This window comes from Bos javanicus, chromosome 14 (genome assembly GCF_032452875.1).
Source record: "Bos javanicus breed banteng chromosome 14, ARS-OSU_banteng_1.0, whole genome shotgun sequence".
Classification (NCBI taxonomy): domain Eukaryota; kingdom Metazoa; phylum Chordata; class Mammalia; order Artiodactyla; family Bovidae; genus Bos; species Bos javanicus.
The window spans coordinates 63490585-63551532 of record NC_083881.1 but is presented as its reverse complement, the minus strand read 5'-3'; the positions used below and the strand labels follow the sequence as shown (position 1 = coordinate 63551532).

At 40.3% G+C, this 60948-nt stretch overlaps 1 protein-coding gene across 3 annotated transcripts; it reads right to left on the bottom strand.

Moving 5' to 3' along the window:
• Positions 1-4586: 4586 nt before the first annotated feature.
• On the bottom strand, positions 4587-39650 carry YWHAZ (tyrosine 3-monooxygenase/tryptophan 5-monooxygenase activation protein zeta). 3 transcript variants are annotated; one of them, XM_061439265.1, is made up of 6 exons: positions 39121-39650; positions 35859-36163; positions 12074-12197; positions 11172-11335; positions 10995-11090; positions 4587-6748 (listed from the first exon to the last, which is right to left on the bottom strand). In XM_061439265.1, the coding sequence occupies exons 2-6, from the start codon at positions 36150-36152 to the stop codon at positions 6689-6691; spliced, it is 738 nt and encodes a 245-aa protein (XP_061295249.1). In that variant the 5' UTR covers positions 36153-36163; positions 39121-39650; the 3' UTR covers positions 4587-6688. The 3 variants fall into 3 exon arrangements, with proteins under 3 accessions (XP_061295249.1, XP_061295251.1, XP_061295252.1); XM_061439267.1 differs by lacking the exon at positions 39121-39650 and adding an exon at positions 38615-38703; XM_061439268.1 differs by lacking the exon at positions 39121-39650 and adding an exon at positions 38420-38497.
• Between the last annotated feature and the right edge of the window lie 21298 nt (positions 39651-60948).

Here is a 60948-nt window from a genome sequence, read left to right as displayed (position 1 = left end):
AGCTGTATTTCTATTTGACCTAAGTACTTCTGTGTACGGATCATAAAAAAGTAGATTTTGTACTTTTAACTCAAGTCAATAGACTTTCCCTACAGAAACCAATTAAGAACTCCTGAAGAATCCAAGAGATGAAAAAATATTGAAAAATTTAAGAATCGGTTGGTGATGGACGGGGAAGCCTGGCGTGCTGCGATTCATGGGGTCGCAGAGTCGGACTTGACTGAGCGACTGATCTGATCTGATCTGAAGGTGCGAAAGGAAATGCCTCAGTGATTTAGGACTGAATGCAACATGTTTCCTCTAAATGTTAAGGAGTGAGGAACTTAGGGTGAATTTGCTGAAGTGGTTTGGCTGGTATGACAATTCTTCAGACCCCAAAATTCTTCAGGATAGACCCAGAATGTGCTGTCAAAAGTTCCTAAAGACTTTCCTCTTTCATGTTGAGACCCTTCATTCCTCACTTGTTTCAGTGTTTCCTAACACACCTTACTGGCTCAGTCATTCTTCCAGCCAAAGCTCTGGTTCTTGCTTCCTACTCCTGCACAATTAAATGCAAAGGATGGTAGGAGTTTTAGGGTGTAATGCATGGGGTGGCGATTTTTAAGTATTGACGGCTTCACGAATCTTGCTATTTTCCGTTATTTTTAAAACTGCCAATCGTTTTACCATTCAAGCAAGCTTTTGACTGATTGGCCCTCTGTACTTTGTTTCCATTTAGTTCCTTTCCTTTCTTTGACTTTCAATACCCAGAACTGGGTTAATCAGAATCCTTGTTTCACCCCTCTTCTTGAATGGATCTCTGAGTATTTGTGAACCCACTGCCCTGCTCCCAAGCAGATAACCAGTAACGTATTTACCTTGTCTTCCCATCCTAGCCTATCCCTCTCCATAGTTCACCTCTGTTCTACATTTTGTACTTGTCATACGAGTCCTCGGTACAGAAAGTTTTATCACATTGTTTGCCTAGGCAAAAGATCTGCTCATTTTTGAACTTTATATTGTACTGTATTATGTAGTTTACTGAGGCTGTTTTCTTACTCAATGTTATTAAAATTCAACCATGTTATTGACAGGACCATAGTTGACTTACTTTCATGAATGAGGACTATCTCATCGGAAAAATATTTATCCATTTCCTTTCAATGAACGTTTGGATCACCTCTAGGTTTTTTTCCCAATAGTTTAGCTCTGAAAACTCTATTTCAGTTTCTTGGGGGACACATGCAAATATTTTTAAGAGATGTGTTCAAGAGAATTGCTTGGCTACTTTACAAGATAATGCCAAATTGTCCAAAGGGATGTCATTTAAACTCCAATCAACACCTATGTGACATTTCCATCCACATGATCTCCAATGCCTGGTACGGCCAGACTTTCAAACTGTATCAATCAAATGGAGTAAAACGGTAGTTAATTTAAGTTGTGGTCTTGGTTTGCCATTTCTCTGTTAAGCCTCTTTTCATGTATTTAATGATCAGATATTTTCTTCTATAAAAATGCCTGTTCTGAATCTTTGTCCATTTTCCTATTTTTATTATAATTCTTTACATATTTATACTCGCTTTTTGTCCAATGTCTTTCCTCAGTTGTTTCCTTCCACTTCCAGGTATAAAAAAATTCCTATACAGTTGAATTTATATTAAGGTTCATATATTGACTGCTTTAATGTTTCTAGTTTTCTGAGTCCACCTTTACTAGACTTTTCCTTACAGACTTCAAGGTCAGCAAGTTACTCAAACATCTTATGACCATTCCAAAGTTTGCTTTTAAATCTTTCATTCTTCTGGTTTGATTTTTGCTTCCTGGCTCGCGCGACCTTAACCAACGAGCAGTGGAACCTGCAACCTCTGCAGTCAAAATGTGAAGTCCTGAGCACTGGACCACCAGGGTACTCCCTGATTTGATTTTTGTGCATGACAGGAGTTAAGAAAACCAGTAGAACTTGCGTTCATTAAAACAAAACATAAAATTATGTGTTACCTCTCTCCTCTTGACAGTTTTAACCTACCTGCTCCAAACTAATTCAGAATCAGTAAGGTGAAAAACCTGTTGTGACAGGTAAAACATTAATCTCTGCTTAGGAAACATGATCTGCTAAGCAGATCCAGACTTTTGTTTCGCAGACTGAAAGCTTTTTTTGGGGGGGCCGGCAGTTGTTGAGATGTTTTACACACCCTTGTTTTCTCAAATACCCAAACATTACATATTCCCTCTCCACCTAGACTTCAGCAAAGTGGACACTAAGTTATAGCTCATGAAGTAAACACATATCCCTGGGCTTTAACTTAAATTAGAATCCCTGAGACTGGGTGCTGGTAGTAAGCATTTTAGACAAGCTCCCCTAATGTGATCAAAAGCATTACAAGTGAAGAGCCACAGGTGTTAAGAAAGCAGAGCCTGTTTCTTCCTACACTCTCACAGGGCTCCTCACCTGAGTGCAGGGAAGTCGAAAGTTCTATCTTGATGCCTTTGTGCCGACTATAACCTCCATCAGGTCCCATCCATTTTCCAAGTCTGACTCTGACATAAAATCTCTAAAGTCCACCTTAAACACTCAGAACAGTGGCTGGCCCTAACCAATCTCTAATATTAAAAAATGTAAGTATCTACTGAAATATTGATAGGGTTTTAAAGTTCTTGAATTAGAAATAATTTTACTAATGACTTAATTTTTAGTAAGTCTGGGTTTTCAGAAATTTATGGTACTTATGAGTATTTACATGAAATACTCAACTGAATCCCTGGCATCACCTAGGATTGATAATAGCTGTGCCTAAGTATATCCATTCAATATATCTTGGTTTCTGCATTCTTATATACTATGGGTACACAGGTCAGAAGCAGATGTCCTTGATATACTTGGGGGCTGACAGTCAAACACAGACTTCAAAGGACCAGGTGAGTAGTATAACCAGACTTGGATGTACACAAGCAACATTTTTAGTTTTCAGACTTTTAAAGTAGACCTACCACTGTGATGGGTTCTTAAATACCATTTCTTGATACCAAAAGTATCAGTTTGCTTAGAGACATGTTGTAGTTTCCAAAACAAAACAAAACAAAAAAAAAACAGAAGACCTATGAAGACCCAGTGAGCAGATCTTACGTTTAGGTGTCTTGTATTCTTAAAGGAGCTAAAATTGATAATCAAGATTGTGATTGGTCAGTCACATCAAGGTAACAGGAAAGTACTTTATAGGTGCAATTTCACATTCAGCAAAGGATCCAAGTCCAGCCATTTCCCAGATGCCTAGTCTAAGCCACCATTTTAAGACTGCAGATATTTTGATTCCACCACTATAATTTCCTATATGGTATGTGACAAAATAAAGTGGCTCTCTTACTTCTTGACCTTTTTTCTACAGGAATGTGTATCTCTCTGAGCACATAGGGCCATTTAAAGTTCTCGCACACTTCAGGCTCTCCTCTTAGGGAATAGACTACAATGTTCCTGCATCCAAATAAAATGCCACCCTCCCCTACTGGCAGTATAAACCACTTAGACCACCACCACCACCAGAGGAAGTCTCAAATTCTTAGACCTGCACTCAGTCAACTCAAGACTTTCAAACATCTCACCATCAATCAATAAAGTCAAGTCACTCAGTCGTGTCCAACTCTTTGTGACCCCATGGACTGTAGCCTACCAGTCTTCTCAGTCCATGCAATTCTCCAGGAACAGTACTGGAGCAGGCTGCCATTCTCCAGAGGATCTTCCCAACCCAGGGACGGAACCCGGGTCTCCCACATTGCAGGCAGACGCTTTACCATCTGAGCCACCAGGGAAGCCCAATAAAGTTAAGACCTGACACAAATAAATCTTTGGCTGCAGATTACAAACTGGCTTTAACTAGTTTTAAAAATATGCTCTGGGCCATGGCAAGATTGTTGACTATTTTTAGAGAAGACAAGAAAACTCCTATAGTTACTAAGTCCCTTGACATTACCTTTTAATCCTCTTTGACCCCCACCCCAACTGGAAAAGCTAGGACCACAGGCCAAAGTGGCAGCAAAATTCAGACTTCAACTGATCACACTGCTACCCACTCACGAGGCACAGCTCTCAAGTGGATATATACATTTAACAACTCCAATACTACACATACACCAAATACAAAACACGTTGAGGTCTCCAAATTCCTGGGAATGTTGACAGAAACAGACATGAAGCCTGAATTGGGGGCAATTTAAGAAATGTTATAAAAATTTATTATTCGGATCTCAAGGCAAAAAAAAAAATCTCAGATTGAAATCTTCATCTACTGGGCACTACTATGCAAAAACATTAACAGCTAATATTAATGACATTTTATCACAATTTCAGAATCAAACTAGCTTAGCAGATGACTGAGGCACATAAGTAGGCAAATGAGACAAGCTTTAGATTTTATTTATAATTTACGTGAATAAGATCCATCTCCTCAGTCTAGCTTCATTCCCTGTAGCTATAAAAAGATTTCATGTCCTTGGCCTGGCGGTCAGCAGAAATTAACAGAAAAAGAAAAGAGCTGTGAGTGAAGATGCATTATTGAGTTGTCCCAAATGCATAAGAGATCTCTTACTCCTTGAAAGAAAGACCCCAAGGCCTCCATTGCACTTTTATTTGAATGTAAGATTTGGGATAGTTGTCCCAGAGGGCTAATTCCCAATTTAATCTGAGGTCATAATAAAACAAACAACAAAACAGTATTTGGGATTTCAGTTTCTCACCCTTATCATCAAGACTCACTGCCTCCCATCATCAGTATTTATTGAGCATTTACAGTGTACTAGGCACAATAGAACATACAGAAAACATTGTCCCTGCTCTTGAGGAGCTTACATTCTAGAAGAAAAAAAAAAAAAATACACCTCTTTTAAAATGGTTATTTTTGTTTGGTGTTTTCTGCAAGGTACTGAGGAAATAGTTGGTAGGGTGAGCTTTGGGTATTACTTAGCCCCATCATTATTTAAAGAGAGGAAGGGGAAGGAATTTAAAGGCAAAGACAATGACAGACCATTCAGGATAGGGTAGGGTGTATAGGGAGATAACACAATCTCATCAACTCAGGAGATTAGCTGCAGTGAATAGGAAGAGGGAAATAGTCTGTGGGATGCAAGCAAAGGAAGCAGGGTGTCCTTAGACATTGAGTGGAGCCAGAAAGATCATGCGGCCTTTTCCCCAAGTACATGGCCACCAAGTAGGAATGGTTGGTGACAAGACAGAGGCTAAAAAAGGTAATCCTGTGCACCTGACAAATAGAAAGAAGAAAGGATCAAAACTGAAGACAGGCAAAAGCATACCAAGAAATTCTTAAAAACAAAAGTGATTTGGAAGCACAAAACTTACAGTTAATGCTACCCAATGTCATGATGGGCCAAGAACACTGTGGCTTCCTAAGTTAGAAAATGCCATATACCAAAATTTTAAATGGAATAACATTACTTTTTTCAATCAACTCCCCGTCTCTGAAAAAAATTTTCAGGGGGAGGAGGGAGTATAGGACATGGTTGGGAACAGTAGTAGTTATCTTAGTAGTATTTTACCGTTATGATAAACTTTGTATTCAAACTTGGTAAAAGCCCATTAGCTGCCAAGAGGGAATAAGGAATAAATTTCCAAAAATGTACAATTTTCTTTAGAGAAGTTTCAGAACCAAAAGACTAATTTACATGAAAAGCTGTAGAGAAAGTAGTTGAAAAGTCCATTCATAAAACTTTTATTCCACTTACATGAACTTAATACACGTGTTCTTAACAATTATGCTTGGATTGTTCATGAAAATCTCATAAGACATTAAACAAAGCTAGCCATCATCTCAAGTTATTTCCCTGTTAACTATTTTTTACAGCACATGCATGTTAGGCAAGTATCAAAAAAAAAAAAAAAATCACAAAAGCAAAAAAAAAAAAAACTAAAAAAAGTTAAATACATGGGTTTTTGTTTTACTGCTGTGCTTGATATACATGAAGTAATGAATATCAAGCAATTCATTTTTACTGCATCTTTACTTGTACATTTGTTCTTAGGTTGCCTAAAACATTTAAATACAAATAAAATGAGTGTAGCAAAAATAATGAAAGCAAACAGCAGGTAACTTTACAAATAATGGAATGTGAACCGTTTCTGCCCTTATCCAGAGTAAATTGGGTCACAACTAAAGGAACACTTCTATAGCTGCAGTCAACAGTGTGCACACTGAGTCTGAGTATTCCACAGATAACACATGGTTTAACATGCAATATCCATGGGATATCCATTTCTACTACAGCTTTGTAAATGCTCCAAACCTAAAAAGTACCCACAACTACACCTGTGATTGGAACCAATTATCCCTTTTATTCCCCACCAGGACATACCAATATGCAGGCAGTTTTCTTTGCTTAGACATGGAAGCAGTTTTAACACTGGCCCTTGTGAAGCCACAATGTACCAAAAGTACTATGCCAAACATTTATAACTTGTATAAAAATTCCACATCCCCATATTGGCCACCTCAAGATGAAAACAGATAACTCCCTAAATGTTAACTGGCTCTACTCCCCTAATATTAAACATAAAAACCACATGGGAAATATAGAAATTCAAATAGAAGTAACATAAACCTGTCATAAATCGTAAACAAAAAACTATTTGTGGGACAGCATGGATGACAAATGGTCTACTGTGTAAATTTTAGAATGAGGCAGACAAAAGTTGGAAGGCAGGTTAATTTTCCCCTCCTTCTCCTGCTTCAGCTTCGTCTCCTTGGGTATCCGATGTCCACAACTAGTTAAAAAAGAAAGAAAGAATTTTTAGTATATTTCAGCTTGAAAATTTTTTATCATATACTCCAAGGTACCAGAATGTAAGCACAATTATTGGAAGGCTTAAAAAATAGCAGCACTGAAAATAGCCTCAAGATATAAAACACCTCCAGGAAACTATCCAATACCCTGTGATTAAACCACAATAGAAAGTAATAAGAAAAAAATGTGTATATGTGTAATTGAATCACTTTGCTATACAGTAGAAATTAATACATTGTAAATGAACTATACTTTAATAAATTTTAAAAAACACCTGAATATAACACATTTATTTCCTACCTAATCATTCTTCCAGCACAGTAAATACATACCAGAGTTGTCTTTAAATAACAAAATCAGATTAAGGAAATGCTTGGCTATTCATAGAAGGTAAAGAAAAAGTAGATGAAATCATAGAAATGCCAATTCTAAACATCAATAGCTATCAGATTATAGACTGTCTTCAAAGGCTGCAGTGTGTAAGTTCAGTGCAACTAAACCATAACCCTCAACTCGGCCCATGCTCAAGGAGCTCAGGCTGACTTGACTACGTCCCCCTCGTAGCTTTAGACTTCCACTCTAAAGAGAGTCCCACACTCTATGACATTCAAGAGTCAGGAGCAAGTCTGGACTAAAATACAATTTAACTTTACTAACATTTTGTTTAGGAAAACATACCTTTTGTGAATCTGTCTGATTCAAAATATATAGTTAAACACAAAACAGTATGGTCAGAACCAAATCTTACAAGAGGTAAAAACTGAACTGTCTCAAACTGGTAGGACTATGAAGCCTATTGATTTTTAGATTATTACAGCTTTTCATCAGGTTAAAAAGATGATTTTTAAAATTATCTCAGCTGCTTCAAATATCAACAGTTTTTCTAAGTCTTACCACCCTACAATGATTTTTAGAGGTAATTATAGAACGACTACTTCAAGATGACCTTGAAATTCTATACTGCTTCATACTGGAAAACAAAGCAAGGGGAACTTTAATGTTTTTCTGTCCCCCAAATTACCCATTAGTTTTATTAATCAAATATATTTCTGGCCTGGAAAGGAGACTCTTTGAACAATCATACAGTTAGCTGAATGATCTCTAGAAGTCTGTACTGCTTTTATTAAACTGGGAGTCTTGTAAGACAAAATTATCCTTCAACATTATCTTTCCACTTCTAACTTTCAAGGATCCTTGTATTTTTCACAGAAACATGAAAAATTAGATAAAAGGTGTTTCTCTTCCCAGGGTTATGTGTTGACAGTATTTGTCAACTGGATTCAGACTCAAATACTAGTTTCAACAAATATGTCTTTGCTTGACATGTGAGTGAGTGGACAATCAACCCTATAATGGTAACAGGCGATACGACCAGGGCTCAGAGAAGGCACATAATAGTGACTAAGTCAGAATCTGAACCTTGGGTTTTCTTCTTACTCAGCTGTTGTATGCTCTTCAAGCTATACCGATATCAAAATTCAGCTCCAAGTATATATTTCAGATCAGGCCTTCTCAAAAAGTGCTGACAATACAATTCACTAGTGATTGGGTCTCAAATTCTACCAAATTCTACCTTTTAGAAGTACCTCATCATTTCAAACCAGAAAAATATGAAAAATTAGCTAACAAACTGCAGTACTTCTTTCATTTAATGTACATAAAATTATTCGCTCTTTAAAATGGACTATAGCATACCCTCTTGAAAATAATAACCTTCCAAGTGTATAGGAAGCCCTAAAGTACACTTTCTAAAATAACTTTCAGTGTTTAATAACAACTATACAATATTGTTCAAAAAACTGCTGAGAACATTCAACACTAGAATATATAAATTGGTTCAGAAAATTTGCAATGGACTAGATAAAATAAAGCTGATGATGTATATAATGATGTACAGTCCCCAAAAGAAAAGGACCTAAAGCTAATAAAAAACCAGTAGCACTAAACTATAATCTTCACTCCTAGCTCTTTATCTGGCACATGACAGATCCTTAACACTTTTCACTCAAGCCTCGTAACTTCAAATTTAGTATCTATGTGAAGAACATGAAAACCCATGGGCCCAAAGAGACATATCAACTAACTGCAATATGTAGACTATTTAGATCTCAATGCAAGTAAAAAAAACTATTGGGGGGAGGAGACAATATACAACAAAGACAATACAAAAAAAACAAGTGATAACTGAATGCAAGAAATTTACTATTAAGGAATTAACTGTGTACTTTCTCAGTGTGATATTGGCATTGTGGTTTTAATGTTTTTCAGTCTAGAGCAGCAGGCCTCAACCTTTGGCACCAAGGATCAATTTAGTAGAAGACAATTTTTCCATGGACCAGGGGCAAGAGATGTTTTGGGGAAGATTTAAATGTATTACATTTATTGTGCTCCTATGAGAATCTAGACAGCATATTAAAAACCAGAGACATTACTTTGTCAACAAAGGTTTGTCTAGTCAAGGCTATGGTTTATCCAGTAGTCATGTATGGATGTGAGAGTTGGACTATAAAGAAAGCTGAGTGCAGAAGAATGATGCTTTTGAACTGTGGTGTTGGGAGAAGACTCTTGAGAGTCCCTTGGACTGCAAGAGATCCAACCAGGCCATCCTAAAGGAAGTCAGTCCTGGGTGTTCATTGGAAGGACTGATGTTGAAGCTGAAGATCCAATACTTTGGTCACATGATGCAAAGAACTGACTCATTTGAAAAGACCCTAATGCTGGGAAAGATTGAAGGTGGGAGAAGGGGACGACAGAGGATAAGATGGTTGGATGGCATCACCAACCTCATGGACATGGGTTTGGGTAAACTCCAGGAGTTGGTGACGGACAGGTAGGCCTGGCGTGCTGCGGTTCATGGGGTGGCAAAGAGTCGGACATGACTGAGTGACTGAACTGAACTGAATGAGAATCTAAGTCACTGCTGATCTGACAGTAAGTGGAGCTCAGGCTGTAAAAACAGATGAAGCTTCACTCACTTGCCCACACCACTCACCTCCTGCTGTGCAGCCCAGTTCTTAACAGGCCACGGACCAGTACCAGTCTATGGACCAGGGGTTGGGGACCTTGGTCTACAGTATACCAAAAAGGGTTATCATGACCTGCCACAGTAAGTCATTTTTTTTCCCTAAGAGACTAGACAAAACAGATGTCAGTCTATGCAGAGTATCTGAAATTGTATCTGAAATTTTATAACTAAAGTTATTAATGCCCTACCCTTAGCTAAATACTGTTGCTGTTTAGTTGCTAAGTCATGTCCAACTCTTTTATACTCCCATTGACTGCAGCCCGCCAGGCTCCTCTGTCCATGTTATTTCCCATGCAAGAATAATGGAGTGGGTTGCTATTTCCTTCTCCAGGAATCGAACCTGTATGTCTCCTGCACTGGCAGGTGGATTCTTTACCTCTGATCCACACCAGAGAAGCCCTACATGAATACAGAGGCAACTTTAGGGTCATCATTTTTAATGGACTTCAAAGATAACTTAAGCACACTTTTGAAACTAAAAGCAAAATTCTCCTGTGACTAAAAATGGAAGGAACAGAATTATTTGCATTGAAATGAAAAATAAAATGGCCTTATAGCTGCAAGTCCAAAACCATGAATTACAATATTATTTTAAAAACCTGAATTTTAATAAATATGTAACTAGTAAAGGGCACATTTTTAGTCCTTGGTCTAATATTTCAGCTTCTGTTAGATGGTTTTCTTCAGTTTTTAAAGCAGATAGGATCTTACATTAAAAACAAAAAAAAAAGGACTAGAAATATTCCTGTCGTAGTCTATAAAACATATATAAGCACACTTCAGAGATACTAAGAGTTCAATTTTATATCACCACAGTAAAGCAGAAATCAAAATGAGTCACATAAATTTGTTTCCAGTACATGTAAAAGTTATATTGACACCATACTACAGTCTATTAAGCATGTATTATGTGTTTAAAAAATCCAATGTACATACCTTCTTAAAAAATACTTTATTGCTAAAAAAAAGTTCATCATCAATTGAGCCTTTAGCCACTGAAATCTTTTTGGAAGGTCTGAATCACTGAAAATTACCAAAATGTGACCCAGAGACATGAGATGAGCAGAGAACCCTGCTCAACAGAGTTTCAACAAGCCTTCAATTTGTAAAAACCACAATATCTGGAAGTACAATAAAACAGAAATGCACCTATAATCTCTTCATTATTAATTAACCATTCACAGTGCTGTTAGGTACTTACTGTCAAGTTATCTCTCAGTAACTGCATTATTAGCGTGCTGTCTTTGTATGACTCTTCACTTAATGTATCAAGTTCAGCAATGGCTTCATCAAATGCCTGTGACCAAAAAAAAACACATTTCAGTGCTCAAATAATGACAACTACTGAATTTCCACATAACAGGTAAAAAATACATACTGTCTTTGCAAGAGAGCAGGCTTTCTCAGGGGAGTTCAGAATCTCATAATAGAACACAGAGAAGTTAAGGGCCAGACCCAGTCTGATAGGATGTGTTGGTTGCATTTCCTTTTTGCTGATTTCAAAAGCTTCTTGGTATGCTTGCTGTGACTGATCCACAATCCCTGGAGAATAAAAGGCACCAAAATGTATCAATGAAAAGTACTTTGTTTTCATCCCTCGAACCAAATCTTTACTCATCCAGTAATAAATTCTGAAATACTAAGCTACTGCAACTTAAAACTGGCTCCTACATTTTAAAAAATAAGCTTCTCCTAGAAACCTACTCTAGTCACTGATCAACGTCAAGACAAAATAACTCTGTAACCATCTCAGTATAATTTTTAATTAGTCTGTACTGCTCTACAGTTATGCTGTAATTACTGTCTTAAAATTGTGAGGAAACATTCCTATACATAAAATTGACTTGTGAGCAATCATACATTTTACGAAAGCAATTACTAGGCAGTAGGTATACAGCTGACCCTTGAACAACACGGGGCTCAGGGATGGATACCAACTGTTCACGCAGCTGAAAATCTGAGTATAATTTTATAGCTGGCCCATCACGTCCAACCTTGTACAATGTAGTACTATAATATTTACAGAAAAAAAATCCCTGTGTAAATGGATCTGTGCAGCTCAATCTGTGTTCTTCAAGAGTCAACTGTACAGTCTCAGGAAAAAGGAAAAAAAGAAGGGAAGGGACAGGGACTGGGGGAAGAGAGAGAAACAGAGAGGAAAGGGGAGAAAGAGCAAGGAAGAGTGAGCAGAGTCCATTTGCTGCTCTTCAAACAACAGAAGAGACCACCTCTGGCCTCTGTTACTTTGTAACATCCAGCAGACAGGCTGAGGCAGCGTACCTTTCTTGTCATCACCAGCTGCAACCTCAGCCAAGTAACGGTAGTAGTCTCCTTTCATTTTCAAATAGAAGACTTTGCTCTCTGCTTGTGAAGCGTTGGGGATCAAGAACTTTTCCAAAAGAGACTTGGGGAGAAAAGAAACAGTCATAATAAGACTAAAATAAAATTGAAAGAATATGCATTTCCAAAACACACACCACAACTTAAGTGATAAAATTTTAATACCCAGTCATTGCCAATAATACTACTTTTGAAAGTAGAAGGGTCATAAATTTGTGACAGCAATACTTAAAATTTGAAATTAGTGTTCAGCTTACTATTTAAGGCTAATTTGAATACTGGCCTTTCCCTCATAGTGCTTATTACTTTACATGCTGATAAAGACTGAATGTTTCAGTGAATGTGAAAGCATGAAAGTTGATAAGACTTTATTATTATGTTATTATGTTTTATTAATACATATTTAACAAACTGGCAAACTTTTCGGTTTCAAGGTAGTCATGACACTAAAATGGAAAGAAGACAGAAATTAACCTTTTGAGACTATGAAGCTATATGACTTAAGCAGAAACTGTTAATATAATAGACACTACCAGACTCCATGACAGAGGAAGCAGAACAGAACTTCATTTATAAGATTACAATTAAAGTAATACCTTCTAAGGTAAAAAGCTGTTCGAAGTAAAAGTTCTATTTTTCCTATCTAAATTAAGAAACTGGTAGGAGTATGAGAATTTAAGATCTGAAGAGTAAACCTTTAGTTCATTAAAGTGATTCTCAGCTAATAAGAAATACATTTACCAATCACCTCAAACAAGTAAAACTTCACCCTACATAATTCTGTTCAAAACTATAACAATCTACATGTTTGGATTTACAAACATGCTAATAATTACATTCTGCAAATGATTTCAGAAAAACATGACTTCACTGTATTAGGGGGATTAAGGCACAATAAACTAGTGATTTTTTTTTTGAGGAGGAGAAAGATAATATTCCAGTAGTAGAATTAGGCAAAATGTTTACTGTTTTTAAAAATTCTCCACTTCCTATTAAATATACTCTACAAATCAATTTTCAACTGGGCTTAGCCCCAAACAAGTCTCAATCTTTACAAGGAATAAGGGTATTTAATTCTTGGTTTCTATTCTTATAGTTGCCCAGTGGTTTAGTCTATACAGCACTTCCTTATATGCCAAACAGTTTGAAAAATGCTTTAAAACAGTAACTCTTACTTTTTATGTTTATCCCATTATCATGTTCCAAACGGTGAGTGGGTGAGTAAGCTTTAATCTAGCTTCTCTCCCCTTCCTACAACTTAAAACTACATATACTCAAATGAATTGGGTAGGTTTCAAGTTGGCAGTAGGACCAGGTTGCAATGCATTACAGGAAAAGGTTGGAGGTGACAGAATTCAACCTGAAACAATGTTTCCTGTGATTATTAGTTAGCCTGAAATCAGAAGAGCACTTTGGTTAGGTAACACAATTCTTACTACAGGACACCCAAGCTGTCATCCCTCAGCTGCAGAAGTGTTCTGTCATTCATTCCTTCATTCAGTTAAGTCTTAAGGCTTCCTAGGTGGTGCTAACGGTAAAGAATGCACCTGCCGATAAATGCAGGAGACGTGGGTTTGATCCTCGGGTGGAGAAGATCCCCTGGAGTAAGGAAACAGCAACCCACTCCAGTATTCTTCCCTGGAAACTCTCAAGGATAGAGAAGCCTGGCGGACTACAGTCCATGAAGCCACAAAGAGTTCGACACAACTGAGGGTACACACACAGTGTGAAACCTCAACCAGACTAGAAATAAAGGAACCCTCTGGGTTTGGAGCACCACTGCCTTCTCTGAAGGAGGAATGCCTACGAAGACTCAGCAGAATTCAAACTTCTGCCGTTTTGTCTCTTAGACACCATCATTCTCTTTTGAGGCATGAACACTGTGAACATTAGGGCTGGTCTTTGAGGATCTGCCTCAACAGCATAAGAACATTCCATTTAATATAGTGGTTTTAAAATTACATGCCCAGGCCTTTTCAAGTTTTATATCTTAATACAAAATGCATTCATTCAACTATGGGAGACCATATAGCATAATGGCTTTGGAGTCAGTCTAGGTTTAGACCATGGCACTCCACAGCTGGAAGGATCAATTCCACTTCTGACTGGCTAAGCTAAAGGTTATCCTATGAAGTCTAACTAAAGAAAACATGTATTGCGATTAACCAGAATTCACAAATAACTTTAAACAGCAGAAAAAAAACACACACATATATATACACACATATAAATTTAAAGAAGGCTCTGTATATTATTCAATTGTGAACTGCTCTTTAGCTCATTTATGTAAATTTAAGATTATACAAAGAATATCTCCAAATTAAAGAAGTGACAAGTAAAGGCCTAACCATGAAATCAGTTCTCTATCTAGGTTATTTCTAATTCACATTTTACTGCTTCAAAAAAATTTTTTTAAACATTACTTATTCTCCAAAACTTAAATATCACTGTGTGAGGCACTGAAAACAGTGAGCAAGACAGAACAAGGATAAAATGTCAAGCAGGGAAGGCACTATAGAAACTAAGGATTAACACAGCCTGGACGTGTCCTACTTTTCAGTGACTTTTATCTAACCCACTGTGTATCTGTAAAGATGAAGGACACAAACATGTGCAGTTAGTTAAGGGTAAATCATTTAAAATAAGTATACAAACTTAGAGAAGTTACTTAGGCAAGGTGTCAATAAATGTCCTAAGAATTTGTAACCCATCTTTTATGGGTGGTAGCTTCTCTCTCTCTAAAAACTACTGTTTTACATTAGGGTAACTCACACTGAGAATTTTTCAATTAGCAATTAAGTACCTCTTCCTCCAAGGTGAACACTGAATTTATCCTTAACATCTGATTAAAACAATCACAACAAAAACTACTTTTTAAAGCTATTAACCGGATGCACTCATCTCACACGCTAATAAAGTAATGCTCAAAATTCTCCAAGCCAGAGGAACCAGAGATCAAATTGCCAACATCCGCTGGATCATCGAAAAAGCAAGAGTTCCAGAAAAACATCTATTTCTGCTTTACTGACTATGCCAAAGCCTTTGACTGTGTGGATCATAATAAACTGTGGAAAATTCTGAAAGAGATGGGAATACCAGACCATCTGACCTGCCTCTTGAGAAATCTTTATGCAGGTCAGGAAGCAACAGTTAGAACTGGACATGGAACAACAGACTGGTTCCAAATAGGAAAAGAAGACGTCAAGGCTGTATATTGTCACCCTGCTTATTTAACTTATATGCAGAGTACATCATGAGAAACGCTGGGCCGGATGAAGCACAAGCCGGAATCAAGATTGCTGGGAGAAATATCAATAACCTCAGATATGCAGATGACACCACCCTTATGGCAGAAAGCAAAGAAGAACTAAAGAGCCTCTTGATGCAAGTGAAAGTAGAGAGTGAAAAAGTTGGCTTAAAGCTCAACATACAGAAAACGAAGATCATGGCATCCGGTCCCCTCACTTCATAGGAAATAGATGAGGAAACAGTGGAAACAGTGTCAGACTATTTTGGGGAGCTCCAAAATCACTGTAGATGGTGACTGCAGCCATGAAATTAAAAGACGCTTACTCCTTGGAAGGAAAGTTATGACCAACCTAGATAGCATATTCAAAAGCAGAGACATTACTTTGCCAACAAATGTTCGTCTAGTCAAGGCTATGGTTTTTCCAGTGGTCATGTATGGATGTGAGAGTTGGACTGTGAAGAAGGCTGAGCGCTGAAGAATTGATGCTTTTGAACTGTGGTGTTGGAGAAGACTCTTGAGAGTCCCTTGGACTGCAAGGAGATCCAACCAGGACATCCTAAAGGAGATCAGTCCTGAGTATTTATTGGAAGGACTGATGTTGAAGCTGAAACTCCAATACTTTGGCCACCTCATGCAAAGAACTGACTCATTTGAAAAGACCCTGATGCTGGGAGGGATTGGGGGCAGGAGGAGAAGGGGATGACAGAGGATGAGATAGTTGGATGGCATCACCAACTCCATGGACACGAGTTTGGGTAAACTCCGGGATTTGGTGATGGACAGGGAGGCCTGGCCTGCTGCAGTCCATGGGGTCACAAAGAGTCGGACTTGACTGAGCGACTGAACTGAACGGAACTGGAACCTACAAGTAACAAAAGGCAAAAGTCAGGCTGCTTACTGGCCTAATGATAGACCAAAAGGATCAAGTGTCAACACAGTGGTGAATGTTTCTGATAAAATGCTGACTACAAAAAGCTGAAAAAGCAAACTCATCACTCTGTATCCATTAAATAAACAGAGTTTTTGTGTCACTTATACCTCAGTAAAGCTGTTAAAAATAAAAGCTGAGACAGGGATACATGACAAACTTAAAATCTTTTGATGACATAAAGGTAAAAACCATTAGGATTTAAACAAAAAAAGCAAGAAACACTGGATTAAAGATTAAATTTGGTTAAAAAGGCTAACTGTGAAAGAACAGAACAGTGGTAGACTGACTCCAGAGATGGCCTCCACCATGCTCCTAAGTCAGGGTTAACTTTGTTGATTAACTTTAACCAAACAGTGATAAAGATGACTCCTATTCCAGTTCCAGACCTAACCCATATGAGGACTAGCAGCTTCCCCTATTTCTCTCTCTGAGCCCTAAGCTAGTGTTAAAAAAAAACAACAACAAACTATCCTGCTAGAGAGCAAGGTCAAGTCAGCTCCAGTCATGAGACATGTTTAGTGAAGCCACACGGGTACTTCAGACCCAGCTCAAGACAGCAATGAACGACTACAGCCAACACCATGTGAAAAACTGTCCAAGAGAATCCGGACAAGCCAGAGTCATGAAAAAGAACTAAAACCACTGTTTCAGTTTTTATCGGTTTGTTATGCAGCAATAGACAATTGAGAAAATAAAAACATCACTTCAGTAATAAATGGCATTTTAACACTTAAATTAAGCACTTTATATGGATTAATTGATCCTTCTATAACCTTACCTCTGAGGCACAAACTACAATTAGCCCCATCTCATAGAAGACAACAAACAGGGCCCAGAAGCGTACGTGCTCAAAACTACAACTAAGTTGTAAAGGTACAACTCCAACGAGGCAATATGACCTGTTCTACATTATTCTGCATTTTCTCTGCCTACTAAGAAGCAGAACATGATTCAGAGATAGTAATTAGAAATCAAAGTTAAGGATGATGTTTTAGCTCTACACCATGTTGATGAGACCAAATCTTAAAAGTATATTGTTCCTTTAAAAACAGAGACTTCACTGCCAGTCCAGTGGTTAAGACTCCACTCTTCCACTGCAGAGGACAAGGATTTGATCCTTGGTGGGGGAACTAAGATGTCAAACGCCCCACCCCAAAATATCTAGACAGGCTTTGACAAACTGGAGGGTATCCAGGAAAGCAAGCAAGAATGTTGATGAAACTAGAAACAGTCACGAAAACTGAAAAAAATATGACATGAATGGCTCCAGAAGACAAAACTAAATTTAGGCAGAGACAGATTTCTGCTCAGTATGAGAAAACTTTTGAAACAAATTTGGAATAGGTCATCTCACTAGACAGCAAGTTCTACTCTTCTTACAGAAACTTTAAAGGAGCAAATGACTATTTTTCAGAGATTCATCAATCAGATGTGGTTTCATTCAACTCTGAGATATGGAAGATATAGAATTCACTGCTGCTGCTGCTGCTAAGTCACTTCAGTCGTGTCCAACTCTGTGCGACCCCACAGACAGCAGCCCACCAGGCTCCCCGTCCCTGGGATTCTCCAGGCAAGAACACTGGGGTGGGTTGCCATTTCCTTCTTCGATGCATCAAAGTGAAAAGTGAAAGTGAAGTCGCTCAGTCGTGTCTGACCCTTAGCCTTCCAGACTCCTCCATCCATGGGATTTTCCAAGCAAGAGTACTGGAGTGGGGTGCCATTGCCTTTTAAGTTAACTAGAGGTGATTTAAGTATGTTAATTTATCAGACTGAACAAAGAGAAATCAATGTTCAATTTTCCAGATTTAAAAGCCAGAGGAGAAAAGCATGATGGAAGGGACAAGACCATGATGGGAATAAAAACAAAAGGAAAAAAAAGGAAGTTGCACTTCTTAGAAAGCAGCAGTGACAAAAATTGGAGAACAGAAAACAAAGAGGAAAGAACTAATAGCTATTTTCAAAACATACATAAACCAGAATACCCTGCACTAGGTATACAATACAACCTCCTATGTTTCATTCACGGGTAGTAGTACAATGAAGGTGATGACACCTGGGACACTGTGACAATCTGAATTTAAAAGGAGACACAGCATTATACAAGGAAAGACGCAAACAAGGTGCCGCAGTTTCTACTTATAAAACGAAGGTCAGGCTGACTACTAATGTACCTTTCACTTGTAAAATTCTCCATGTAACACAGTACATTGACCTTCTAAACTAAATGTAATTTACAACAGGAAAGGAGTTTCGTGTCAAACACAAACTTTCACATCCTGCACTCACACACTGGACAGGGTACCATGTGAACACACAAGAGACCTCGCTGAAACAGAATCTGATTCAGATTCACAGTAGTTCCTCAAGCACTTAAAAAAAAATCTGTTTTTGATGATAGCTACTGTCTTTTAAAGATAATCATGGTCATTTAAAAAATACCTAAAATCAATTCGCTAAATTAGAGTTAATGCATGTTCTGACTTTATGCAGTAGTCATCTCAATAACGGGATTGGAAGAATAAAACCCACACCTGAAATGTCTCTGTAAATGGTTCATAATCCAAGCTAAATACATGATGTAATTCTGGAGAGGTTGCTGAACCTTAATCTCATCAACAGACAAATTATGTAGGGTTTGAGATTTTAGAGTTAAAAGATTTTTCTTCTTTACAGCATCAAGTACAATTAACTTCTTAGGTTGTAAAAACACAAGATATATGGGGTAAAGTAACGATTTCTGCCTCCAAGTTAAACTACCCAAGGCAGAATATATAAACAATAGTTTCTAATACATGTATTGATCCAAAGAAGGTCAATGCTTTGACTTTGGGAGTGTATTAATACTAAGGAACCTCATAAACTGACAGGTTATCTAGTTCTGACTGCCCTTCTTAAGGTTCAACCTGCCACCACTACAATAAACATTTAATCCTAACTATGGTCAAGTATTTCTAATAAAAGGTTTGTGAAGTAAAAATCCACCTCTATTCTAATGATATACCTCTCTCTCTCACTGTCCTTCAATCTGACTACAGACTGAAATTAAGAGTAAAACATCAACTCTTTAGGAACAATCAAGACTAGAGAATACCCTAAAACACCAAAACTGCAGCTGACCTGGTGGTGGCAAGGCCCTAATTTCTGGGCATCCAAGCATTTCTTGGAGCAACAGTTTGGGGTAATAGAAACAATATAAACTAAAATCAGGCAAACTTATATCCCTGTCTCATCATTAATTTTGAGATCTCAGGCAAGTTAATCTCTCAGAGCCTTAATTTTCTCATCTATAAAAGAATTAAACGAAATTCAATTTTATACAATGATTTATCTTTTAATAAAAAACATACAAATTGATTACAATGAAAATCTACTTCAAAGGGCAGCTGCTGCTGCTGCTGCTAAGTCACTTCAGTCATGTCCGACTCTGTACGACCCCACAGGCGGCAGCCCACCAGGCTCTGCCGTCCCTGGGATTCTCCAGTCAAGAACACTGGAGTGGGTTGCCATTTCTCTAAATGAGTATTAATATAAACAGGAAAGCACCCGTCACAGCTCCTGACAGAGTAGGCATACTCTACTCAGATGTAAATTTAAGGCCTGGGGATCTTGACATTCAAAAATCTGCTTTAGTGTGCTCCCTGGTGACTCAGACGGTAAAGCGTCTGCTTACAACACAGGAGACCCGGGTTCAATCCCTGGGGAGGGAAGATCTCCTGGAGAAGGAAATGGCAACCCACTCCAGTATTCTTGGATGGGTTCCCATGGATGGTGGAACCTGGTAGGCTACAATCCATGGGGTCGCAAAGAGTCGGACATGACTGAGCAACTTCACTCTCAATTTTAGTACTCTACTTTGGGTTCAGTCATCAAAAATTTGTTCATCTAGTAAGAGTGGTGAAATAATGCACAAAAAACCCTTTCATTTAAAACACAGGATTAAATTATATCAATGTACAAAAGATAAAGCAAACATTTTCCATTAGTACTTATTCTTTTTACAGCAAACATCTAAAGGGCACGGGCTATGGAAACACTGCTTACTAGCTATGTCAGCTTGACAAAGTTCTGGAATTTCTCTGGGCCTCAGGTTTCTCATCTGTAAGAGATACTGGAAAATAGGTGCGACTTCATGAATCTCCCCTAACAGGACTCCCAGGGTCCACAGATCACTTTTAAGAACTGCTGACTGACTTAAAGCAATCTGAACCATCCACCTTTCAATATACCACGCTCTGAGCGACTGAACTGAACTGAAAGGTATGTTCTCCCTCAAGCTAATTCTCAGCAATACACTAATTTCTGCCAATATCAACAATGGACTAACTACATAATGTTACACTCATAAAACACTACACTGACATTAAAAAGAAGTTGTGTGCCAATTGGAATGAAGCATAAAACATAATCAAAGTGTTGTGTGTGTGGATACAACTTACAGAACAGTTTCTATATGATCCTACTTGTATATATTCTTCAAGGACAGAACTGTTTGCACAGGCACTGTTAAGTTCCCAGGATAAAAAAAAAAGAGAGAGACTGTTAGAGATTACCTCTGAGGAACTGGGATGATGTAGGGAGAGTTTAATTTTTTAACTTATATCCTATGCTCTACAACATCCGTTATTCAGAACAATATAAAGTAAATTTTAATTATGATTTTGCACCTTCAACTTTTCATATATCTATTCTCAACCTGCTTACAGGCTCCTTAAAGACACACGTTTTGCACATATTAGGCACTCAAACATCAAATCCCAAGGCCAAATTAACATGCTATTTTAACAGCCTCATTTAAATATAACAGAGGAAACTTAGAACAATCTTGACTATCAAAAGCTCATCATCTTCCCAAACTTCTAAATAGTTTAGGTAAAATGTGATGGAAATTACTGAAGATGATATTGAAGGTTAGATAATTAATATTTTGCTCCAAGAAGAAAAACGTTCTGTTTCTTTAAAGACCTAAAGTCAATAAAGTCAAGTCACTCAGTCGTGTTCGACTCTTTACAACCCCACGGACTGTGGCCTATCAGTCTCCTCAGTCCATGGCATTTTCCAGGCAAGAGTACTGGAGTGGGCTGCCATTTCCTTTTCCATTAAAGACCTAGAATTGTTCAAAAATGACAGGTGTCTGGTTGCTGTTCTAAGCACATATATTCAGAAATAGCAGCCAAAGGGCAAGCTAGGCACATCCTATATGCTTTCAGGACCCTTGGATAAGCTCTAGGTTCTATGTAATGACTCTAGAGCGGGCAACTAAGGAAGACAAAACAACAAAAATTCACCAGAGACAGGGTGGGAGAATAGTCTGAGGCAGTAAGGTGAAGTAAATCTGTTTGGAAGTCAGAACACCTAGATTTTGGTAGTAAAACTCTGCCACCAAGAGCAAATAGGAGTTTCAGATAGAAAACCATGATACACCCCCTCATTCAATCTACTGTATTTTATTAACAGCATTCTTTTCAAAACCTTCTTTCCAAATTTCATCCCAGGAAAGTTTCTCTAATGCACTGAACACTTCCCAACCCAACATTCTTCCTTTCTTTATTAAATGAGAATCAGACATTATATTGACTATAATGGGTATTCACTAATTTTTTTAAGTGTTTACTACAGCTCTGAAGAATGACCATCTGCCATGAAGCACTCATAGCACTGGGCTATAGGCTATGATCTGGCTTATCAATTAGAATGAAGTGAAGTGAAGCGAAAGTTGTTCAGTCATGTCTGACTCTTTGTGACCCCATGGACTATACAGTCCATGGAATTCTCCAGGTCAGAATACTGGAGTGGGTAGTCTTTCCCTTCTCCAGGGGAGCTTCCCAACCCAGGGATTGAACCCAGGTCTCCTGCATTGCAGGATTTACCAGCTGAGCCACAAGGGAAGCCTGTAAATTAGAATACATGAAGCCAATTACTGAAAATAAATTTTGAAAGTACAAGTTATAGAGCTGGGATATCTTCCCCTTTCAAAAAAGTAATCCAATTATTATAAAATGACATTAGCACTTTGGCAAACTATATTTAGTTCTATGTGGCTCAGATGGTAAAGAATCTGCCTGCAATGCGGGAGACCCAGGTTCAATCCCTGGGTCAGGAAAATCCCCTGGAGAAGGGAATGGTAACCCACTCCAGTATTCTTGCCTGGAGAATTCCATGGACAGAGGAGCCTGGCGGGCCACAGTCCATGGGGTCACAAAGAATTCGACATGATTGAGGGACTATCAAAAGCATCTGCCTACAATTCGGGAGACCCAGGTTCAATCCCTGGGTTGGGAAGATCTCCTGGAGAAGGAAATGGCAACCCACTCCAGTATTCTTGCCTGGAGAATCCCACAGACAGGGGAGCCTGGCAGGCTATATAGTCCATGGGATCCCAAAGAGTCGGACACAACTGAGCAACTTCACTTTCACTTTTCATTGATTAAAAAAATCATATTTATGGGGCCCATCTATCTTAAAAAATTTTTAATTGGTACTTTTATACTATAGGATATTTTCAGAAGTCTCACTGCTGTTTAAATTTGAAAATATAATGTCCTAAAAATAATGGTTTGGTAACAAGAACAGCACATGTATCCTAATATGATACACCAAGGAAGGCATAGTGTCATTCCCAGGAATTTTTCCCCAAAATGCACAATCTGAATTTACTCATGAGAAAATCACCAGATGAATCCAAACCGAGGATTAGTTTACCAAAAAAAGAAACCGGCCAGAACTCTTGAAAAAAGTGGCAAATACATAAAAAGGCAAAGACTGGAAAACTGATCCAGATTAAAGAAGAGTAAGGAGACAAGACAAACTGTGATTCTGGACTGAATTCCAGACCAGAATTAGGCAATTACGGTGGTACACTCTGTAAGTGCTATGGGTTACATAAATTTATTTTATCCATTATTTTATTAATTTATTGATTTTGATCATTAAGAGAACCAGGTAAAGGATATATGGGAACATTTGAAATTATTTCAAAATAAAAAGTCAAAATTATAACAAGCTAGAAGAGACCGTTTAATTACTGTATGGGAGAAGAGGGTACTTTCCCTTTTGGTTATTTAATATTACAATTATTATACACAAGTTTTAAAGAGGAAATCTTCCTACTAGGATTCTTTTTCTGGAAGATTATCATTGAGTTCTGCTCTCCAACCTTATACCGTTTTCATGCTCATCTGGGTTTTTCAAATTTCCTTATTGGGCTGGTAAAACTTGTGTTTAGGAGATAATACGAAAACTAGTGATGTATTTGTAAATAAAAATATGAGGGGTGGAGACGAGGTTCCCACTTCGTTTCAGACTATATTCCACCTAATTGGTCACACTTTAATTTCCATTAATGTAAATATACATTAAAAAAAAAAAAAATCACCAAGCGAATAGTAAATAGTCCCAGAATTTCAAAGCAAAATAATCAACTTCTAAGAGACATTTATGAACCACAATTTGAAAACAGCTGGGGAAGCATCTCCTTTGACTTGACCTCACTACCTATGTGTACACTGAAAAGACCAAGCCTCCACTACCCATTCCTCTCTTTTAGATTGTACTATCACAGCCCTCTTCCATGAACACAACAAAGAAAAAGAGATCAGGATATAGATATTACACATTTATACCAATCAAGCATAAAAAATGTCGATGGTTAAAAGGTGCCAAGAACTTGAAGCACAAGGCGTTCAACTGTGATTCCTGTTATTTTCAAGTATAAAACTCTAAAAATGCAGTCTAAAACTAAAGCCATCACATTTAATGAAAATGTTATTCTTCCCAGTTTGCAAGATGGGATTAAACCTTCACTAAAAACACACTTCTAACTTCTCTAATTATCCAACTCATCAAACAATTCAAATACATGAAATTCCAATGAAACAAAAAGTGGTCACTCTCTGCAAATTAAATGCAACTGGATCTCTCCTAGATTAACACACACACATTCAAGTCAAGCAACTAGACATCTTGTTGTGCTTCAGCATCTTGATCTATGAAAATGAAAAAAACAGGTAGGGCAGATGCTCCTTTAAGCCTAAAATCCACTGATTCAATAAAATTCACCTCCCAATTTATTATTCAATTTAAAAACTCAGAAGCCCCACAAATGTCATTTTAAATATCCTCAATATGAAATTTATTTCAACAGCACAATGTAGAAGGTCAAAATTCTGGTATTGCACAATTCCCTTGTGCACAGAGAATTTCCCCAAACTTTCACTTTGGGGAAAGAGAGTGAAAAGAAAGCAGCTATTTTCGTTGAGATAAAAGGCCCATCAATTTGGAAATTATTCTCTTACTCCCTCTTGTGGCTGGATTGCTTTCTTTTCAATTACAACTTCATCAGTTGCTTCCAAAAGTGCTCCACCAAAACTGCTAGAGAATTAGGTGGTGTCAAGAACTGATTTGGGGCTCCCCTGGTAGTTCAGCTGGTAAAGAACGGGCCTGCAATGCAGAATACCGAGGTTTGATCTCTGGGTCAGGAAGATTCCCCTGAAGAAGGGAATGGCTACCCACTCCAGTAATCTTGCCTGAAGAATTCCATGGATAGACCATGCAGTTGCAAAGAGTCAGATATGTTGAAGCAACTAACACAGACACACACACACACACACACACACACACTCACGCACGCACACATGAACTGATTACGCTGGTATCTGTACACTTTTTGACTTTCTGTGCAATGTTGGCACAAAGTAAGATTTTAGGTGTTCTATGAATGATAAGGTCACACTGCTATGAATGGGCAGAGTTGCTTAACTTCAAGGATGGAATTATACAGGACTCTGACCAGTCACTTAACTGAATGCATTTTCCATTAGTAAGAACCGGTAAATCTGCACCATATAAGTTTTAGCATATCAACAAGAAATTTGATAATGCCAGATTCAAAATGTACCTCCTAAAAATTAAGATGGTAAAACATACCAAAAAGAACTTACTGAGTATTGATTGGTAACTGCTAAAACGGACACTAGGGGGTTTTCCTTCTCCCCTTCCCCAGAGCCCTTTTCAGAGCTGGCATTAATGTTGACGTGAGCTGAAGTTTCTCACCAGTCAAAGCTCCATTTCCCAGTATTTCCATCACAAAGGATGTTTTATTTAAAAAAAAAACTCATTTTTTATAGTGTTTTTAAAACTTGCACATGCACGTTGTATATTATGTACAGCTCCCTTAGTGGGACCAGATTTTATCAGCCACTTTTAAAATAGAAGGCTGAAGACCAGTTCTTCTGAATTTGACCAACACAGCACTTTCCCCTCTGGGTTGCTGAGATTTTTTATGAACAGAGGCTTTTTTCCCGGTTAGTATTATTTTTTAATTTTACTTTTTAACGTTTGTTGGTTTCTGCCGTAGGGCAACGTCAATCAGCCATAACCATACATATATCCCCTCCCTGGTGGGCCTCCCTCCCCTCCCCCATCCCACCCCCTAGGTCAGAGTGCAGGCTGGGCTCCCCGTGTTAATACAGCAACATCCCACTATCAGATAGTGTTGAGTAGAGACTTTTTATATTTATGTTTTTGTTTATAGCACACAGCTTATAAAATAGCAGGTAATCAATAAATATTAAACTTATTAACTTTCTCTTAAATTTAATATCCAATAAACAAAGCCTCAACGCAGTGATAACAAAGAAGCACAAAAGTGCTATCAGAGAAGGTAAGCAGTATTATTTGCTATTTAATAATCAACACAGAGATGTATTAACTCTACATAAAATACCCTACAGGTAGATGCTATTATCATTTCCATTTTGAATATGTGGAAACAAGAGTCACAGATATGAAACACTTGCCCGAAGTCATAAAAAATGAATTAAAGAAAATTCAAACCACCAAGGTCTATGTAGACTGTGCTAGGCTATGTCACCCTTTTAAAGTGAAGCAGCAGTTTACATTTTTAGAAATGTTACACAAGATTATTCTTCAAGTCTTATCCTTATGATCCAATTAAGTTTGATGATAATGCTGTCTCATCAGGTGGAAACTATCAAAGAGGAAACTGAAAGGAAAGGTCATTACAAGAGCATGATTCTTCTGATGTCATAAACATCTATTCTAAACACAACAGAAAAATACTCATCAAATTATTGACTTGAGAACTTCCCTGTTCTAAGTAAACTACAACTTACCTACATAAATCAATGTCCTCAACTGTCCATTTCCCAGAATAACATTTTGAAGGTAATGTGTTTTGAGTAGGATATTTACCAAGTGCCCCCGGGTTCAATGTAGTTCAAGTATTCCTTTGAAATTCTGGGCAACGATTTTTAATGTGTGTTTTAAGAAGCAAAAATAATTATGATCTGACAATTCACAAGTCTTGAATCAACAAGAGAAGCAGGTCTATCTCAGAAACACACTTATATTTAATCACCTGGATGAGAAACATTCAACTCACCACTGGGTTCCTTGGTAATACTGTTAATTTGAAAGAACTCCTAGATCCCCCAACTTGTTTGCAAGACAGAAGTTAACTTCCACTAAAACATTTCTAACTTCTCTAATGTTGTCCAACTCGTTAAGCCAATTCAAGTCAGTCAAATCCCTATACTACAAAAATTGGGCATTCCTGGGGCTCCTGGTTTTAAAAGAATGAACATGCATATAAGTCAACCATTCGGACAAAGTCTTAGCTTGACTTATTTAACTCTATAAATTGACATTTGGACTATATGTTCTTTCTTTGTCATCTGTTATAACCATATTTTTATTTGGAGGAGAACAGAAGAAAGCTCACAAATTCTGTTGCAAGAAACTAAGAAAAAGATTATATGGTAAACTCTTTTACTAATCTATTCCAATAAAAACAAACGTGAACGTGTCATCAACAGAACCACACTGCTAACATGTCAACTATATTCATCCATGCTCTGCTGTCCCCAAGACCCATACTATAGCAAATGAATGTCAACAGAATAAAATTAGTGAAATCTGCCAAGATATAAAACTATTTTATAGCACACTACTACTTATGTGATATGTTAACAGAAAATGCAAAACTGTCATCAATGACAAACTGCAATTGTATAGCAATTTTTACAGATACAAGTTTTTCGTTATTACAGGGAAATGCTCACTAGAGAATAAAATGGAGAACGACCTGTTGCAAAGAAACGTACTTAGTACAATGGTAACTGATAAGAATGTGGTGGCTAAGCATGCCATTTTTCCCAAGCCAAATTCAAACTTGTGCCATCTAAATATTAAGCATATCATATTCCTGCAGTGTGTTTTACAAATTAAATACAAATGTCAATGGTCCTGCTTTTAAGGGGAATAAAGGAATAGAGCCAATCCTAAACTCAAAAACAACTTAGACATCAAGATTAAAGAGTTATTTGGTGCAAAAGTAGTTGCAGCTTTGCATTGTTGGAACTTTGGTACTGAATACATTCTTAAAGTAAATGTGGTTATTTTATACATTATATTCATGCGCATTTCTTGCTTTATGTTTTTTTTTTTTTTGCTAATGACATTACTTTCTATTTTAGACTGCAGAAATGTTAGACAAAAAGCAAATTACAGCGATTTTTAAATTCAAGTTCAAAATGGGTGGTAAAGGAGCAGAGACAACTGACAACAATGCATTTGGCCCAGAAACTGCTAACAAAGGTACAGTGCACCGGCGGGTCAAGCAATTTTACACAGGAGGTGAGAGCCGTGAAGATGAGGAGGGTAATGGCCAGTCATTGAAGCTGATCCCCTTACAACTGCATAGGAAGTTGCTCAAGAACTCAACATCCACCATCCTACAGTCGTTAGAGATTTGAAGCAAACTGGAAAGGTGAAAAAGCTCAGTAAGTGGGTGCCTCATGAGCTGACCGAAAATCAAAAAGTCGTCGTTTTGAAGTGTTGTCTTCTCTTATTCTAAATGAATCATTTTTTCATCTGATAGTGACGTGCAACAAAAAGTAGATTTTATGACAACCAATGACAACTAGATCAGTGGCTAGACTGAGAAAAAGCTCCAAAGCACCTCCCAAAGACAAATTTGCACCAAAAAAGGTTATGGTCATTGTTTGGTGGTCTGCTGCTGGTGTGATACACTACAGCTCTCTGAACCCCAGCAAGACCATCATATCTGAGAAGTCTGCTCAGGAATCAATGAGATGCATCAAAAACTGCCACGCCTGCAGCCGGCACTGATCAATAGAATGGGCCCAATTCTTCTCCACAGTAACACCCGACCGACCCAATGTCGCACAACCAACACTTTAAAGGTTGAATAAATTGGGCTATGACTAGTACGTTTTGCCTCGTCCACCATATTCACCTGAACTCTCACCAACTATCATTTCTTCAAAGCACCTTGACAACTTTTTGCAGGAGAAACATTTCCACAACCAGCAGGAGGCAGAAAAAGCTTTCCAAGAGTTCATCGAATAATGAAGCAGATTTTTAAGCTATAGGAATAAACAAAAACTTTCCTCTGTTGGCAGAAATGTGTTGGTTGTAATGGTTCCTATTTTGATTAATAAAGATGTGTTTGAACCTAGTTATAGTTATCAGGCCACAAAGATGGAAGTTGGCAATGGCTTGTATCAGGGACAAGAAGACCAAACAAGAGCCAAAGGCACAGAAGGAATTCTTTTTGTTTTATAAAAAGATAAGAGAAAGAGCTATCTGTATGCAGCACAGAACTGGGAAAAGAACAGTAAAGATAAGTTCAAGTGAATGACCACCACTAGCAATATAAAGTTTATAACTTAGCTTCTGTCCATTAAAATTAGGTCAAGTTTATTCTTACAACATCACTTTCTTGCCAATATGCATATGAGTGGGAGAGTAAAGGATAGAATTACTAGTAAAATGGGAGTGGCAAATAATCCTGGGTACTACCCACAGGAAATGTATCATACAAATGAGTATCAACATGAATGTAAAGAGTTGAGAACCAACTCTTTACAATGATGCAGCCAACACAGCAATTAACTTGCAATTAGAAAAAGAACTCAAAGGTGAGTCCAAGATGTCATTGTTAAAAGTCTAGAAAATGTGCTAAAAATTAAGAGGTTAGAAAGAATAGGTAGTTTCAAAAGGAAGAGGAGCTCCTGACTGCAGCACACTGACATTGACAGCAGAGGTTCAGTGCTCAAGAATCTATCTTCCAATGCAGGGCAAGTTGGTTTGATACCTGGTCAGGGAACTAAATGCCCACGTGTCAACAGACAACTAAGCTCCACACTCTAAAGCCCACACACCACTGCTGGAAAGGAGCCCATGTGCCCCAACGACATATCCTGCACACTGCAACAAAGATCCTACATGACACAACTAAGACCTGAGGCAACCCAGTAAATACATACCAAAAAAGAGAAGGAAAAAAAACCTCCCTGAAGAGCAGTGTTTATACTCAATGCAAAACCGCAATAAAGAGAGATGGAAATCAGGATGAAATCACAATAGGGATTATCTCAGGAATTAAAATTCTAAGGCCTATTAGCATTTCAGTGGACTACATTAAGTTTTTCTGAGCTTAACTGACATTAGAACACCCATAATTTTGACTTCCTCTTGCAATGCAGAAGATACCTGTTCAATCCTTGGGTTGGGAAGATCCACTTGAGGAGGAAATGGCAAACCACTCCAGTATTCTTGCCTGAGAAATCCAACAGACAAAGGAGCCTGGCGGGCTGTACAGTCCATGGGTCGCAAAACAGTTGGACACAACTGAGAGACTAGTCAACAGCAAATTGTATTTATGGGGGGGGTGGGGGGAACCCTATGTCTTTCCAAAGTTAAAGTCCCACTTCCAAAAAACCCAAAGTTAATACTTAAATGATTATAGCTATGATGGAGGGCACTGAAAATCTGCTTCTGCTGTTAGTAGGGGAAACTTAGCTCTGATTTTCTTTATAAAAGCACAACTATTTTTGCATGTCTTGGAAGAGGTAAAATCTGGCATCACTTCCTTTGGGTAAAGTTTTTGCAAGGCCATTAAGTCCCACATTCATTGATTTATAACATAATTGACCCCTTCATGCTTTAACCAGCACCCTCTCTCTCTTCCTAATCTCATCTCTTGCAAAATTACTGCAAAGGCTTTTGAATAAAGCAACTGTTTCCACCTAATGCACTGACAGAATGAACCATCACTTAATTTGCTGGATTAACCAAACCTCACTTAACAGACTGGCTTTATGCCAGGCCTTTTTCATTCCTAGGCAAACACCAATAATGCCCATGTGGTTTTATCTTTGGGCTAAATATTCACATACATTTTTCAGCTACTCTCTGAAACCCCCTTTAGTTTCTATCAGCAGTTATACCATTACTGAGCCCTGTATTTGTTCCCCAAGCTACGCCATTATACTTGGATATAATTACTTAAAATGCTATGCTATTTATGTTATCAAATTTAAGTATGAAAAGAAGCATTTCTAATGCAATTACAATGAATGTTTTGAAATGACTATTTTTAAAGGAGACACACACATGTATCACTTGGGTTATCCAAACAATTGAAAGATTAGAAAAATTCTGATTATTTTCTTTTAGCTTTTAAGTTCTTACTCTACTATGTAAACTCAAATTACATTTTATAAAGGTTGCGTTTCTTTTAGGGGTGGCTAGTAAGTTATTTTCAAACCGTAGGTCTATGCACATTCAAAGAAAAGGTCTTAGCTCCGCACTAGAAATGCGCAAATGAACACACACATTTGTTTTAACTGAAAATGTTTAGAACAAGTAGGAACACATTTGAACTACTTTTCAATTAACCAACTAACTAGGATCTTCTACTGTACCACTACTGACAGATGTTATCGTAAGATTTTTTTACTCATAAAGCTGGGCATTTAATTTTTGGCCACACCCTGCAAAACATGTGGGATCTTAGTTCCCCAACAAGGATGTGAACCTTCACCCCCTGCATTTGAAGTGCGGAGTCTTAACCATTGGACCACCAGAGAAGTCCCCAAATTGGGTGTTTTTAGAAGAAAAACTGAAAAGCAAAATTACTCTTGGTAAACTATAAAGACACTCTAGGTATCTTACTTCCCGACCTCTCTAATTCAAACGCCTCTGCTGGGGCCGAATACCATTTCTTCCTCTTTCTTGGGCAATATCAGAAGAGTCGAAGAGTTCTTAAGTGTACATGTTCTCCTCTACTTTTAAGATTTTTCTTAATTTTCTTTTTGAATTTCAATTTTCAATTCTGTAATCTATTCCTTAGTTCACTTTTAACTATCTTCACAGCTCATCTAATCACTAAACTTCTCCAAGTCATCTGTATCTCTTTCTAGAACAGGCAGGAAAGACTTCATTATTATATTAAGTATTGCTAGGCTGAAAAAGGATAGGTAACCTGTTGCTCTTGACCAAGCTGTTATTCTTCCCCTTCCCACCAAATAGTAAACACCTGTCTTTCCAATGTTTCTTTCCTTTACATTTCATACACCTCAGACTTTCCAAATATACAAACTACCTCACCAGGTACAACAGTTAACTGTTACCAAGAAAACTCTTAAAAAGACTGCTGAATTTTATTACCAAAAGACTGTCCAATGTCCTTCTTCCTGGAAGGGATTGCTGCTATCTCCTATGTCATGTAAGGTCTGTGTACTTTGAAACATACCAAAAACAGTTATTTGACAAAAACATGTAAATATACAGTCAAGAAAATGAATATAACACTGCACAATTCTTTTGAGAAGCCCTTATTCCAATAAATGAATTGTCTAGTGATTTTCAACTTAAAACACTTATATAGCAGTTTTTAAAGCCCAAGGCACTTCCCAGCTTGCTCCTGCTTAATGGCAGTTCTATGGAGATAAAAACCAGTGCCCAGCAACACCACCTTAAAAATGTAGAGAAGCATAATAAAATGGAACTCAGACAAGTTAACTGAATCACACAACAAATATTGTTGCCAACTGTTATAAATGACAGACTCATGATTTTACTAATTCATGTCCTAATAAGGAAGCCATTCTTTAACTTATTCCAGTGGCTTTCAATTCTTAAAATGAAACCTTTGAAAACTTGCTGGCCAGTATGGGCCTCTGTCCTTGAAAGACAAAGAATTTTTAAGGTTTCTTGGATCTTTTAAATTTCATTCTTAGATTCCCAAGTTAAAGAGACCTCTATTAACTTATAGGCAGGTTTGTACTACTCTCACTGCTTTAATGCAGGAGACCCGGGTTCAATCCCTGGGTCCGGAAGATCCCCTGGAGAAGTAAATGGCAACCCACTCCAGTACTCTTGCCTGGAGAATCCTATGGAGGGAGGAGCCGGGTAGGCTACAGTCCATGGGGTCACAAAGAGTCAGACACGACTGAGCGACTTCACTTTCACTGCTTTAAAGAGAAGCCCCAAACTGAGATAAATGGGGCACTAAGAGCTCTATCTGATTTTCTCCACAGCAGTCCTATGGGGTAGGTATTATTCCCATTTAACTGAGCTCAGTTTTCTCTGATGACTAATATCTTCAGGTCACCCAGCCATTTAAAGGTAACACTAGTTACGACTCAAAACTTGCTCTTTTTAGGCCGTTATATTATTGAGTTTGAATTAGGTACAACCTAGTATGCATATGCTTATTTCATTTTACATTTCATCATCTTCAAAATAAAACTACCTAATTTTTGGCTTCTTGTGACTTTAGGCAGAAGAGGTATCAACCCCTTCCCCCACTGACACAAGAACATTTGGTCTAAGATCTGCTAGAAAAGGCTGACTGCATTAGTTCACATACTGTAATTTCAAATTTAACAACACAAAGAAGAGAACCATAATTTCGCATAAAGAGAAGTTCATGTTGTGAAGAATAAGGCCGGTGACCATGTTCTTCAGTAATGCTCTAAAACTTCTGTACAAAGTAACACAGTCCCTGCTCTTTCACTGCTTAATAAATAGTATAAATTAAACAAACACTTGATAAGTACATGTAACTAGAATGGCAATAACCTAATAAGAGTAAAGAGCTCTTCAGAGAAACTTTGAACCATGGAGGTTAGTTCCTACTAATAGGAAGACAAAGAATATTTTTTTAGGCAGTATAGAACAATGAAGTCTGGTTCATCAATGATGCTATCAGCCAATAATATCAATTCTGAAAAGCAATTATCTGCTTATTTTTCTCAAATTAAAAGTCAAAGAAAAAACTAGAGCAATAAAAATTACAACTGGTTACGTTTTTATTATATAAGATATTGAGATATAATTGGGCACACGTTCACTAATTATCAAGCAAATCAGGTCAAATCCTTTTTTTCTCTAGGAGAAGTAACAGTTCTGCTAGACTTTATTCTTCCATTTTACTTAAAAGGAGAAAAGGAATTTTATGCAAGATGTTTCCCGAGTCAACAGGACCTGTTTGAAGAAAGATGATCGGGAAAAGAAGCCTGCCTGTAAAGAATCACAGTATCTGTAAATATCCAAGTTTCCCCAAGTTGAAACAGAAAAGGCCTTGGAAAATTAGCCGTACTGCTGACCTAGTTCCACCTCTTTTTCAAAAGAACCCAAAAGCTCATTTACTTAACAAATAATTTGAGTATCTACTATATATTAGGAGGGATGAGCCATGCAAAGATCACTAATGGAGCTTCACTTCTGAAAAGACTAAGGCTGGAAGAAAAGCTTTAGAATTCTCTGAGCCTTTTATACAGTAAAACAATTAAACTTTCATTTATCTATACTTTCAAAGTGGAAATTTCATTTATACTTTCGAACTGGAAATTTCATTTAGACTTGATGCGAAGCCAGTGTGCTATTCTGCAGGAGAACAACATAGTGATCAGCAACCAGTATCAAACTCCCTTAATAATCATTTCAACAGGAAAAGCTATTCAGAGATTAATCCAGATATTCTCACCCACTGATCCAATGCAGTATTTTTTTTCCTTGATAAGGAAAGTAATGCTAAAACTGCTAGTCTTTTCCTAGGAAAAATCTCACAATGACGGGAGCTTTTATACTTTTTGTGTGGAAAACATGCAAATACCTACCTGGAATTGCAAATAAGCTGTTAGTATAGGATGAATGTTACCACATCCCCTTTTATTCCTAAAACTGACTTTCGTCTTAAGGGAAATAATAAAACTCTTAATTATTTAATCTATCAGGTATAATAACTGGGGGGAAAACATTCGAGTGAACAAAATTTAATAACACACTCAGGTTCTTACCAGTAAACAGAGCAAGGAAGGTGGGGAAAAGTCCAATAGTATTTTTTTTATTATAGGGAAACATGGTATTTTCAAATTTTAAATATTCTTATTACATTAGCAAAGCATAAGATAAGCATTTGTCATTGAGTCTCGATAAAAGCATAGAACTCCCTTCTCATTTTAGAAATGAATGATAGCTATCAATGTAAAGATTTCAAGTAAGCAATCAAAAACTACCCACAAAATAGATACCACACGAGAAGACTGTAGCCCACATAAGGATAGAAAACGTTATTCTTCTTTAAAAAGACAGTTTAAAGTAAACTATCATTTGAGAAAAACACTCTTAATTTAGGAACTGAAGCTATTCCATCAGCGTTAGACTATTGTAAAGGAATCATAATACCATTACAATTTTAACAAAAACTCCAAACCCCCATCAGAAATAATTCTATATTGCTTGTTATAGTACTTCTTCCATGAACAAGATTCAAATAGTAAGAAGTGCAGCTGCATTTTCAGAGGAAATGGGATTCAGCCTCTGTATACCAGAGCCCTGTCAAACAGAGACCCATGTGTACGTAAGAGTACCCATCTGCAATGTAAGAGTAATCATTTAGTTAAACCCATTTTAAATATTAACTCCCAGTTCATTAAAAAATCAAAGTGTTAGTGTACACAGGTTGTTATATGCTAAACGGTTGCACTATCCACCAACTTATTCTTATATTTCAACTTTTCTGGCACAGAAAGTCGCCATTTGTAAGAAAATTTTAAAATTAACCAAAATGTAATGTTCAAGTCTTTTAAGCTATTTAGAGAAGCAGTGCTTCAATGGAGTAGACACTGAATTCTTAAAATGCTTCTTGACTGAACCTGAAAAATCAAGCTTTGAGTTTTTCATAATCTTTTAATGTGGTTGTCATCATTCAAAGTTGACTTCCAACACTTAAATGCAGAAAGGCAAAAACAACTGTTAAGCCAGTTTTCTGCATGGCTGACATTATATTAACATTTCAGTGGCTAACCAGGGAAGGCTACTAGGTCTACAATGTCTACTACATCTTACATAAAGCAAGATAGGTAAAATTTCTGCATCTATATACTTTTAAGAAAATCAGTTCTAGAACTACTACAAATATTCTAACCACAACTGAAATGATAATTCGATTACTTTACCTTTTCAATTAGAACAAAATATACTACCAATCTCTCTGAGCTGACTGATAATCACCACAGAATTCATTTAATACAAATCTAACCACAATTGTTCTAACATTTTAGTAATGACACTCTGAAAGACTTGGAAATCTACAATACCCCACTTTTAAAAGGAAAAGAGAAACCAAAGAAAGAAAAAGTTGAGAGTAATGGAACTGATAATCATTACAGAAACCCTGTATTACAATGATACTAGACTGAATGGTTTCTCACCAGTACATCATTGCAGATATCTCTTAGCTCGGTCTCTATTTTCTCTCTGTATTCTCGAGCCATCTGCTGTTTTTTCTCAGCACCTTCCGTCTTTTGCTCAATACTGGAGACGACCCTCCAAGATGACCTACGGGCTCCTACAACATTTTTATAAGCAACTGAGAGAAGATTCCTCTCCTCATTGGATAATTCAGCTCCTTGCTCAGTTACAGACTTCATGCAGGCTGCCATGTCATCATATCGCTCAGCCTGCTCGGCCAGTTTGGCCTTCTGTACCAGCTCGTTTTTATCCATGACTGGATGTTCTGCAGGGGAAAAAAAGTAGCATTTAGATATTTTTTCCAGTAAAACAGACTAAAAATCACAGCCTTTGTAAACATGTTAACACTTCAAACTTAATTACCGATGGAAGATTCTCTACATGTGGAATTCAATGGAACTTCACAAAAGGATGCTCAGGGGGGGAAAAAACGTGGCATACTCAGCGTGCATAGTGTACATTTAAAGCCATTAAAATCGGTTTAGCAAAACTAAAATTACATTATCTCATCTTTGTCCACACGATCCTTAATTTCACATAAAGTTGAAGCACACTTGACTAAAAAGGCTGCCTTAAAAACCAATCCTTATGTTACTTGGTCAAAATCTCAACTCTAGTTTCAAATATCACTGGGTAATCAAAAATTAAGCAGCTTTTTTTTTAGTGAAAACACCACCTATGAATACTACTACCATACTTTCAGAATCACGATTCCTGTCAGTTTAATGTAATTCATGTCCTATTACTGTTAGTATCTGCTCTTGTCAAGTGTTTAAATTTTAGCTGATAACACTCCCACCCCAAGTCCACGGATCTTTGCAACAGCTGATCACCATGCCAATTTCCTGGGAGAAATGACCGTATTGCTTATTTTAATACTGTGACTGTAAAACCACCACCAAGGATCAATAACTAACCCTAAGGCCTCATTCATCTGTACCTTGTTATATGCACATGGGCTTAAAAAAAAAAAATCCGTGAGTCCCGGAACTTCGATTCTTACTATATGTAAGCACTAAAATGTAGATAGTAAATGCTTCCCAGTATGATCAGTGTTTCTGATGTCATTGTTCAGTTTAAATGCAGACTTAATGCGCCTTGTTTCTAGTAGTCAAAAATTAATTACATACATTATCACTCAAGCTGCCCTTATCAAGACTTCCTAATTCTTTCTCATTTTAAAGCTCTGGGCTTTTCAATCTTCCCCTTATGCTGTTCCTTAAGACATCCTTTTGAAAGATCCTAAAGCAGCACATAAAGATACTACCCCCTACAGTGGTCCCAAAGGGTACATGACTTACGATGAACAGAGGAGTCACTGTCACTCACTATGGGAACTGACTCCCTTTCTTTACCTTCCCAGGGAAATCCCACAAAACATTTCTTTGTAAAAAACCAAATCGGAACTAATCCTTTGTATTTAAACAAGTAACTAGCTAGCCTGAATAGGAAGTATACTGTTTTCAATGTCAAACCCCAAATCTATTATCGCATAACCTACCCCTTTCTTGCAATTACCAATTCTCCCCCCTAAAAATTAAAAAATGCTCTCAGGCTAATGCTACTTCTAAAGAAAATTATCTACAACCAGTACAAAGGTTCCTCTCCCAAACCCCTCGGTAACGAGGGGAAGTGGACTAGTTTTCTCAAAGAATAAGCAGTGCTCCCAGGACTCGCCGCACCCATTTAACCCTTCACCGGCGGAAGACTTCGAGGTGGGTGAAACGACAACGGGCCGTCTGTGACTTTAAAGGGCAAACCCTACCGTCGGCGCCAGCCGCAACCCCCCTCCTTGGCTCCGCCCAGGCTGGTGCCTCCGCGCGAGTCCCCGCGTCTCCCTCTTTGTCATGGCGGATCTGTGTCAAGGAGCCCAGCCTACTGCCTAGTGTTAATTCCCCCACGGGGGCCCGGGCTGGGGGTATGCGAGGAGGAGACGCGCGCTCCCGCCTGCGCTGGGAATGGGGAGCCGCCCGCCCGCCCGCCTCGGGGGCACGGACGCCGGGGCCGCCCGCCCGCAGAAGCGGAACCACGAGCGGCCGGCCGCGGACACACCCCACTGTCCCGTCGGCGTCCGTCCGCCACCGGCCGCCGCGGGTGCTCCTTTAGCCTCCGGGGGCCCGACAGCTGCAGCCGGTGGGGGAGGGGGCGAGCCACACCCAGGCGAGCCCGGCCGCCGCCGGCTGTTACGCGCGGGTTCACCCGCCCCGCGGGGTCCCGGTCGACACGCGCGCAGGGACCCTCAGGTCTACCAGGCCCCCCCACCCCCGGGAGGACGAGCGAGCCCCGTGGTCCCCCGTCTTCCCCACCCTCATCGTTATCCCCTACCTGGGCTCCGAACACCCTCCCCCCACCTCCTCCACGCGGAGAAAGAAAGCCAGCCCCATCCCCCCCCAGCCCGCCGGGAATATTCAAGTTCTCACCCCCCCACCCCCCCGCGGAACCCGGGAAATTCGGCTCGAGGTCTCGGGCGGGCCCCACCCCGGGGCCGGCTCGACCGAAGCACGGCCTCGCCCCGCTCTACCTGGCGGGTGCTTCCGGGCCGCCTTGGCTCGCAGCCCCGTGGCCAGGTCCGACCCTCCCGCCGCCGCGCCGCCGCCGCCCGGGTGCGGGAGGAGGGGTGGGTGCCGCCGCAGCGCGGGGCGCGGAGGCTGCGCCGCCGAGAGGGCGGGAGAGGCGGGGGGAGGGGACGGGGGGCGGCGGGGAGGGGGCGGCTCACCTGCGCCACTGCAATGCCCGCGGCCGCCGAGTCATTCTCTCTCGGACGGAAGCGGGCAGCGGGGCGGCGCGGAGGAGGGGGCTGCGGGGGGGTGGGGCGGGCGCGAAAAAGAACGGATCGCGGCCGGCGCTGCCTCGGTCACCCTCGGGAGGCCGGCGACCGGGCGGGTCCCTGGGGAAAACCTGGCGTGCGGGCGCTCTTCCCACCCCCACCCCCCAACCCCCAGGGACCGGATCAGACCGGGCGCCCCTCCGGGCCGAGGCGTCGATCCGGAAGCAAGTAGCCGGAGGCGGCCGCGAGCCGCCCGCCAGAACCCAGCGGAAGAGAAGCCGCCGCCCGTCTCCGCCTGAGGAGACTCCGCCTCAGCCCAGCGCCGCTCCCAACCGCGGCGCGAGCGGGACTTGAGGGGATGCGGAGCAGAGACTGCTCCGCGCTTTCGGATGCTTGGCCTAGGACAGGAAGAAGCGGCGCGAGGTGGCGGCGGCGGTGGCGGCCGAGTCCCTTACCTGTGTCCGGAGTAGGTGGCGGCGGACGGACGGGGCTCAGCAGTCTCTGGGCGGCAGCGGCGAGGCTGAGACTCTGTCCCTGGATCTCGCTGCTCACAGGCTACAGCCGCTCCGCAGACACGGGGTTTCCTCCAATCACCAGCCCCGGCAGCAGGGGCACCACACGCACGATGACGTCAAACGCTGCTATGGCAACCGTTGATTGGTGCCCACAGCTCTGGGGGCCCAGAGCAACCGCCGCTCCCCAGCGCGCGGCCGTCCTGCCCGCCCGCGCTAGAGGGCGAGCGGAGGAGCGCGCGCGTCCCCTCCGCTCCCAGCTCTCCTCCCCAGCCCTCTCGGCTTCCAACTTCTATACTCCTGTCCTGAGGGTGCCCGAACAGAAAGCTCTTTTTTTCTTCTTCTGGTCACCAGTATCCCCACCGTTTCCCTCGCCTTCCCCACGGATCCCCCGCAACCCTTCTCCGGCTCGCTCCCCCAAAACCAGCCGGGAGGCAATTTTCCCCCACCCCCACTTAGGGTTCGTACGACCCTTCTGCGCCTGCGCCAGTTACTCCCTCAAGAAGGGGCGCCCGTTCGGCAACATCCGGGACCTTTCACACTCCCCCCACCCCCTCCCATCCGCCTGGCCCGCCCCGCCCTCCGTGCTTTGCGGCGGCAACTGCCCCCCGGGGCCATCCGGAGGGCTAGATTACGAGAGCGGCTCCTCGGCGCTGGCATTATGATCTGGAGTTGGGGGTGGGGGGCACGGTCAAAGGGTCGGGGAGGGGCGATGTGGCGCGCTAGCCCCCCAGCGTCCCCCAACACACACGCCGGGCGGGGCGATCGGGGCGCGCGGCCCCTCCCTATCTCCTTTCCGCTGCCGCCCCTTTACCTGCAGCCTCAGGGACTGCGCCTGGAGGCCTTTTAAGGCTCGGGATAGAGGGAGGCGTCCGGTCCCAGTACGTGGGCTGAGCCACCAGTTGGTTTTGCCAATCGGGGCTGGGGCATCAGTGCGCAGTGACAGCTGCGAGGAGACAATGGGTGGGCACCAAGTGGGAGTGAGGTGTGGCGGGCGGAGCTGGAGGGAGGTGAGGCCTGGGAAGAGGCCTTCAGCCTCTGAGAGGGAAAGACGGCGTCCTTAGGTGGAGGCTTTGAGGGGGCCCTGGAGGCCATAACATGACAGGAGGCAAAGAGGTTTGAGTGTATTTCCTCGTTTTTTGTAGGTTGAATTTTTCCTGTCCAAAATAAAGCTTTCACTTAGAGACCTCATGCTTCCGTGGTTTAAAACGTGATTACCTGTTTTCTCCTGAGAGGGGAACGTGCTGTTCCCAGGGCCCGGGTTGACCCAGCGGGCGGTGGGCCGCGGGCGGGGCGAAGAACAGAGACCGGGAGCCAGGAAGAGAGGAAAGAGAAGGGCGGAAATTGCAGGTGCCGCGTTAACGTGCCAACCTAAAACGGTAGGGCCTCCACCCAGTCAACTTCAGGAAGTTCAAAGACATGCATTCACTGTGTGAAATGTCTTTGATCCGTCTTCCTTTAGGTAAGTGTTAGAAAAGATTAGTGCCTGGATGACCTACCAAACCAATTGCAAAAGTCATTGAGAGTTTCTAGAACTCAGAACTCTTCCTGCTACCCATGTGTGAGCTCCATCTTGGCCTCGTTGACTTTTCCAACATCACTTTATTGAGCACCTACTGTGGTGGTTTGGTCGCTGAGTCGTGTCCGACTCTTGTGACCCATGAATTGTAGCCTGCTAGGCTCCTCTGTCGAGGGGATTCTCCAGGCAAGAATACTGGAGTGGGTTGCCATTTCCTTCTCCAGGGGATCTTCCCGACTCGGGAATCGAACCGGGTCTCCTGCATTGTAGGCAGATTCTTTACCAACTGACCTACAAGGGAAGCCCCTGAGCACATACTAGGACCCTGCTTTAGGCACAGCTGACAAAAGAGCCTTCCAGGAGTTCAGCCTCAAGTTCCCCAGAGAATTGAATTTATCAGTAACCGTCACATAAAATGTTTGCTCACTCTTTCAGCGCCTGGTGCTTCCGAGCGCCTTGTCTGTTCTGTCTGATGGGTACAGTGCGCCACAAGACTGTTCTACAAATGACATTTGGCCTGAAGTTCCAACTGGCGGTTAGATAGTAAAATATAAACGAGAACGAGGGTTTTCCACTGATCAGTTCAATTTCAGTGGTTTTAATTTTCCCGTCGGAACAGATTAATAGTAGAATGAATGAACAAATTGATCAGAGTTTTGTTTCTGGGATATTAAAGTCTCCTTTCTTTGACTCCCAAGCAAATTCTTTTAGAGAGTGACTCACTTAAAATGACTAATATTTCAAAAGCTTTCTTTAAAAGAAATTCTTGCCTCTAGTTTTATACCAGATTTCAGCACCAGAAAGAAGATACTAAGTTTGAAAAATCTTTCCTAAAGGGAAGTTGATGGGAGTTCCCTGGTGGCCTAATGGCTAGGATTCCAGGCTTTCACTGCCATGACCTGGGTTCTATCCGTGGGATGAAATAGATTTCTCATAAACCGCACCCCATCAAAAACGTGAGGTTGTTTAATATCTCAAGTATATATACAGATAGAATATATGCCCTTTGTTTTAGAGGAAGTTTAGGGATTTTGCTGCATTAAATAAGTTGTGGATTTACCTTAGGAAACAGCTAAATTAGATTTTTGCCTCCTGCTTTAAATAGCAAGGCTTTTTTGGTGAAAGGACAGGAACTATTAGGTTTTACAAACTCAGATCAACGTGTTCATGGAATAAAGTGTAATGAGTTTGCAGGGAAGCAAGAATAGGGAATGTCATGGAAGCCCCAAGTGACAAATACTTTGAGGAATAGGAATAACATATGCCAAGGATAATTGAAAACAAAGAAATAGAACCTATGAACTTGAACTCTAGGACATTCACTAGAAACTTTCACTAGTAGTCTGACTTGTTTTATTTTCTTCACTGCTCAACCCTGTTGTCTCAGTCAAGTTACTTAACCTTCTGTGTCTTGATATTACTGTCAATAAAGTACTGGTGATAAAAACACAACTCATTAAATGATATTGAAGATTAAATGAAGATATATATATATATATATATATATATATATATATATATAGGGCTTCTCAGGTGGCACAAGTGGTAAAGAACCCGCCTGCCAGTGCAGAAGACCTGCCAGTGCAGGTTCAATCCCTGGGTTGGGAAGATCCCCTGAAGGAGGGCATGGTACCCCACTCCAGTATTCTTGCCTGGAGAATCCCTTGGACAGAGGAGCCTGGCGGGCTACAGTCTATAGGGTCACAAAGAGTTGGACACGACTAAGGTGACTTAGCACACATGCATGTGACTGAGCACTAATAGGACATATCCAAAGCCATGTTCTCCACTTGTGGCTTTGGTCTGCAAAAACCTCCTTGTTTTAACCTCTGTTCGATCTGTTCATGGACATCTATTTGCCAGTTGAAATAGGATTCCAAGGCTTTAGAGGAGGGGGACCATAGATAAAAGCAGTCTGAGTCCCTGAAGGCCTTTAAAAGTCAGCCTTGATCCTATAGGACTTTATCAAAGGATACCTTTTCTTTTTTAAGCCAGTGAAATTTAGGTTTTATCTGTTATAACAGCTCGCGTTGTAATGTCTGTAGATATCATTGGCAAATCCAAAGCATGGTAAGGGTTTTTTTTTGTTTGTTTGTTTTTTAAGAGGAAATGTGAAAGAAAAAAGGCACAGGGAGGGAAAACAAGTGAGAGTAAGGGCCTCTGCTCTTATGATATTTTATGTATTCTCAACTAATCTATTGACTCCTAGAATGACTTTAGGAAAGTTATATTTTCTCAATTCTTAGTCACTCTAATAGTCTCACTACTTTTTAATTTACTATTCACTTGATGCCATCCTTATTCTTTTGTATACTGTTTTAACCTTGTTTTTCTTAAAAAAAAAAAAAAAACACATAAAACTTGTTTTTCAGTCCATACCTTTTAACTCTATCCTGACATCCCAGTCTCTAAACGGTGTTCTGTGATACTTTGGTTGCAGACTGGATTTTTTGCATGCTGATTAAAAAAATTAAAATGTAAACCAATAAGAACCCCAAGTCAACTGTGAGCTCTCATTTCATACCTTCACCAGGCCCTTAACTAGAGCCCACTGGTCAGAGATTATGCTGCTTTGGAGGGATAGAAACGCATGAGTCACACTCCCTCCCTGAAGCAACACATGGTCAAGGGACAGACCCATACACCAAATGCAATTACAGAGAAGCACAGCGAAGTAAGGGCTCATGAAGGTAAGCAGATTGTGTTTTGAGAAATCTGAGCTGTGAACACTGTCCATGGAGAAGTGAGAAAGGTTCCCTGAAAATCAAAACCTCATATTCATCCTACAAATTACTTATTTGACCATCAGCAGAGTCAGTTTTGCTTTTCTACCTCAAACGGCATTTTTAATTCCACAGTGAAATTTTAGTTGCCTTATATTTTTAATTTACTGATGATCAATAAAGACACTATCTCCCCCGCCTTCCATTAAGTACAGAGAGACATTTTCTAAAGTCTTCTTTTCCCATAGTAAAGTCTTCTTTTCCCATCTTCAGTTGTATGCTGTCTTCAGATAGCTCTCTATTTCCTTGCACTATAGAGTTTTTTTTTTCAATCGTGTTGAGGTGGTGATTGTTTTCCTATTACATATCAACAAGAGAAATTCCTTCCAGTCTTAGAGTTGGCCAACCGGCTGGTGAAATTTCCTCTGCTTCTCTTTGCCATCCTCTTGAAAAGATAGATAGATCTAAAGTTGTAGGAGAGTGCAGGAACACACTTACCTACCCAAATGCTGGAATCCAGCAGACATTTACATTCATCATTTGTGGAGCAGCCGCCATGACAGGATCTTCCCCTGACCCATTGTCCAGTTGTCTGCAAGGAGGGGAATTTATGTTGTCAAGAATCAGGGGCTATCTGGGGTTCGTCTTTAATCAGCTGTGATAAATGGAAAAACTGCAGTCTTGAATACTGTGGGCTGTCAGAGTGCTTCCCCACAATGCTTTATCTGCAGCTCCTTATGCCAGGGGTCTATCCATCACATTCTGTAGCCAGCCACCCCTGCCTCGCCGGTTCTCTGCAATTCTCCTGTGCCTTCTCCTGGGATCTGGAGATTCTGATTGAATAACAATGTGAAGGCTTAACTTCTTCCTACCAATTTTGCTCTTCTTTCTTGAGGATAAAGTATTCATGATAAAGTTTCTTGATTTAGTTCCCTCTGTACTGTAGTTAGTGGAAATACCTCTTGCAAATGATTGATTCTTAACTTTCAAAAACTTTTTCATGAAACTTTAATGGGAAAATGGGAAAGATTATAGCAAAGATGGTAATTTGGCACTATTTTACTATCTTAACCTTTAAGTCTCTATTGCAGTCTCCAGTATTATAGGATTTATTTTAGATTCATAACAAAATTGAGAGGAAGGTACAGAGCTTCATATAGTTCTAGCACCCACTTATGCATAGCTTCCCCTATTTTTGACATCTCCCACAGAGTGGGATATTTGTTAAAATTAATAAAATTGAGTGGTATTTTCTTAAAATACATTTATAGTCATTATCACCCAAAATTCAACATTTACCTTTAGGTTCACTCTGAGTATTGTACATTCTACAGGTTTGAACAAATGTGTGATGACATATGGGCTTCTCCACTGGCTCAACAGTAAAGAATCTGCTTGCCAATGCAAGAGACCTGGGTGCGATCCCTGGGTTGGGAATATCCCCTGGAGAAGAAAATAGCAACCCACTCCAGTCTTCTCACCTGGGAAATCCCAAGGACAGAGGAGACTGGCAGGCTACAATTCATGGGTCACAAAAGAGTCAGACATGACTTAGTAACTGAACAACAAAAGCAAATTATAACATATATCCATCATTATAGTGTCATACAAGGTAATTTCACTGTCCTAAAAATTCTCTTGTCCACCTATTCATCTCTCCCCCTAACCCTTGGTAACCACTGATCATTTTACTGACTCCATAATTTTCTCTTTTCCAGAATGCCATATAGTTGGAATCATAAAATAGCAGCTGTTCACATTGGCTTGTTTCACTTAATAATTTGCATTTAAGATTCCTCCATGATTTGTTGTTTTGTGGTCTTTTTTTAAAGGATTAAGTAATATGCCATTGTCTGGCTGTACCACAAAACTGTGATACACCCATTCACCTACCATAGGACATCTTGGCTGCATCCAAGTTTGGGCAATTATGAGCAATGCCGCTATAAACATCCACATGCAGGTTTTTGTGTGCACGCTAGTTTTCAACTCCTTTGAGCAAACACCAAGGAGTGCCACTGCTGGATCATATGGTCAGAGTATGTTTAGTGTTATGAAAGTGAAGTGAAGTCCCTCAGTCGTGTCCGACTCTTTGCGACCCCATGGACTGTAGCCTACCAGGCTCCTCCATCCATGGGATTTTCCAGGCAAGAATACTGGAGTGGGTTGCCATTTCCTTCTCCAGGAGATCTTCCCGACCCAGGGATTGAACCCGGGTCTCCCGCCCTATAGGCAGATACTTTACTGTCTGAGCCACCAGGGAAGTCCTGGTGGGAAACCACAAAACTGTCTTTCACAGTGACTGTATCATTTTGCATTCTCACCAGCAGTGAATGATAGTTCCTATTGCTCTACATCCTTGTCAGCATTTGATGTTGTCAGTGTTCTGGATTTTGGCCATTTTAATAGGTGAGTAGTGTTATCTCATTGTTGTTTGAACTTGCATTTCACCACTGACAAATGATGTGGAGCATTTTCCATATGCTTATTTGCCATCTGTATAGCTTCTTTGATGAGGTGACTGTTGAGGTCTTTGACCAACTTTTAATCCAGTTGTCTTCTCATTGTTGAGTTTTAAGAGTTCTTTGTGTAATTTAGAAAGCAGTCTTCTGTTAGTCTGTTGCAACTATTTTCTCCCAGTCTGTGGCTTGTCTTCCCATCCTCTTGATTAATTATATTTTTAATATATTTTTATATTTTGTAAGCAAAGGTAAAAACTTTAATTTGGTGTTAAGCATTAAAATAATTTTGGAAGGTACCATCGAGATTAGTAGTGCAGAAATGAAGGTACTGGTTTATGATGCTTACCAGAAATATTTTCTGAATTCAAAAATCATTTTGTATGAGAGATCCTCATACATACAAAGCAAAATGAAAAATGGTACAAGTACTGTCATGTCTGATTATCCCTTGGAGCTTTCCATCATTTGGCAATCGTTTGAGGCAGGTGAAAGCAGCTGGGAATTCACAGTTTCCAAAGTGCATGATTTACAATTCAAAAGTAATCATAAAGTGAAGAGGTTAGAAGAAGAATCTGTCCCTTTCTGGACTGTATTTCAGCCCTGAGGACCCAAGAATAAGTGAAAGGAACATTTGGGATTCATTAAGGGTTGAAAATAGAATAATGCATATATATTAGAAGACTTAAAAATCCTCTCCCTCCGCCTCTCCCCCTGCCTGCCCCTGAACCTTTAGGCATCTGGAAAAGGAATCAAAGGCAATGTGAATTTCTGGCAGTTTTCCCAGGACCTGATATAAAGTTTTTCAGGACCTAAGAGCAGAATTTCTGTATTGTAGTTTTCTTGGACTGGGGCAATCTCTCTCAACTTGAAATTATTTTTAGGAGTAGTTGACACACTTTCTTAACCATGAAATCCTAAAGACTCCCTGAAACATTTTAATATTTCAGCAATTTGACAGGAAATTTAAACCAAACCCACTCTATGGGACAGGAGATGGTTGTTTGGGTCAGTCAGATGTATGTTTTTAACATGACTAACTTCTGTACAGTTAATACCTCACTTATTTGTTAAACATTGATTTTTTAAAAAGGCTAATATAGTCAGAAGACTTCAGACTCGGTCAACTAAAAAATGAATAAGCAACAACTATAAGAACATTTAAATTGGTAAGTGACCAGTAAAAGGAAAGGACACATGTGTTGAACTGTTTCTCTAAATCACCATTGGCCAAAAGATGTAGCTAAGCAATGTATAAGATGAGGTCACCTTCCTTTTGTGACTTTCCTATCATAGCAGTGCAGCTAGCAATAGCTTATGCATGCAAGCAGCATAAATAAGTCAAAATATTCTGCTAGGCAGGGCTGTAGATATGAGAGGGTAGGGATTAGAAACAGTACGAAGGTCAAGCTTTAGAAAGAACAATTAACCCTGAGCTGCTGACAAAGAAGACTTGATTATTTTATTAGGGTAAGTTGAGTGTCAGAGGTCAGGGAGAAGTGGGTGTTGGTCTTGACTGAGAATTGAGGGGACTACAGATGCAGGAAAAGCCCCGACGTCTATTGCAGAGAGTCAGAGAATGGAGAGTGAGTTCTAAGACAGGATTTTGTATGGTACCCTACTGTTTTTTGCTGAAACATCTCAGGGCCTTTCTGGAAGGGCAAATTAATATTATCAGGACCAGGGGATTCTGGAATATCAGTGAAACACTCAACATCATCATGGATGGTCTTCATTGTCTTTAGGAAAACAGAACCCCATCAATGGATCTGGGTTCTGGAAAGACCATGTTTATTGTTTCTTTCATTCTTGAACAGATGTTTGTTGAGTAGCTACTTAATAAATACCAGATGTAACAGGTGCTGAGAGTGGGAAGATGGAAACAAAAAAGACACTGCTGGACCACAGTAGAGTCACATTTTGGTGGGAAAGACAAATATATTAGCCACTCTTTGTAGGTAATTGGTAAAGACTGGTTGAATGGGGGAATAATAACTAAATAAATAAATGGATTTTTTAAAGAGAATAGCATGTTGGAAATTAGTAATATTGCTGTGTATGAATAATCACCTGAATAAATGAAATTCACTGATAAACAAATTCTCTTTATTTAAACCTAGAAATAGTAGGAAGTATTTATTTTTTAAGAAAAACTGAGTAAGTTTTCTTTATGTTCATTTCTCTGTAAAGGACCCCAAGAGAGATTTGGTTGGTGACGAAGTGAGATAGGAGAGTCAAAGGAGAAGAGAAACAAGAACTGGATAATCCAGTTATGTATAAATATTGAAAATAAAATGGACATTGTCATTTTTGAAATATTTACTTTATTCAGACCCAAGACACAAGCTTAAAAGAGGCTATTAGAATTAAAATATCACCTGCAGCATGCCAGGCTTCCCTGTCCTTCACTGTCTCCTGGAGTTTGCTCAAACTCATGTCCACTGAGTCAGTGATGCCATCCAACCATCTCATCCTCTAACTCCTTCTTCTCCTTTTGCCTTCAATCTTTCTCAGCATCAGGGTCTTTTCCAAAGAGTTGGCTGTTGGCACATCAGGTGGTCAAAGTACTGGAGCTTCAGTTTCAGCATCAGTCCTTCCAACGAGTATTCAGGACTGATTTCCTTTAGGACGAACTGGTTGGATCTACTTGCAGTCCAAGGGACTCTCAAGAGTCTTCTCTAGTACCATAATTCGAAAGCATCAATTCTTTGGTGCTCAGCCTTCTTTATGGTCCAACTCTCACATTCACACACGCTACTGGAAAAACCATAGCTTTGAATATATGCACCTTTGTCGGCAAAGTAAGAATTTTTTTTTCTACAGGAATCACAATAAACTGTGGGAAATTCTGAAAGAGATGGGAATACCAGACCACCAGACCACCTGACCTATATGGTTAGACCACCAACCATATAGGTTTCTTGAGAAACCTATATGCAAGTCAGGAAGCAACAGTTAGAACTGGACATGAACAACAGACTGGTTCCAAATAGGAAAAGGAGTATGTCAAGGCTGTATATTGTCACCCTACTTATTTAACTTATATGCAGAGTACATCATGAGAAATGCTAGACTGGAAGAAGCACAAGCTGGAATGAAGATTGCCGGGAGAAATATCAATAACCTCAGATATGCAGATGACACCACCCTTATGGCAGAAAGTGAAGAGGAACTAAAAAGCCTCTTGATGAAAGTGAAAGTGGAGAGTGAAAAAGTTGGCTTAAAGCTCAACATTCAGAAAACTAAGATCATGGCATCCAGTCCCATCACTTCATGGGAAATAGATGGGGAAACAGTGGAAACAGTGTCAGACTTTATTTTTCTGGGCTCCAAAATCACTGCAGATGGTGACTGCAGCCATGAAATTAAAAGACGCTTACTCCTTGGAAGGAAAGTTCTGACCAACCTAGATAGAGTATTCAAAAGCAGAGACATTACTTTGCCAACAAAGGTCCGTCTAATCAAGGCTATGGTTTTTCTTGTGGTCATGTATGGATGTGAGAGTTGGACTGTGAAGAAGGCTGAGCGCCAAAGAATTGATGCTTTTGAACTGTGGTGTTGGAGAAGACTCTTGAGAGTCCCTTGGACTGCAAGGAGATCCAACCAGTCCATTCTGAAGGAGATCAGCCCTGGGATTTCTTTGGAAGGAATGATGCTAAAGCTGAAACTCCAATACTTTGGCCACCTCATGCGAAAAGTTGACTCATTAGAAAAGACTCTGATGCTGGGAGGGATTGGGGGCAGGAGGAGAAGGGGATGACAGGATGAGATGGCTGGATGGCATCACTGACTCGATGGACGTGAGTCTGGGTGAACTCCAGGAGTTGGTCATGGACAGGGAGGCCTGGCATGCTGAGATTCATGGGGTCACAAAGAGTCAGACACGACTGAGCGACTGAACTGAACTGAACTAATAATTAGGGATGTTTTTCCCCTTGAGTTTCTTGAGAAAGTAGTTATGTTTATTAAATGACTGATGAATCAGTTAGTGAGTACTGGGTGTTTTGTATTTTCATAGAAAAATCATCATATTTTTTGTTCAGACATTTTAAGAAGATAAAAGCTTGAGAACCATAGAAGAAATAAATTTAAATGTGGTCTGTGGAAGAGTTTGCAAGTTTGCTCCTTTCTTCCTTTCTTCTAGAAACATGAAAAGATTTTCTGATAGTCAACTGGGCACAATGCTCCCTGCAGTAAAAGACCACATTTCTTACTGCTCACCCAGTTAAGTGGGCCTTGGAAATAAGTGACACCTGAGAGATATAAGGGATGTTTGATGTGAGACTTCTGGGAAGTGTCCAGAAAGGGAAAGGATGCTCACTGCCAGAATGTGGACACAGTGAGGGCTGGGACAGCCTGGACCAAAGTGGAATATGAAGGAGAGTGGAGCAACCAAGCAGAAGGGGCCTGGGGTTCTCACAGCTTCCTGGAACTGCTGTACTAGTCCTAACCTGCACTTCTGTTGTTTTTGTTAATAAGATTAAGTATGTCTGTCATAAGCAGTCAAATGTAATCCTAGCCAGTAGTGGTATGCTGCTGCTGCTGCTAAGTCACTTCAGTCGTGTCCAACTCTGTGCGACCCCATGGACAGCAGCCCACTAGGCTCCTCTGTCCATGGGACTCTCCAGGCAAGAATACTGGAGTGGGTTGCCATTTCCTTCCCCTCTAGTAGTGGCATAAATAGTTCTAAAATTGTTACCTATTTTGTATGCTTGTCATGGATTCTGTGACACTAGTTTGAGATTCATTTCTCTTTTTTGCCTAGCTACAGTTTTTCCAGTAGTCGTGTACAGATCATAAAGAAGGCTGAGCGCCAAAGAATTGATGCTTTTGAATTGTGGTGTTGGAGAAGACTCTTGAGATTCCCCTGGACAGCGAGGAGATCAAACCAGTCCATCCTGAGGGAAATCAGTCCTGAATATTCATTGGAAGGACTGATGCTGAAGCAGAAGCTCCAATTCTTTGGCCACCTGATGCAAAGAGCTGATTCATTGTAAAAGACCCTGATGCTGGGAAAGATTGAGGGCAGGAGGAGAAGAGGGTGACAGAGGATGAGATGATTGGATGGCATCACCAACTCAATGGACATGAGTTTGAGCAAACTCTGGGAGATAGTGAAGGACAGGGAAGCTTGGCATGCTGCAGTCCATGAGGTTGCAAAGCCAGATACAACTTAGCGACTGAGCAGCAACAACATTGGATGTCCAGTTGCTCTAGCATCATTTTTTTCTTTTTTGGAAAGGTATCCTTCCTCCGTTGAATTGCTTGTGCACCTTTGTCAAAAAACCAGCTGGGCACATTTGTGTGGGCCTCCAATCGGGGGTTTGATCCCTGAGTTGAGAAGATCCTCTGGAGAAGGGAATGGCGACCCACTTCAGCATACTTGCCTGGAGAATCCACAGACAGGAGCCTGACAAGCTACAGTCCATGGGGTTGCAAAGAGTCGGACAGAACTGAGCTACTAACACACACACAGTTTAGTTCATTCCTTGTTATTACTGAATACTATTCCATTGTATGGATAGTCCACAGGCTCTTTATCCATTCACCCATTGTTCGACATCTGGTTGTTTTTTGCTTTTGGCTCCTATGAAGAAAGCTGCTGTGAACGCTGACAGTTTTTGTGTGGACATCTATCTGCTTTCATTTCTTTGGGGCTAATATCTAGGAGTGGGACAGAGGGCTCTTATGGTAGGTATATGTTTAATTTTATAAGAAGCTGCCAAACTGTTTTCATACACAAGCAGTGTATGAAAATCCCAGTTGTTCTGCATCCTTGCAAACAGTATTGTCAGTCTCTTTGATTACAGCGACTCTAGTGGGTGTGTAGTGCTATCTCATAGTTTTAAAATGCATTTCCCTAATGACTAATGAGGCTGGGTATATTTTCATGTTCTTACTTGCCATTTGTATATAATCTTTTCTACATGTTAATGTTTTTTTGTCTTATTAAGTACATAATTAAAAAACTCAAATAAGTATTTTGAGGGAGATTACCTTTAAAGGAATGCTGAAGTGGTCCTTCCCAGCTTCAAAGTGTATTAGGTCTTTAAGAAAACAAAATTTGTTCCTCATTTTTTTTTTTAAAGAGGGAACTACTTTCCTAATTTATTTGGTGTATATATTTGGATTCTTGTATATAATAGTAAATTATTTAAAGAAGGATATACAATAGAATGGGCTTCCCAGGTGATGCTAGTGGTAAAGGACCTGCTGCCAATGCAGGAGATGCAAGAGACACAGGTTTGATTCTTGGCTTGGGGAGGTACCCTGGAGGAGGGCATGGCAACCCATTCCAGTATTCTTGCCTGGAGAATCACACGGACAGAAGAGCCTGGCGGGCTACCGTCCATAGTGTTGCACAGAGTTGGACACAACTGAAGCGACTGTGCACACACACGGCGTAAGCACATGCAGCAGAATAATTTAAAAATATATGGTGCTTACTGTTCATCCTTTGTTGAATTAAAGTGAAAATGACATTTTGGTGATCATATTGCTAACAGAAGGGGCTTCCGTGCTGACTCATCAGTAAAGAATCCGCCTGCAATGCAGGAGATGCAGGAAACTTGGGTTCAGTCCCTGTGTTGGGAAGATACCCTGGAGAAGAAAATGGCAATCGACTCTAGTGTTCTCGGGAATCCCATGGACAGAGGAGCCTGGTGGGCTACAGTCCACGAAGTTGCAAAAAGTTGGACACAACTGAGTGACGAGGCACACGTTGCTAACAGAATGTGAAGGACTTAAACTCTTCAAGCCTGCGTGTTAGCAAATAACTCTTCTTAGTAATTTTTCTGACCCTTTTCAAAGGTAATCATTTCTTCTAACTTTGAAAAGCTTCTCAGCGTTGCCAAGATGTGCCTCTTGGCATGCCCCTTCTGGGGATGGCAGTAAGTGCCATGATCCAGTGGGGTAGAGACACCGGAGACAGATGGAGGGTAGTGCAATCTTCCGTCTTGCTTTTTGTTTCAATCCAGTGGATTGAAAACCAGCAGTAGATTTGATGCTAGAGTCCACCAAGCACATGGGACAAGAATGACGTGGAAGTCAGCAGTTGGTTACATTGTTAAAAACAAATTAACTTTATTTATACACTTTTTGGTGGCATCCTAACTCAGAGGCAATATGGCAGAGTGAAAAGGGATTAGGTTATAGGGTCACTTACACCCTCTCTGACCTGATCCTCAGTTTCTTCATCTATAAATAGAGATAATAATATCAGATATAATGTGAAAATTAGTGATATGTAAATAATGTCTGCCACTCTCCTGGGCTAATAGTAGAGGTTCAATAAATAACAACTCATTCTCATTTTTCAGTGATCCTAGTCTACAAGCTAACCACTTAAAAATCAGAAATGACTATTGTAATAAGACTTTAATTTTAGGTTGTGTTTTATTATATGTTGTTTTCATTAATTGGATAGTTACTGTGTACCAAATTGTGCACCAAGTGCTTTATATATGAATTCTCACAAAACTAACGTGAGGTAGGTTTCCTTATTCTTCTTTTTTTAAACTGGAGAAAAGTATACAAATTTTATTGAATTTTTACTTATATATAGGAGCCTTCACAAGAAAATGGAGACCTGAAGAAATGACCAGAGCAGGATGCTTTTATGCCAGAAACATTTTAATAACCTGGTTTCCCTCTTGCTGTAGGTAATCCACTTGTTGTCTGATATGAAAGATGCAGCTCACCCTGGGGATAGAGGCACTGTTTTTAGACACATTGGGGAGCATTTAGCCACATGAGCAGTTCTGGAGGCTGACATCTTGGATCTTCTCCTTATTCTTATTTTATAGCAATTAAATTAAGATCCTTCAATTAAGTAAGGGGCAAAGCTTGAATTCTGACTTTGTGTCAGAATCTGACACAAAGCCAGGTTCTGACACTGGTATTTTAACTCCTACAATCCCCTGCATCCCATCATTATTTTTATTTGCATTCTATGCTTTCCATAATTTATACCTCATCTTGCCTTAAACCCCTCATCTATGTTTGCAGATACGATTGCAAATATTTTCATCTAAGTTGTTGGAATGGTAGCATGTATAAACTTGAACAAAATGTGATCTGTTTAGCATTTCTAAGTTTTCTCCCTGACAGGCTCTAAAATCTACAAGCTTGATTCTTCCAAGTCATTATTCCATTCAATTAAAAATAAATTCCCAAGGACTAGTATAGAGAATGAATATTGGTATTTGTTGGTATAACTCTGGTTTTTAACTAACATATTGAAAATAAATAAATGAGTTTAGGTAGTACTCTTATAACTTCTTATTTCTTCTTTTCTTTTTCATCTTTAAGCTCTTTAAAATTTTAATTTTCAAAGTATGATCTCAATTACTCTTTTAAAAATTAAAATTCCCTCCACACAACCTCTTAATGGTTGCCTTTTTCCATTTTAATCTGGCTTCTGCCTGGGAATAGATGATTCTTATTCCATGAACTGAAGGCCAAACCTGTAGGAGAGGCAAGGAATTATCAAACCGGAACCTATCTGCCTGATTCTAAGCTGTACATACACATGCCCTGTGTGTGTGTGTGTGTAGCTCAATTCCAGTTTGAAATCAGGCTTTTAAGGCTTTACATACAGGGAAGTTACAGAGACTTGGTATTAAAAATAGTATTGTAAACAGTTTTATGTATACAGAATGACTTTAAATAAGGTCTGCTTGAGATAATGTCCTGCTAATTAGATGGTGAACCGTTAGTGTCAGCTGTTCGTATCACCCACAGCAGCAGGCAGATCAGCCTGACATTCAAAATTTAGAGACATGACAGCTCCTGCTGTGGGAAAAATCACCATAGGAGGTGAGGAGCAAGTTGGATGAGCTCAAGGTTTACGAAAGTTGCCCAAACCCAAACCTAAGGGACAGTTGTTAGAGTTTCAGGGTCAAATCTCATCTTTTCACTCACTCTTTTACAAAGGAGAAATAACTGTCAGCACTGTCATTTTGCAATTCAAAGGACAGACTCTTTAAGGAAGTGACATCCCCAGATCGCCTGTGATGACAGAGTTTCTCACCAGGACACTGGGTAGCCAAGGACATGGTGCCTCTTTAGGCAACAACAGGGTGGACGTCCGCTGCCCTCTGATCAGCTCCATGCAGCGGGAGAGGAGGAAGAAACACCAGTGTCCTTCAGGATGAAGCCTGAGCAACTGCTTCAACCCCTCTTCAAAACTAACTATAGTTAGTTTGTCCCCATTCAACATGGGACCGTTTCACATCAAGCCATCCCCGCCCTGCATGTAACCTCCAGGGGCCATGAATCAGTCCCCTGGTGAGCCCTGCATGTTGCCGCTAAGGAGCGTGGCTGGTCGCTCAGTATAGAGGGCAGGCAACTTAGGCAGAAAATAAGTGGGCTACTCTCAGTAGAAGACTGCTGTGGGTCTGGTGAGAAGAGGTTTTATCCCAACCGATCCACGTCTGTTGATGGCCATGCTCTCTTAGGGGTTAGGATTCTCTTTAACCTCTCTCTGTAGATCTGACCAGTCACCAAAAGCTGCCATGACTTTTTGAAGAACGTCTGTCAGATTCTCCCATCCCTTCCCTCCTGAGGCGGACAGACATATGTTGCTCAGAGCCCTCTTCAAGCAATGACTCGCTGACCAGCCATGGGGTGGGTGATTGTCCAACAGCCTGCAGCTGTCAGCTCCTTCAGGACCTGCCTCAGGGCTTCAAGTCAAGGTCACAGTCCTCTTAGGGGGATCCTCAGCCAAGGACTGAGCAAGATGGCAGTGCTAGCCTAGCCGTGTCCCCTCAACTCGAGAGCCTCTAGCAGGCAGTCCCTGTGACTGAGCTCCTCGTGGGGTTGGCAGATATAGTCAAGTCTGATGGCCTTTGGACTGCTCCGCCTGCCCAATTCGGCTTTCTCCCTATTTCCTTTTATAGATCTTGACTGCTGCTAAGTCACTTCTTTATTTTTTGGGACTCCAAAATCACTGCAGATGGTGACTGCAGCCATGAAATTAAAAGACACTTGCTCCTTGGAAGAAAAGTTATGACAAACCTACACAGCATATTAAAAAGCAGAAACATTACTTTGCCAACAAAGGTCCGTCTAGTCAAAGCTATGGTTTTTCCAATAGTCATGTATGGATGTGAGAGTTGGACTATAAAGAAAGCTGAGTGCAGAAGATGCTTGTAAACTATGGTGTTGGAGGAGACTCTTGAGAGTTCCTTGAATTGCAAGGAGATCCAACCAGTTCATCCTGAAAGAAATCAGTCCTGAGTGTTCATTGGAAGGACTGATGCTGAAGCTGAAACTCCAATACTTTGGCCACCTGATGTGAAGAGCTGATTCATTGGAAAAGACCCTGATGCTGGGAAAGATTGAAGGCAGGAGGAGAAGGGGATGACAGAGGGTGAGATGGCTGGATGGCATCACTGATTCAATGGACATGAGTTTGAGTAAACTCTGGGAGTTGGTGATGGACAGGGAGGCCTGGCGTGCTGCCATCCATGAAATCACAAAGAGTCGAACACGACTGAGTGACTGAACTAAACTGAAGTCACTTCAGTTGTTTCTATTTCTTTGCAGCCCTACCAACTGTAACCTGCCAGGCTTCTCTGTCCATTAGATTCTCCAAGCAAGAACACTGAAGTGGGTTGCCATTTCCTTTTCCAGGGGATCTTCCTGACCCAGGGATCGAACTTGCCTCTCTTCTGTCTCCTGCATTGGTAGGTGGGTTCTTTACCATTAGTGTCACTTGGGCAGCGCCCCCCCACCCCCGCCCGCCCAAAAGAAATTCATACTGGAATGGGTAGCCAGTCCCTTCCCCAGGGGATCTTCCCAACCCAGGGATTGTAGATATTACCTCCCAATAAACCTTTTATACCCCCAACTCTTTCTCAGCATCTGCTTCCCAGAAAACATAACCTACAACCATGTCTCCCTTCCCTAACCCTGAGGTGTGGTAGATCTCACCATGAGACCTGCTATGGAGTTCGCTAAAGTCTCCCAAGATCCCTCACCGACCCCAGTGATGCTGCTATTTCACCCTGGGAACAGTGGAAAGTACTGTTGAATTTTTATCTAGAGAAAGAAAGTGAAGTCGCTCAGTCATGTCCGACTGTTTGTGACCCCATGGACTGTAGCTTATCAGGCTGCTCCATCCATGGGTTTTTCCAGGCAAGAATACTGGAGTGGGTTGCCATTTCCTTCTGCAGGAGATCTTCCCAACCCAGGGATTGAACCCGGGTCTCCCGCATTGTAGCCAGACGCTTTACCATCTAAGCCACCAGGGAAGTCCAGGAGATATGTAAAGGAAAACACAGAAGATGCGCTTGACACTTCAATAACCATCAAGTGAAGAAAATGGGAACAAATCACCAGGTTTGGGTTCAGTATTGGAATTTTTTCTTTCTTCTGTTCTTGTATTTATTTTTTGCAGGTTCTTTTTCAGTTTTTCAATAATAATATTCACCATGGGATCATCTTAGAATGTCTGCAGGATGCATTTAAACTCACTGATTTATGAAATTTGAATTTTTACTTCTCTTTTCTCAGAAAGTAGCTATTAAGTTAAGTAGCTATAATATGCTCGAAATAATTGTTCTTCAAGATTGTAGATGACACATAGTAATAGAGTTGCTTTTTATTTTTACTTTTATATGGCTAAAAATACTTGAAAGAACTGAAGAAACACCAAAGCATGACTTGAAAGAAGCCAAGAGGCTCTCAAATAAGGAATGAGAATCCACAACAATCCATCAAGCTTTGTTGTGCAAACAATGACAGCACAGCCAGTTTTGCACTGAGGGTGAATGAGATGTGGGGAACAAACCTTTTGCGTACGACAGTCATGTAAAGTAATGTTGAGACATTGGCGCAAGCTTGATTTATCCCACTTGGTGAAAGAAGGGAACTGGCCACCTTTTTCTTTCACTTTTTGATTGTTTTAAGTAGTTATTATTTTCACATGACTCAAAATGCAAAATGTACAACACAAAATATTTGGGCAGCCCTCCTCCTCACCCAGTCCCATCTCAGGGGAACATTTTGAGTCCTTCTTGGCCTTTGACCCACCACATCCGTTCCTTCCACAAATTTTTATTGAGCACCTACCTGATGTGAGGCACTGCGTGCAGGTATAAGGATACAGGAGAACTGACATTTTACCATGCAGAGGCAGACGACAAAGACAAACAGAATCTACAGTGTGCCTGATGGTGGCCACGGATGAAGAGTGTGGAGTTTTGGTGGGTGGGAGGTGTTGTTGAAAAAGATTGGTCTTGAAGGGCTTTTTTTTTTTTTGGACACACTTCTTGGCATGTGGAGCTTCCCGCACCCAGATGGAACACACGCCCCGAGCAGTGCAGAGTCTTCACCACTGGACCATGAGGGAAGTCTTTGGAAGGCCTTTCTGATAAGGAGATAGTTAAGCAGATACCTGGAGGAAGTAGGCAGGCAAGTTGCATGGTCTCTTGAGAAAGGTTCCAGGTGAGAGGGAACAGGAAATAAGTGAATCTGAGGAAGACTGGTTCTTGTACTGTACTGCTCTATTTAAGAGTAACTTCTGGACACAGTACCCAATATCTTGTAATAATCTGTAGGGAAAAGCATCTGAATATATATCTGAATCACTTTGCTGTATACTTGAAACTAATATAACATTGTAAGTCAATTATACTTCCAAAACAAAAAACAGAGAGAGAGAGAAAGAGTAACTTTTATTCCTCTTCCAAAGGGAAATTCATGAGACAAATCACCTTCTCAGTATTTTATTTAAAGCCAGAGGTAGAACTTGGCTTGGTCATGGTATTGTCTTCTTTTCATACCTAGCAACAGTATGTATTAATGGGCCATTTACTTATGAGGAAGAATTGTTTCATCATAGATGTACTTTGATTAACTAAGTTCTTATTTATTTTTTGGAAAAAAGTAGCTTATGTGTTGATTAGATTTTTATCAATCAAATATCTTAAAAATATTGTAAAATTTGGTACAGCCCTGAACCCAACCAGTATTCTGAGTACTTCTAACCTCCCTTCAATGATTACTTCAGAGCAATGGTTCCTAAATGGGGGTGATTTTGCATCCCAGGGCACATTTGACATTGTCTGGAGACATTTTTAGTTGTGACATTTGCATTGGAGGGAGGAGTTTCTACTGGGTGGAGACTAGAGATTCATTCTGCTAAAAATCTTACAGCAATGAACAAGATTGCCCCTCACACAAAACTTTTCTGGCTCCAAATAACAAGAGTGCCAAGGTTGAGAAAACTTGCTCTAAGATCATGAGCTTAAACTCAAACTTGAGAGTGGAGAGGCCCATGACACATGCTTTCTGACCAGGTAATAACAGATGGCATGAGGCCACTGATGTGTGGCCTCTTAATGATGTGTGGCTCTTAATCTAATTCACTCACTCAGTTATTCATTCATTTGTTCAACAAATACTTGCTGAGTGCTGGTATTTGTTAAATATTACCGTGTACGAATTACTTCAAAACTTAGCAGCTTAAAGCCACAACAGTATGAGCATGTTCACAATTTCTGTGGGTCAGGAATTTGGAAGTGGTTTATCTGAGTGTCTCTGATTCAGGTCTCTCATGATATCCACCAAGATGTAGTCACCTGAAGGCTTGACTGGGGCCCGAGATGCTGACTCCTAAGTTCTCTCACATGACGCAGGCTGTTGGCAGGAGACAAAGGCTTTTCCAGGCTGCTTGAATGTCCTCACAATATGACTTCCCTCACAGCCAGTGACCCCAGAGAGCAAGGCAGATGCCATATGTTTGGCTAATCTTGGCTGTTACACATGGTCACTTCTGCAGTATTTTATTGATTGTACAGGTCGTATTGGGCTTCCCTGGTAGCTCACATGGTAAAGACTCCACCTGAAATGCAGCAGACCTGGTTTCAATCCCTGGGTTGGGAAGATCCCCTGGAGGAGGGCATGGCAACTCACTCCAGTATTCTTGCCTGAAGAATTCCATGGACAGAGGAGCCTCGCAGGTTACAGTCCATGGGGTCACAAAGAGTCGCACATAGCTGAGCAACTAATGCTTTTCACTTTCACACTTTCACAGGTTATATTGGTTGTAGTGAACTCTGAGGACTAGACAATACCTAGTCCTCACAGAGCTTTCATTCCTAGTGAGAGGAGATAGACAACTGATGAACAAACAGGGTAAGTGCCAGAAATGAAGCAGAGGGTGAAATAGTGAGTGACCCGTTGGGGAGGCAGAGAAGCTCACATGGATGGGGCAGTCAGGCAAGGCCTTACTGGGCAAGCCTTTGGGCTTCAGGCGAAAGTCAAGCGTCCTTTGGGCTACAACCCGAATATGAGGAGGAACCGGCCAGGGAATATGTGGCAGAGTGTTCCAGGCAGAAAGAATGACAGGTACAAACTATTATTAATAGTAACTGGTGGAATCTTGATATGTACATGAAGCTGAGATGCAGAGCAACCAAAGGAACATTTTGTTTCATAACTAACAGTTGCTCTTGCTGTTTAGCCACTAATTTGAGTCCAACTCTGTGACCATGGACTGTAGCCTTCCAGGCTCCACTATCCATGGGATTTCCCAAGAAAGAATATTGGAGTGGGTTGCCATTTCTTTCTCCAGAGGATCTTCCCAGGAATTGAACCTGTGTCTCCTGCATTGCAGGTGGACTCTTTACCACTTAGCCACCAGGGAAACCCCAACTAACAGTTACCCCTTATTCAGTTAAGGCAGGAAGTAGTATAGAGTCCTGATGTAAGTATAAAATGGGACAAACACTTTGAAAACTTGTTCAGCAGGATTTCCTGAAAGCTGAATGTGTGTCTTTATCACCCAAGAATCCAAGAGGAATGAGTGCTTAAATCCACCCAAGACGTGTGGACACAAGTAGCATCTTTATCCATAGTAATCCCAAACTGGAGACAACCCAAATGCCAACAACTGAGAATAGATACGTTGTGATATGTCACACAACTGGAGCCCTACACAGAAGTGAAAAAGAACAAATTACAACTTGCATGAATCTCACAAACATAGCATTGAGTGAAAGCAGACACTTTCACTCCACATATAGGAGGAAAGGAGTACCTCCTATATGATTACAGGTTTAAA

Bases quoted from the DNA above. Each gene is read 5' to 3' on its own strand.
- YWHAZ (XM_061439265.1), bottom strand. From the start codon at position 36,152: ATGGATAAAAACGAGCTGGTACAGAAGGCCAAACTGGCCGAGCAGGCT. The intron at 11,336-12,073 runs GTACGCTGCCTC...TTTATTCTCCAG, and splicing joins AGCTGGTGATGACAAGAAAG to GGATTGTGGATCAGTCACAG. The intron at 11,091-11,171 runs GTATGTATTTTT...TTTTGGTCACAG, and splicing joins CCTGCTCTCTTGCAAAGACA to GCATTTGATGAAGCCATTGC.